General features: G+C 44.8%; 1 protein-coding gene across 1 annotated transcript; it reads left to right on the top strand.

Moving 5' to 3' along the window:
• Positions 1-16,693: 16,693 nt before the first annotated feature.
• Positions 16,694-58,284, top strand: LOC126293578 (clotting factor C-like). The gene is made up of 6 exons (XM_049986853.1): positions 16,694-16,820; positions 45,958-46,119; positions 52,396-52,502; positions 55,524-55,700; positions 57,438-57,594; positions 57,700-58,284. Exons 1-6 carry the CDS (start codon positions 16,769-16,771, stop codon positions 57,900-57,902), a joined length of 858 nt encoding a protein of 285 aa, XP_049842810.1. The 5' UTR covers positions 16,694-16,768; the 3' UTR covers positions 57,903-58,284.
• Positions 58,285-72,089: the final 13,805 nt, after the last annotated feature.

Here is a 72,089-nt window from a genome sequence, read left to right as displayed (position 1 = left end):
TAAAGACCAACATAAGATACAAAGAGGTGGCCATTGACATAAAAAAATGGAAACAATGAGTGATGATAGAGTTTCTTAACATTTCACACTGAAGGCAATGGTCTGAAGAAAATTTGCCATGAAAACTGATAGTTTTTGAGAGGTCCCATGGTCAGAACAACGTTGTGTGTAATTTTGAGTGTACTGTGTAGAAAATAGGTTGTATTGAAGTCAAAAAATACTCGTTGACTGCAACTATCCCTTTCTCATTTGATGAAAATTTCATGCCAGCAAGCTAAAGTTTCAAGTTATGGTACAGGAAGAAGTCACTTCGGTGTAAATCTGGTGAATAGGGTGGATAAGAAACCAATTTAAATGCCAGTTCATACGCTTTTGCTATTGTTATCGCTGATGTGTAGGATGGTGTATTATCCAGATGAAAGAGTACTTTTTTTGCATGCTTTGGTCTTCGTTCAGCCAATGCAAGTTTCAAACATGCCAACAATGCAGAGGGTCCCGTTGTGGTTCTGCCTTTCTCAAAGTAATCTACATGGATTATTCCCAAAAACAGTGATCATCATTTTACCAGCTAACGAAATGGTCTTTGCCTTCTTCAGTGTACTTTCACCAGCCTTTTTTTCTTGTTTTGACTGCCGTTTTGACTCTGATGTGTAGTGATGGATCCAGACACAAATCGGCGCAAATAGTCTTGTGGATTGCGATTAAACATTGGCAGACATAGTGTCGAAATGTTGTGCCAGATGCGCTTTTGATCGCCTATGCACAATCGCAGAACCCATCTCGCACACAGCTGCTTCACTGGCAGTTCTCTGTGCAGGACATTAAGCTCTCGCTCAGTTGACATACTACAGTCTCAAAAAATGGTTCAAATGGCTCTGAGCACGATGGGACTTAACCTCTGAGGTCATCAGTCCCCTAGAACTTAGAACTACTTAAACCTAACTAACCTATGGACATCACACACATCCATGCCCGAGGCAGGATTCGAACCTGCGACCAGAGCGGTCGCCCGGTTCCAGAATGAAGCGCCTAGAACCGTTCCACCACTCCGACCGGCTAAAGTCTCAGAGACCTCGAGAATTTATTCGGCGGTCTTGCGTTACCATATCATGGAATTTGCCAATGGTTTCCTTTGCCGTGGTCTCAGTCGGATGGACAGAGTGTACTTCACCTTCAGGGTCCGTCTGACAACTTTAAATTCATTAATTCAAAAGAAGTGATCTTCAGTGATGGTAAAGAGTCTGCGTGAACTTCCTCCAACTCTGTTTCGATTAAGCAGCAGTCCAATACTTCAAATGAAAATGTTTAATAACAGCGCAAAACTCTGTTTTCTCCATTTTCAATTGCAATCGATGCACTGACCATTTGAGACGGCTGTCAACAATGAGCGGTGTGTTGGAGATTGTTGAAATCCTTTGTACGATCCTTGGAATAATACTGTTTACCAACCATGAAGGCGCAACAAAAACGTTCCATTTTTTCATGGAAATATGACAGACTTATCGAACCACCCTCGCAAGGTTATGACAGCTCGAAAAGTCGCAGAAAAACTGAGTGTCATACTCGCAAACCCTTCCAACACCAAAATAACGCGAGAGGGGAGGGTTCCGTAAGTTGGGAAAAGCAGTACGAGCTAGAAATCCAAAACCATTCATCAGTGATGCGAATGACTGTAACAGGAAATCTGGGACTATGTAGCAATGGAAGAAAGTCATTTGGTATGATGAGTCATGCTTCACATTGTTTACAGCTTCTGGTAGAGCTTACATAGCATGGCTGGGGTTAAGTGATGAATGGAGCAACCATATTGTGGTATCCAAGAGGGCCATGGTGACTGTACAGGACAGCATTACTGTCAAGGACTGTGTGATCATGTTGGCTGATGAGGTCCATGCATTGCATGGTACAATGTTGCATTGTATATCCTCAATGATGGTGGTGTGTTCCAAGACGAGAGAGCTCCTGCTTCACCAGGACTGGTTTCGCAAACATGAAGATGAATTTCCAAGTCGACAAATCCTATGAACGTGTCTTGATTTTTCTTTAGTCTTGCTTTCAATATCAACTACAACATCAGAATTGCCTCTTTGGTGCCTTTACTTTTTCTAGACCGGATCTGATCGTCACCTAGTACATTCTCCGTTTTCTTTCTCATTCTTCTGTATATTATTCTTGTCAACAACTTCAATGCATGAGCTTTTAGGCTAATTGTGCGATAATTATCTCCCTTGTCAGCTCTTGCAGTCTTCGTAATTGTATGGAATATACACTCCTGGAAATGGAAAAAAGAACACATTGACACCGGTGTGTCAGACCCACCATACTTGCTCCGGACACTGCGAGAGGGCTGTACCAGCAATGATCACACGCACGGCACAGTGGACACACCAGGAACCGCGGTGTTGGCCGTCGAATGGCGCTAGATGCGCAGCATTTGTGCACCGCCGCCGTCAGTGTCAGCCAATTTGCCGTGGCATACGGAGCTCCATCACAGTCTTTAGCACTGGTAGCATGCCGCGACATCGTGGACGTGAACCGTATGTGCAGTTGACGGACTTTGAGCGAGGGCGTATAGTGGGCATGCGGGAGGCCGGGTGGACGTACCGCCGAATTGCTCAACACGTGGGGCGTGAGGTCTCCACAGTACATCGATGTTGTCGCCAGTGGTCGGCGGAAGGTGCACGTGCCCGTCGACCTGGGAGCGGACCGCAGCGACGCACGGATGAACGCCAAGACCGTAGGATCCTACGCAGTGCCGTAGGGGACCGCACCGCCACTTCCCAGAAAATTAGGGACACTGTTGCTCCTGGGGTATCGGCGAGGACCATTCGCAACCGTCTCCATGAAGCTGGGCTACGGTCCCGCTCACCGTTAGGGCGTCTTCCGCTCACGCCCCAACATGGTGCAGCCCGCCTCCAGTGGTGTCGCGACAGGCGTGAATGGAGGGACGAATGGAGACGTGTCGTCTTCAGCGATGAGAGTCGCTTCTGCCTTGGTGCCAATGATGGTCGTATGCGTGTTTGGCGCCATGCAGGTGAGCGCCACAATCAGGACTGCATACGACCGGGGCACACAGGGCCAACACCCGGCATCATGGTGTGGGGAGCGATCTCCTACACTGGCCGTACACCTCTGGTGATCGTCGAGGGGACACTGAATAGTGCACGGTACATCCAAACCGTCATCGAACCCATCGTTCTACCATTCCTAGACCGTCAAGGGAACTTGCTGTTCCAACAGGACAATGCACGTCCGCATGTATCCCGTGCCACCCAACGTGCTCTAGAAGGTGTAAGTCAACTACCCTGGCCAGCAAGATCTCCGGATCTGTCCCCCATTGAGCATGTTTGGGACTGGATGAAGCGTCGTCTCACGCGGTCTGCACGTCCAGCACGAACGCTGGTCCAACTGAGGCGCCAGGTGGAAATGGCATGGCAAGCCGTTCCACAGGACTACATCCAGCATCTCTACGATCGTCTCCATGGGAAAATAGCAGCCTGCATTGCTGCGAAAGGTGGATATACACTGTACTAGTGCCGACATTGTGCATGCTCTGTTGCCTGTGTCTATGTGCCTGTGGTTCTGTCAGTGTGATCATGTGATGTATCTGACCCCAGGAATGTGTCAATAAAGTTTCCCCTTCCTGGGACAATGAATTCACGGTGTTCTTATTTCAATTTCCAGGAGTGTATTATTCCGAAAGTCAGACGGTATGTCGCCAGACTCATACAGTCCACACACCAACGTGAATACTCGTTTTGTTGCCACTTCTCCCAATGAATTTAGAAATTCAGACGCGATGCTATCTGCCCCTTCTGCCTTATTTGATCTTCTACATCTACATCTACATTTATACTCCGCAAGCCACCCAACGGTGTGTGGCGGAGGGCACTTTACGTGCCACTGTCATTACTTCCCTTTCCTGTTCCAGTCGCGTATGGTTCGCGGGAAGAACGACTGTCTGAAAGCCTCCGTGCTCGCTCGCATCTCTCTAATTTAACATTCGTGATCTCCTCGGGAGGTATAAGTAAGGGGAAGCAATATATTCGATACCTCATACAGAAACACACCCTCTCGAAACCTGGCGAGCAGAGCGCCTCTCTTGCACAGTCTGCCACTTGAGTTTGCTAAACATCTCCGTAACGCTATCACGGTTACCAAATAACTCTGTGGCGAAACGCGCCGCTCTTCTTTGGATCTTCTCTATTTCCTCCGTCAACCCGATCTGGTACGGATCCCACACTGATGAGCAATACTCAAGTATAGGTGGAAGGAGTGTTTTGTAAGCCACCTCCTTTGTCGATGGACTACATTTTCTAAGGACTCTCCCAATTAATCTCAACCTGGCACCCGTCTTACCAACAATTAATTTTATATGATCATTCCATTTAAAATCGTTCCGCAAGCATACTCCCAGATATTTTACAGAAGTAACTGCTACCAGTGTTTGTTCCGCTATCATATAATCATACAATAAAGGATCCTTCTTTCTATGTATTCTTAAGTCCTCCAAAGCTCTTTTAAATTCTGATTCTAATACTGGATCCCCTATCTCTTCTAAATCGACCCCTGATTCTTCTTCTATCACATCAGACAAATCTTTTCCTCATAGAAGCCTTCAATGCACTCTCTATCTGCTCTCTCCTCTGTATTTAACAGTGGAATCCCCGTTGCACTGTTAACGTTTCCACCCTTGATCGTAACTGAAGGGGAGGTTTACTATCTTTTGGTTCAAAAAATCGCTTTTTTAATTCCATTTTTGGATTCATAAACGTGTTTAGGATCCACTCCTGAAGCGATTTTTCCGAATACGGCACGGAAATGTTTGTTATTCGCGCTTGAACAAAAAGATGCACCTGCCTGAAATCGGCCTTTTTCACGTACCAGCTTTTTCTGACCGAGGACGAGTTACTGTACCGGTGCTTGTGAGGAAACACACAAAATTCAAATGAGAGTTTGAATGCGTGTGTTTGGAAACTATCCCCCAAACACTTGCACTCTGGTGCGAAAACTGTGGTGATTGCGGCTTTCCTGGCAGTGAGCAGCTTCAACGAAGGGTATTCAGCCATTATGAAGAAGATGATAACCATGCACGTCACCCTGGGACCCTATTCGATGCAGTTCGCCAAGCATTCGGACGACCACCGGATTCAAGCGGCCGAAAACCGCTTGTCACCGGCCGTACGAGCAGCTCTGGAGCAGCGCAGGATGGACCAGATCGAGTAGAATTCCCTCTGTGAGGAAGAGGAAGTATTAGTTTATGGACCCGGAATAGCAGATTGAACGTAAGTTGCATAATATTCATTAATATGTGCTCAAAACTTCAAACGCGTTTTTTCTCGAAATGACTTTTTTTTTATCGCGCCGTATGGTAACTTCAAATCTACAGAACCGATTGGCATGATTCCTTGTTCCCGACGAAGCTAACTAAATTGTCTAGGAGTTGTGCCACTTTTATTCCAATCCGTCAACTATAAATATTTTTACTTGGCCGACGAAGTCGAAAAATTGATGAAAAAAACATTTTGTTTCCTATGGTCCAAATAACATAAGCAAGGTACAACTCCTAAAGAATCTTATATACTTCGCTAACGTCAACTCAATTTTGATTTCAGACTAGCCGGCTGACCTGTGACATACCGCGCATGGAGGTCTACATCGAAATTTTGTTTCGTTCCGACGGCACTTCCGCCTCTTCTCTTCGACATTTCCGGTCGGAAAAATTACAGTTTGTAGAGGAAATATCAATAAACATTTTGACCCAATTTAAAATTGACATCTGTAACACACCCCGAGAAAAAAATTCTCAAAGAACATGCTTTTTTCGGGCTAAAGATAGTAAAGCTCCCCTTAACCGAAGGCTGTTTTGACTTTCCTATATGCTGATTCAGTCCTTCCGACAATACTTTATTTTCTGATTTCTTCACATTTTCATGTAGCCATTTCGTCTTAGCTTCCCTGTACATCCTATTTATTTCATTCCTCCGTGACTTGTATTTCTGTATCCCTGAATTACCCTGAACATTTTTGTACTTGCTTCTTTGATTGATCAACTGAAGTATTTCTTCTTTTACCGATATTTTCTTCGCAGTTACCGTCTTTGTACCAATTTTTTGCTTTCCAACTTCTGTGATTGTCCTTTTTACAGATGTCGATTCCTCTTCAACTGTACTGCCTACAGAGCTATTCCTTATTACTGTATCTATAGCCATAGAGAACTTCAAGCATGTTATCCCATATTACTTCCAGAATTATGGAAATTTTATTTCTCTTCCTTTGTAGTGAAGAGTGGTCAGGACAGATGCTGTGGTCTCGCCACGAACTTGACGAAGTCACTGCGTTACACACTCACCGTGTATTTGGAACGATCTGTTACGTGTTCCACCGAGTTCAGCTTCATTGCGAGTTTCTTTGCAGCAGAAGGGAAACCGTAAAGGTACAAAACAGGACGGGAACAATCTCCTGCTATTGCGATATCCTGAAGCTGCAACGCCCCGTGTCACTGCAGGAGCGATAACAGCTTCCTTATCCTGTCTCTATCACCACGTCCTGATGCGGACTGCAAACGAACGAGAACTCACACGGTTACTGAGTTTCTGCCAGCAACGTAAACATGAAGGAACTAAGGCGCTAAAGGATAACTTGTATTATTTGGAACGCAGAACAAGTGAAACGCATATGTACAGACAGAACGGAATTCCGTTTTTATTTAAAAAAAAAGTTCAAATGGCTCTAAGCACTATGGGACAACTGCTGTGGTCATCAGTCCCTTATACTTAGAACTACTTAAACGTAACTAACCTAAGGACATCGCACATCCATGCCCGAGGCAGGATTCGAACCTGAGACCGTAGCAATAGCGCGGTTCCCTACTGAAGCGCCTAGAACCGCTCGGCCACAGCGGCCGGCCCCGGGTTTATTAATACAGATCTTATCCACTGGTTTTCGTTAACGAAAGATAAACCGCAAAATTCCCTGCAACTCAAGAAATTAAACGTCATCAACGCTGTGCAATGTAGACAACATGTAGTACTGAAATTCAATTGGGGGGTGGGGGGTGGGGAGGTGGGAGGGGTGGTATAAAAGCTCTGTCGATACTAACTTATTACATCTCAATTATGCGATACATGTGATCGCAAAAGCAGCTAGAAAAAATGTTTTTTTCCGGCTATAGTCAAGTGCAACACGTATCTTTAACACACAGTAATAAAAGTTCGTCATTACATTTTTTGTAATAATACTTTGTATTTCTTTTAAACTGTCTATTAAATACAGTGTGTGATGTGTAATCAATATATTCTAAAAACATGAAAAATGGCTCTGAGCACTATGGGACTTAACATCTGTGGTCATCAGTTCCCTAGAACTTAGAACTACCTAAACCTAACTAACCTAAGGACATCACACACATCCATGCCCGAGACAAGATTCGAACCTGCGACCGTAGCAGTCGCGCGGTTCTACACTGAGCGCCTAGAACCGCTAGACCACAGCGGCCGGCTAAAAACATAAAATTACGACACATGCGGACCATGTATTGCTAAAATTTATACATACAGTTAGGTGGAAGTTACTTGTAATAGCTTTGACATATGTCAACTGAGACCTTTTGCTCCACTTTTCCGAAAATAATTTGATGAAAAGTTATGCTTTCGCCGGCCGGGGTGGCCGACCGATTCTAGGCACTACAGTATGGGACCGCGCGACCACTACGGTCGCAGGTTCGAATCCTGCCTCGGGCACGGATGTGTGTGATGTCCTTAGGTTAGTTGGGTTTACGTAGTTCTAAGTTCTAGGGGACTAATGACCTCAGAAGTTAAGTCCCATAGTGCTCAGAGCCATAGCCATAAAAACTTTCGCATTTTAAAAATATTTATTTTGTAAAATTGAATAACATTTTAATAACCAATGCTATATTGTTGTAACCAAATCGAAGGGAATTTGCGTTTCATGGAGTATCAGCGCATCCTCTGTAAAACAAAAGGCCTCACGGGAATAGCCGAGCGGTCTACGGCGCTACAGTCATGGACTGTGCGGCTGGACCCGGCGGAGGTTCGAGTCCTCCCTCGGGCATGGGTGTGTGTGTTTGTCCTTAGGATAATTTAGGTTAAGTAGTGTGTAACCTTAGGTATTGATGACCTTAGCGGTTAAGTCCCATAAGATTTCACGCACATTTAATTTTGTAAAACAAAAGAGTATCAAAGTGCATAAAAAAAGAACAGAAATGTAATATAGCTTGCAATCTGGTTGGAGTTCAGGCAGCGAGTACTCATAATACATTCTCTTTACATGTGGCTCCCAAAACCGGATTTGGTAAACCGATTTCCCAGTATCGCTTCTGGATGATCCTGTAAACACTTCAAAATCAGTTCTAGAAATCCGCTTCCGGTTGCCAGTTTTCCTGTTCAGAAATCGATTTACACTCGCATGTAAACACAACTGGTTTTGAATCGTGCTTGGACTGTTAGGTTTCGGCTTGTTTTTAAAAATGTTCGGCCAATATGGACGGAGTAGCTTTGTGTACAGTGAAGGATAAGCAGAAATATTAGACTGAAGCTGTGTGCACCTCGTCTTACTGAAGATAAATAGCGATTGTGCTGACTAAACCAGAAACTGTAACAGCTGTTTTCCAGGCGCCATATTTAATTGGGCTAGCGAATCCGCTTCACACCTTAATATGTAAGCACGACAGCGAAGAACGGTTTACGAAATTCGGTCTTCGTCTTTCGGAAGATGTGTCGCATGTTAACATAGTGATAGAGAAACTCGGAGCACCTGAAAAGAGCCGGCGGCTGTGGCCGAGCGGTTCTAGGCGCTACAGTCTGGAACCGCGAGACCGCTACGGTCGCAGGTTCGAATCCTGCCTCGGCCGTGGATGTGTGTGATGTCCTTAGGTTAGTTAGGTTTAAGTAGTTCTAAGTTCTAGGGGACTGATGACCTCAGATGATAAGTCCCATAGTGCTCAGAGCCATTTGAACCTGAAAAGATGCCTGGCTCCTTGACCGAAATACTGTACAGAAAATGGAAACACCTAGACTGAACGCCATGAAGCTTACTACAATTTATATTTTTATGAAAATTTTGCTCATTACAAAATTATTGTAATTAAAAAGTTTCAGTTTCGCCAAAATTCACGCGGGAAATATGAAATTAAAATTATGTGTAGTTACGTCCGAATTGTGTGTTAGCAGATGTGAAAATAATCGAACTATCAGTTTAATAAGCCACGGCTGCAAAATACTAACACGAGTTCTTTACAGATGAATGGAAAAACTGTTAGAAACAGACCTCGGGGAAGATCAGTTTGGATTCCGTAGAAATACTGGAACACGTGAGGCAATACTGACCCTCCGATTTATCTTAGAAAACAGATTACGGAAAGGCAAACCGACGTTTCTAGCACTTGTAGACTTAGAGAAAGCTTTTGACAATGTTGACTGGAATACTCTCTTTCAAATTCTGAAGGCGGCAGGGGTCAAATACAGGGAGCGAAAGGCTATGTACAAATTGTACAGAAACCAGATGGCGGTTATAAGAGTCGAGGGACATGAAAGGGAAGCAGTGGTTGGGAAAGGAGTGAGACAGGGTTGTAGCCTATCCCTGATGTTATTCGATTTGTGTATTGATCACACAGTAAAGGAAACAAAATTCTGAGTAGGAATTAAAATCCATGGAGAAGAAATGAAAACTTTGTGGTTCGCCGATGACATTGTAATTCTGTCAGAGACAGCAAAGGACCTGGAAGAGCAGATGAATGGAATGGATAGTGCCTTGAAAGGAGGATATAAGGTGAAAACCAACAAAAGCAAAACGAGGATAATGGAATGTAGTCGAATTAAATAGGATGATGCTGCGGGAATTAGATTAGGAAACGAGACGCTTAAAGTAGCAAATGAGTTTTGCTATTTAGGGGAGCAAAATAACTGATGATAGTCGAAGTAGAGAGGATATAAAATGTAGACTGGCAATGGCAAGAAAAGCGTTTCTGAAGAGAAATTTGTTAACATCGAGTATAGATTTAAGTGTCAGGAAGTCGTTTCTGAAAGTATTGGTATGGAGTGTAGCCATGTATGGAAGTGAAACGTGGACGATAAATAGTTTAGACAAGAAGAGAATAGAAGCTTTCGAAATGTGGTGCTACAGAAGAATGCTAAAGATTAGATGGGTAGATCACACAACTAATGAGGAGGTACTGAATAGAATTGAGGAGAAGAGAAATTTGTGGCACAACTTGGCTAGGGGAAGGGATCGGTTAGTAGGCTATATTCTGAGGTATCAAGGGATCACGAATTTAGCATTGGAGGGCAGCGTGGAGGGTAAAAATCGTAGAGGGAGACCAAGAGATGAATACACTAAACAGATTCAGAAGTCTGTAGGCTGCAGTAGGTACTGGGAGATGAAGAAGCTTGCACAGGATAGAGTAGCATGGAGAGCTGCATCAAACCAGTCTCTGAAGACAACAACAACGTCCGAATTTTGGGTCTATGCTTAGCTTTTGGCCTAGAAGGTACATGTCAGGTAGTCTGTGATATAGTTTGAAAGATACTATGCCACTTGTCCGATGATGTTTCTCGTTTGTCTCGCTTTTCTGTTGTAGTTGTGTCGTGAACACCTGATCTGATGATTTTATTTATTTAATCATATGGCAAGGGCCCCCTTCGGACAGGCCGTTCGCCGGGTGCCAGTCTTTTAATTTGACGCCACTTCGGCGACCTGCAGTCGATGAGGATGATAGGATGATGATGATGATGATGATGATGATGACAGCACAAGACCCAGTCCATGGGCGGAGAAAATTCCCCGACCTAGCCGGGAATCGAACCCGGGCCCAGAGGATTTACTCTCCGTCATGCTGACCATACAGGTACCGGGAGCGGACGATTTGATGTTAATAAATGATGAAAAAGACGACGAAATGTGCTTCCATCGTCTCATAACAAACCAGATCTTAGACAATGACCAGGAAGCAATAGAGACTGATAGAAGCTATTTTGGTTGCGATTACTTCTTCCCAGTTGGTTGATTTGGGGGATGACCAGACTCGGGTTTGAACCGTCGTCCTCCCGAATGCGTGTCCTCTGTGCTAACCACTGCGCCACCTCACTCGGTACTTCTTTTCTTCTCAGAAGTGCAAGAACGGTGAAAATGTGCTTACGTTGTTTGATGTTTAAATGCCAAAATTATAATGTTCCATCAAAGTAAGTGCATTTTGCCATAAACTAGCGACTGCCCCGCCTTCGCACGAGCAACATTAAATATCGACGACCAGACTACTTTTCTGGCGTAGCATACTCTCACCACCTGCGACATAGTCGCGTATACAAACAGTTGTCCAATACTGCCTTATCATTTTAGGACGTGGTGTAAAAAAGATCTGAGGATGGTCATTACGGACTGAAACCGGTATTCGTCTAAACAATTGATATTGTGATCAAAGACTGGAATAAAAAACATTTCGTAGCATACTCTGTCTACGGCCCACTGCATACAGATATGAATATAATTCAATAAGTGAAATTCATCACATTCATATACACTATGTACTCAAAGGTATCCGGGCACCCCCAGTAACATACGTCATCATATTAAGTGCATGGTGGTACCACCTAGTACCAGGTACTCCATATCAGCGACCTCAGTAGTCATTAGACATCGTGAGAGAGCAGAATGGGGCGCTCCGCGGGACTCACGGACTTACTAACGTGGTCAGGTGATTGGGTGTCACTTGCGTCATACGTCTGTACGCGAGATTTCCAGACATCTAAACATGACCAGGTCCACTGTTTCCAATGTGACAGTGAAGTGGAAACGTGAAGGGACACGTACAGCACAAAAGGGTACAGGCCGACCTCGTCTGTTGACTGACGGCGACCGCCGACATTTGAAGAGGGTCGAAATGTGTAATGGACAGACATTTATTCAGACCATCATACAGGAATTCCAAACTGCATCACGATCCACTGTAAGTTCAAATGGTTCTGAGCACTATGGGACTCAACTTCTGAGGTCATTAGTCCCCTAGAACTTAGAACTAGTTAAACCTAAGGACATCACACACATCCATGCCCGAGGCAGGATTCGAACCTGCGACCGTAGCGGTCTCGCGGTTCCAGACTGCAGCGCCTAGAACCGCTCGGCCACTTCGGTCGGCTCCACTGCAAGTAATATGACATTTAGGCGGGAGGTGAGATTACTTGGATTACATGGTCGAGCGGCTGCTCATAAGCCAGACATCACGCCGGTAAATGCCAAACGACGTGTCGCTTGGTGTAAGGAGCGTAAACATTGGACGACTGAACCGAATCACGGTACACAATGTGGCGACCCGATGGCAGGGTGTGGGTATGGCGAATGCCCGGTGAACGTCATCTGCCAGCGTGTGTTGTGCCAACAGTAAAATTCGGAGGCGGTAGTGTTGCGGTGTTTTTCACGGAGAGGGCTTGCACCCCTTGTTGTTTTGCGTGGCACTATTACACCACACACCTACATTGATGTTTTAAGCATCTCCTTGTTTTCCACTGTGGAGGAGCAATTCGGAGATGGCGATTGCATCTTTCAACACGATCGAGCACCTGTTCATAATGGCCGGTCTGTGGCGGAGTGGTTACACGACACTAACATCCCTGTAATGGACTGGACTGCACAGAGTCCTGGCCCGAATCCTATAGAACACCTTTGGGATGTTTTGGAACGCCGACTTCGTGGCCGGACTCACCGACCGACACCGATACCTCTCCTCAGTGCAGCACTCCGTGAAGAATGGGCTGCCATTCCCCAAGAAACCTTCCAGCACCTGACTGAAAGTATGCCTGCGAGAGTGGAAGCTGTCAATGCTAACGGTGGGCCAACACCATATTGAATTCCAGCATTACCAATGGAGGCCGCAACGAACTTGAAAGTCATTTTCAGCCAGGTGTCCGTATACTTTTGGTCACATAGTTTAACTTAGGCGTTGTCAGCAGCGCACGCCAGGAAAATAATCTGGAAGCATGGCTTTATACGTTCCGTACTGAACTGGCGTTTGCATTGACATCTCATATTAGTAATGGGTGCACTTCATGATGTAAATAGTATGTTTACAACCATCGTAAATAGTGCATGCGAAGCATGGTTGTACATGCATGTTAATGACTCAGTATGTATCGGATCCTGCCTGAGATGGCACAAATAAAAGAAGAAATAAGGAAAACTCGCATGATCTACATGTTTACCTGGTGTTGAGAAGCTTAGTACTCACAATGGGAGGCCATGACGTTGGGATCACAGATATACTGCAAACTTTGTACACCTTTAATAGGCCATTAAAGCAACATTAAGTGCGTGTAGTGTGCACTACTCTGGCAATTCCGAAAAACAATCGCAAGCGAAATTTTATGCGTCTATCACGTGGCTTATATATCTGTGCCTAGGTACTAGATGTTGCAGTTCATTGTGACCGAGTGATTAGCGTTCGAGCTTCGGCAGATGAACCCGCGTGGGGCGACTGTTCGCCTCAAACATAAATATTAATCTTTTTTTTTTCGTCACTGGTCATATTATTCAATGTATATAACACATCAGAGGTAATATAACGAAAGAAAAGCAGTAGTAATTGCGTGAAGTTTCAATTTTTCCACGGCTGTATGACAAATACCATCCTGCAACATGTGATGTCGAGAGCGCATCCGACCAGTAATTGTACGTCACTCTCATGGTCTGGCACACTGTGACTTACTTCACTGCTGGCCATTAAAATTGCTGCGCCACGAAGATGACGTGCCACAGACGCTAAATTTAAGCGACAGGAAGAAGATGCCGTGATATGCAAATGATTAGCTTCTCAGAACATTCACACAAGGCTGGCGCCTGTGGGGACACTTACAACGTGCTGACATGAGCAAACTTTCCAACCGATTTCTCATACACAAACAGCAGTTGACCAGCGTTGCCCGGTGAAACGTTGTTGTGACGCCTCGTGTAAGGAGGAGAAATGCGTACCATCACATTTCCGACTTTGATAAAGGTCGCACTGCAGCCTATCGCGATTGCGGTTTATCGTATCGCGACATTGCTGCTCACGTTGCTCGAGATCCAATGACTGTTAGCGGACTATGGAATCGGTGGGTTCAGGAGGGTAATGCAGAACGCCGTGCTGGATCCCAACGGCCTCGTATCATTAGCAGTCGAGATGACAAGCATTTTATCCGTATGGCTGTAACGGATCGTGCAGCCACGTCTCGATCCCTGAGTCAACAGATGGGGACGTTTGCAAGACAACAACCATTTGCACGAACAGTTCGACGACTTTTGCAGCAGCACCGACTATCAGCTCGGAAACTGTGGCTGCGTTTACTCTTGACGCTGCATCACAGACAGGAGCGCATGCGATGGTGTACTCAACGACGAATCTGGGTGCACGAATGGCAAAACGTCATTTTTTCCCGGATGAATCCAGGTACTGTTTACAGCATAACGATGGTCGCATCCGTATTTGGCAACATCGCGGTGAACGCACATTGTATTCGTCATCGCCATACTGGAGTATCAACCGGCGTGACGGTGTGGTGTGCCATTGGTTACACGTCTCGGTCACCTCTTGTTCGCATTGACGACATTTTGAAGAGTGGACGTTACATTTTAGATGTGTTATGACCCGTGGCTCTACCGTTCATTCCATTCCTGCAAATCCCTACATTTCAGCAGGATAATGCACGACCGCATGTTGCAGGTGCTGTATGGGCCTTTCTGTATACAGAGAATGTTCGACTGCTGCCCTGGACAGCACATTCTCCAGATCTCTCACCAATTGATAACGTCTGGTCAATGCTGGCCGAGCAGCTTGTCACAATATGCCAGTCACTTCGAGATGCATTCAAGTTCTAAGGCCTCCGATTTTTGTTCTAATTAACTACTTACCCGAAATCGATGAAACTGGCGTTACTTCTCGACGTAATCGCCCTGCAGACGTACACAGTTTTCACAACGCTGATACCATGATTCCATGGCAGCGGCGAAGGCTTCTTTAGGAGTCTGTTTTGACCACTGGAAAATCGCTGATGTAGTAGCAGCATGGCTGGTGAGTGTGCGGCCACGGAGAGTGTCTTTCATTGCTGGAAAAAGCCAAAAGTCACCAGGAGCCAGGTCAGGTGAGTAGGGAGCATGAGGAATCACTTCGAAGTTGTTATCACGAAGAAACTGTTGCGTAACGTTAGCTCGATGTGAGGGTGCGTTGTCTTGGTGAAACAGCACACGTGCAGCCCTTCCCGGACGTTTTTGTTGCAGTGCACGAAGGAATTTGTTCTTCAAAATATTTTCATAGGATGCACCTGTTACCGTAGTGCCCTCGCTGTCCCAGAACATGGACACCATCATTTTTTCAGCACTGGTGGTTACCCGAAATTTTTTGGTGGCGGTGAATCTCTGTGCTTCTATTAAGCTGACTGGCGCTTTGTTCCTGGATTGAAAAATGGCATCCACGTCTCATCCATTGTCACAACCGACGAAAAGAAAGTCCCATTCATGCTGTCGTTGGGTGTCAACATTGCTCGGCAACATGCCACACGGGCAGCCATGTCGTCGTCCGTCAGCAGTGGCACCCACCTGGATGACACTTTTCGCATTTTCAGGTCGTCATGCAGGATTGTGTGCACAGAACCCACAGAAATGCCAACTCTGGAGGCGATCTGTTCAACAGTTACTCGGCGATCCCCCAAACCAATTCTCTCCACTTTCTCGATCATGTCGTCAGACCTGCTTGTGCGAGCCCGAGGTTTTGTCACACAATGTTCTGCCTTCATTAAACTGTCACACCCACGAACGAACTTTCGACCCATCCATAGCTCCATCACCACATGTCTCCTTCAACTCTCGATGAATTTCAATTGGGTTCACACCACGCAAATTCAGAAGACGAATGATTGCACGCTGTTCAAGTAAGGAAAACGTCGCCATTTTAAGTATTTAAAACAGTTCTCATTCTCGCCGCTGGCGATAAAATTCCATCTACCGTACAGTGCTGCCATCTCTGGGACGTATTGACAATGAACCCGGCCTCATTTTAAAAGAATGCGCGTGTTTCTATCTCTTTCCAGTCCAGAGAAAAAAAATTGGAGGCCTTAGAACTTGAATGCACCTCGTAATATTGATGAACTGTGGTATCGTGTTAAAGCTTGCATTGGCAGTTGTACCTGTTAACGGCATCCGAACTCCATTTGACTCAATGCCGAGGCGTATCAAGGCCGTTATTAGGGCCAGAGCTGGTTGTAGTGGGTACTGATTTCTCAGGACGTATGCTCCCAAATTGCGTGAAACTGTAATCACATGTCAGTTCAAGTGTAACATATTAGTTCAATGAATACCCGTTTATCATATGCATTCCTTCTTGATGTAGCAATTTTAATGGCCAGTAGTGTACTTCCTGTTGCGGTCGGCAGTGTTGAATCTGCAGTGCAGTGGTGTCGCAGATAGTTATTGCTACGATTTTCGGAGAATTCTGTAATGAATAAAAAGTCTGTAGATTCCAGGAGGGGGAGAGTGCCCCGCCCCCCCCCCCACCCCCGCCCTCCCCCTCTGCCCCCACCTTGCTGACGCATATGATGAGCTCTACGCTGTATTGGCTAACAGCCTGTTGGCGTCCTTGGTGTGTTCCTTATCCGTTCGCAGAACCGCGACGCCGCTCAGCTTGCTGGCCTTCCTTAATCGTGCGGTACTTCCCGGTATCCCAGTGACCAATAGAGGCCAACGGCCTCACCTATATGTGCACGGTGCTGGTGAAGCCTTGCAGTGCGCGATGGACCTCCGCCGAGGGCAGCTGTGGGCGCTCTTGCTGCTGCTTACCGTTCGTAAGTACCGGGAGCTGTTCGGACAGTTCAGCTGCGAACTGCTATTTACGATGCGACCTATTTGCCACAGTTGCCACATTACATTAACGGTCTGTCCTTGTGGTGTGCGTACTGTAAGACCTTCGGTACACACACCATCAGATTATTTGACTTGTCGCTCTAACGAAGCAGGCGAGTGTCAGCAATATGTCTCTTGGTCTTATCGTGGCGTGTTTATCTTCTGCCATTAGGTCAGACGATAGAAATGCCACTTGCACGCTTAGAGTAGCAGATTGACGGTGACCAACTTTAAACAGAAATTGATTAGTTTTCACACACATTTATTAAAATAATAAAAAGCATAGACATTAGGTAACTTGATTCTGCATCCTGTTTACAATTAACAATCTGAAGTTCCTTTGGTCTTGGTACGTTAATCTTATTCTCACATATCTCTGATACTTGACAAAGTGTCTATTCATTTATTTTTATCGCTATGTACAGGAATATGATAATCTTATTAGGCGCAGACTGAAACTTGACTATAGACTGGTACACACTAATGCAGACTGGTACAGACAGGGGCAAATAAATGCAGACTGACTAATCGGAGGTCTGTACACTCGTTATAATACCTCGCATGTTCAGGTATCACTGCGCGAGTGTGATCCATGAGGAGAAAAGGTTCTACGTTAGCAGCAATCTCATTGGCTGCGTTACATGTTAACACGCGGATCGGTGGAAGCAGAATTTGGTCCATCTCTAAGGCAGCGCAATATCGTAGTGCGGAGACGGACAAGTGCTGCATCTGCGCTGTTGTGCTTAGCAGTGGTAAAGTTGTTTTTGCGCTGACTACGAGGAACTATGTGCACAACAGTCCTATATGAGGTGTGCCCAAAAACTAAGGAGAGTTTATATTTTTATGAAAAAATATTCATTTATACATTAATATTCACGTTGTCTATGAAGATAGTAACTGTTCTTGAAAGAACAGATGTCATTGATGACTGTGGAGCTTCTCTAGAATAAATGGTAATTAACTGAAACCGTCAGCTGCCGACAGGTGTTGTTGATATACTTCATTGTGGACAGCTGAAAATGTGTCCCCCGACCGGGACTCGAACCCGGGATCTCTTACTTACACGGCAGATGCTCCATCCTCCTGAGCCACAGAGGACACAGATGAATAGCTCTACTGCAGTGACTTATCCCTTGCACGCTCCCCATGAGACCTACATTCTCAACTATAATTAATCTACATATGTAATGTTCCTAAGAGATACTCTGCCCATCCACTCATTACTCGCGCCCACTTAAGTTGACACTTCCTGTAAGAGTTTGGGCAACCTGTGCGCAGTCGCATGGGCTAAGTATCTATTAGGAACATTACGTATGTACCGGGTGATCAAAACGTCAGTATAAATTTGAAAACTGAATAAATCACGGAATAATGTGGATAGAGAGGTAAAAATTGACTCACATGATTGGAATGACATGGGGTTTTATTAGAACCACCCCATATTGCTAGACGCGTGAAAGATCTCTTGCTCGCGTCGTTTGGTGATGATTATGTGCTCAGCCGCCACTTTCGTCATGCTTGGCCTCCCAGGTCCCCAGACCTCAGTCCGTGCGATTATTGGGTTTGGGGTTACCTAAAGTCGCAAGTGTATCGTGATTGACTGACATTTCTAAGGATGCTGGAAGACAACATCCGACGCCAATGTCTCACCATAACTCTGGACATGCTTTACAGTGCTGTTCACAACATTATTCCTCGACTACAGCTACTGTTAAGGAATGATGGTGACCATATTGAGCACTCCCTGTAAAAACTTCATCTTTGCTTTGTCTTACATTGTTATGCTAATTATTGCTATTCTAATCAGATGAAGCGCCATCTGTCGGACATTTTTTTAACTTTTGTATTTTTTCGGTTCTAATAAAACCCCATGTCATTCCAAGCATGTGTGTCAATTCGTACCTCTCTATCTACATTATTCCGTGATTTATTCAGTTTTCAAATTTATACTGACTTTTTGATCACCCGGTAGATTGTGGACAGTTGGGTAGTGTGGGTGTCACGGGGAGTATGCAAGGGATAAGTCCCTGCAGCCGCGCTATCCATCTGTGTCCTCAGTGGCTCAGATGGATAGAGCGTCGGTCATGTAAGCATGAGATCCCGGGTTCGTTTCCTGGTTGGGGCACACATTTTCAGCTGTCCCCATCAAGGTATGTCAATAACACCTGTCGGCAGCTGAGGGTTTCCATTAATTATCATTTGTCTAGAGGTGGTAGGGGTAAAATACAGGGAGAGAAAGGCAATTTACAATTTGTACAGAAGGCAGATGGCAGTTATAAGAGTCGAGGGACATGAAAGGGAAGCAGCGGTTGGGAAAGGAGTGAGACAGGGTTGTAGCCTCTCCCCAATGTTATTCAGTCTGTATATTGAGCGAGCAGTAAAGGAAACAAAAGAAAATTTCGGTGTAGGTATTAAAGTCCATGGAGAAGAAATAAAAACTTTGTGGTTCGCCGATGACATTGTAACTCTGTCAGAGACAGCAAAGGACCTGGAAGAGCAGTTGAATGGAACGGACAGCGTCTTGAAAGGAGGATATAAGATGAACATCAATAAAAGCAAAACGAGGATAATGGAATGTAGTCGAATTAAGTCGGGTGATGCTGGGGGAATTAGATTAGGAACTGAGACACTTAAAGTAGTAAAGGAGTTTTTGGCGAGCAAACTAACTGATGATGGTCGAAGTAGAGATGATATAAAATGTGGCAATGGCAAGGAAAGCGTTTCTGAAGAAGAAAAATTTGTTAACATCGAGTATAGATTTAAGTATCAGGAAGTCGTTTCTGAAAGTATTTGTATGGAGTGTAGCCATGTATGGAGGTCAAACGTGGGCGATAAATAGTTTGGACAAGAAGGGAATAGAAGCTTGCAAAAATGTGGTGCTACAGAAGAATGCTGAAGATTAGATGGGTAGATCACATAAACAATAAGGAGGTGTTGAATAGGATTGGGGAGAAGAGACGTTTGTGGCACAACTTGACTAGATGAAGGGATCTGTTGGTAGGACATGTTTTGAGGCATCAAGGGATGATCAATTTAGTATTGGAGGGCAGCGTGGAGGGTAAAAATCGTAGAGGGAGACCAAGAGATGAATACACCAAGCACATTCAGAAGGATGTAGGTTGCAGTAGGTACTGGGAGATGAAGAAGCTTGCACAGCTAGAGTAGCATGGAGAGCTGAATCAAACCAGTCTCAGGACTGAAGACCACAACAACAACAACATCGTCTGGAAGACGCTGTCCGCCGAGGTGTTTCTTCAAGTGCAGGAACAGATGGTAGTCACTGGGCGCAAGATCGGGGCTGTACGGAGGATGACCTAGAGTTTCCCGTCGAAAAGATGTGGTGAGATCTCTGGTCTGATTCGCCACATGCGGACGGGCATTGTCTTGCAGCAAAACGATGCCCTTGCTCAACTTCCATGGACTGTCTAAACTTCTGGTTTTGTGCACATCCGTCAACATTTTCGGTACCCAACGGGCACACAATTTTCGGTAATTCAAGTGCGCGGTCGCAGTGCCATACAAAACACTACAAGAAATATTAGGAAAGTCATCCCGCAAGGAGGAAATCGTAAAGCGTCTGTTTTCTCTCACTTTATTGTCCACTTCCTGCACCAAACTTTCATTAACGACCGAAGGACGCCCACTCTGTAGTTCATCGTGCACTTTTGAGCGGCCACCTTTAATGCTCTCACCCACTTTCTTACCATTCCATCACACATAATGTTTTCTCCGTAAACTGCACAGATCCCACGGTAAATATCGATCGCTTTTAGGCCTATACGACTAAGAAATCTTATAACAGCCCGTACTTCACACTCGGCGGGACTCACGATTATCGGAGGCATCTTAATTGAAAAAAATTGTTCAAATGCCTCTGAGCACTATGGGACTTAACTTCTGAGGTCATCCGTCCCCTAGAACTTAGAACTACGTAAACCTAACTAACCTAAGGACATCACACACATCCATGCCCAGGCAGGATTCGAACCTGCGACCGTAGTGGTCGCGCGGTTCCAGACTGTAGCGCCTAGAACCGCTCGGCCACCCAGGCCGGCCATCGTAAACACTCAGTACACAACGTAAACAAGGAACAATCAGACTGTAATGGCGTCTGTGTGTAGATTAAGGTACAGGCTTTCATGTAAAAATAGAATTATTGAGATATCTTAGCACGACTTTTTTTAAATTTCAAAACGGTACTTATTTAAAAAACACGCCTCGTATTTTTATGAAAAAATATTTTTTATCTATTAATATTTACATTGTCCCTTCAAAGCAATTCCCCTCAGATACAATACACTTGCGCTAACGCTTCTTCCAATCCTCGAAGCACTTCTCATAAGCACATTCTGATACGAGGTGCATTCAAGTTCTAAGGCCTCCGATTTTTTTTCTCCGGACTGGAAAGAGATAGAAACATGCGCATTGTTTTAAAATGAGGACGCGTTCATTGTCAATACGTCCCAGAGATGGCAGCACCGTACGGCAGATGGAATTTTACCGCCAGCGGCGAGAATGAGAACTGTTTTAAATACTTAAAATGGCGACGTTTTCCTCACTTGAACAGCGTGCAGTCATTCGTTTTCTGAATTTGCGTGGTGTGAAACCAATTGAAATTCATCGACAGTTGAAGGAGAGATGTGGTGATGGAGTTATGGACGTGTCGAAAGTGCGTTCATGGGTGCGACAGTTTAATGAAGGCAGAACATCGTGTGACAACAAACCGAAACAACCTCGGGCTCGCACAGGCCGGTCTGACGACACGATCGAGAAAGGAGAGAATTGTTTTGGGGGATCGCCGAATGACTGTTGAACAGATCGCCTCCAAAGTTGGCACTTCTGTGGATTCTGTGCTCACAATCCTGCATGACGACCTAAAAATGCGAAAAGTGTCATCCAGGTGGGTGCCACGAATGCTGACGGACGACCACACGGCTGCCAGTGTGGCACGTTGCCGAGCAATGTTGACGCGCAATGACAGCATGAATGGGACTTTCTTTTCGTCTGTTGTGACAATGGTTGAGACGTGGATGCCATTTTTCAATCCAGAAACAAAGCGCCAGTCAGCTCAATGGAAGCACACAGATTCACCGCCACCAAAAACATTTCGGGTAACCGCCAGTACTGAAAAAATTATGGTGTCCATGTTCTGGGACAGCGAGGGCGTAATCCTTACCCATTGCGTTCCAAAGGGCACTACGGTAACAGGTGCATCCTACGAAAATGTTTTGAAGAACAAATTCCTTCCTGCACTGCAACAAAAACGTCCGAGAAGGGCTGCGCGTGTACTGTTTCACCAAGACAACGCACCCGCACATCGAGCTAACGTTACGTAACAGTTTCTTCGTGATAACAACTTTGAAGTGATTCCTCATGCTCCCTGCTCACCTGACCTGGCTCCTAGTGACTTTTGGCTTTTTCCAACAATGAAAGACACTCTCCGTGGCCGCACATTCACCAGCCTTGCTGCTATTGCCTCAGCGATTTTCCAGTGGTCAAAACAGACTCCTAAAGAAGCCTTCGCCGCTGCCATGGAATCATGGCGTCAGTGTTGTGAAAAAATGTGTACGACTGCAGGGCGATTACGTCGAGAAGTAACGCCAGTTACATCGATTTCGGGTGAGTAGTTAATTAGAAAAAAAATCGGAGGCCTTAGAACTTGAATGCACCTCGTACAGTCTTCAGTACTTGCAGCGATGCAGTTTTTATTTTATCAATCGTTGAAAATCTTAGTGCTCTGGTAGGTCTCTTCAGTTTTGCGAACAGGAAAAAGTCGCAGGGGCCAAATCCGGTGAATATCGTGGCTGGGGCATAACTGTCGTTTTGATTTGGCCAAAATATTTCTCAAAATCAACGACGAATGAGCGGGTGCATTGTCATGATGCAAAAGCCACGAATTGTTTTCCCACAATTCCGAACGTTTTTTTCCATAGTACTTCTCGCAAACGGCGCTTAGCGTCGAGGTAATACTCCTTATTCACATAAGACTTTGAGGCAAAAATTCATGTCGCACTACACCACGGTAATTGAAAAAAAAAAGAAACAGAGAGAAAAACTTTGACATTTGATCGAACTTGGCGTGCTTTTTTCGGTCTTGGCTGTCAGGGATGCTTCCATTGCAACGATTGAGTTTTGTTTTCGACGTCATAACCGTAAACCCATGTTTTGTCACCAGTTATGACCCTTTTGAGCAACTCAGGATCATCATTGACGTCATTCGAGAGCTGCTGAGCGTCGCCCATGCGACGGTTTTGTCTGATAAAAATTGAGAAGTTTTGGAACAAACTTCGCTGACATACGTCTCGTGTCCAAAACATTTTGCATGACACGAGCCGACCGATGTGCCAATATCCTCAGCACCTTCTCTTTCGTTAATTCGACGATTTTCCAGAACAGCTTTCTTCACAGCTTCGACGTTATCAGCTGTTGTTGATGAGCTGGGGCGTCCAGAGCGATGTTCGTCACTGGCATCTTCTCGGCCACCTTCGAAGAGCCTGTACGACGTGTAAACTTTTTTTTACCTAGCTCAGATTCACCGTATGCCACTGTCAACATTTCAAGTGTTTTAGAGCACTTGATTCCATTTTTCACACAAAATTTGATGCAAATTCTTTTCTCCATTTTTGATTGAAATTTTTACTTTTAAGCCGTAACTGGTACCTGAATTTTTGGTTGCTGCCTCCTTGAATGATCACCTTCTGCACCAGTATTGCAATTTGGAGGAAGTTATAGTTCTTTAAGGTTTAAAATACGACTCTGTTAATCACTTGTCCATATTGCGGGTAGCTTTGAGCCCAAGTTTTCTTAGATTTTCAAAAGGGACCACTGTTGTAAGAAAGATCAAACAGCAATTTGCTTTACGTGAGAAAAGGAGATTTCTTGGCACACAAACTTCCTTCAAACTACACGTCCTGCTACATCAACATTGGTCAGTGGAGTTCAGCACCGTACTATTGTACAAGAAAATAATCCAATTACTGTAATTAAGAAATTATGAGAGGATGGTACTTATTGAATGAAAACTATAGAGAATGCATTTCTTTTTCGGTATTTTAGTGTACTTCGTACACTCACAGTTCTGTAAATTGATAGACGGCGACAACAATAAAGTTCACCTCCTTTTCCAAAAACAAGATATTTCTATTCTTCACTTCCAAAATATTTGTACACCTAAATGTTTGCCAACTGTTAGACATATTTCACTCGGTTTTATCTCTAGAATATCAATTTTCGTTAAATGTAACAATACGTTCCGAGCGACGGCCTAGCAACACGTCCTCTTTTCACAAGATACAGACTAACAGTCTTTTTTTTAAATAAAATCAATTGTCTTTTTTTTACAGTCCATACTCAAAGATTCTCTAATACTATCGTTGCGGGGACTGCGCGCTACAGAGTTTCTTGCTGTCCAGCTCCGCTTCACTTCACTTCAAGTACTTTTTGAATCACATTTACACGTCCGGTATTTACATACATTACTGAGCTTCTCAGAATAAAATCAGTCACAAATTAGTTAAAGAAAAAAAAAAGCAGTGAGGCACACATAACATTACAAGCACAATTTGAAAAGTTACCGTACTTTTTGAACAGCCCTCATATGTGACACCGCCGTGGCATAATGATTGCCATTGCGTGCGACATTCATCAGTGCTAGTGAGATGTTTGGGCAAGACTAGGTGTGGACATAAAATAATTGAATCCTTTTATCGCCCATCAGGCTCGTCTCCTGATGTAACCGAAAACTTTAGAGAAAACCTCAGTTCACTTGTATGTTGGTGAACCTTACTTTAATTATCGATGGAGACTTAAATCATCCTACAATTGATTGGGAAAATTACAGTTTTGTTAGTAGAGGGCGTGATAAGACCTCCTGTGAAACTTTACTAAATGCCTTCTCTGAAAGCTACAATGTTAATAGTAACCAGGCTTTTTGCAGATAATGCAGTTATCTACACTACTGGTCATCAGAATTGCTACAGAAAGAAGAAATGCAGATGATAAACAGTTATTCATTGGACAAATGTATATACTGGTACTCACATATGATTACATTTTCACGCAATTTGGGTGCATAGATCCTGAGAAATCAGTACCCAGAAAACTACCTCTGGCCGTAATAACGGCCTTGATACGCCTGGTCATTGAGTCAAACAGAGCTCGGATGGCGTGTACAGGTACAGCTGCCCATGCAGTTTCAACACGATACCACAGTTCATCAAGAGTAGTGACTGGTGTATTGTGACGAGCCAGTTGCTCGGCCATCACTGACCAGCTGATAGTCCATACTGCTGCAAACGTCGTCGAACTGTTCGTGCAGTCGATGTTGCCTTGCAAACGTCCCCATCTGTTGACTCAGGGATCGAGACGTGGCTGCACGATCCGTTACAGCCATACGGATAACATGCCTGTAATCTCGACTGCTAGTGATACGAGGCGGTTGGGATCCAGCACGGCGTTCTGTAATACCCTCCTGAACCCACCGATTCCATATTCTGCCAACACTCATTGGATCTCGACCAACGCGACCAGCAATGTCGCGATACGATAAACGGCTATAGCGATAGGCTACAATCCGACCTTTATCAAAGTCAGAATCGTGATGGTATGCATGTCTCCTCCTTACACAAGGCGTCACAACAACGTTTCAGCAGGCAACGCCCGTCAACTGCTGTTTGTGTTTGAGAAATCGGTTGGAAACTTTCCTCATGTCAGCACGTAGTAGGTGTCGCCACCGGCGCCCACCTTGTGTGAATGCTCTGAAAAGCTAATCATTTGCATATCTCAGCATCTTCTTCCTGTCGGTTAAATGTCGCGTCTGTCGCACGTCATCTTCGTGGTGTAGAAATTTTAATGGCCAGTAGTGTATGATGAAGAACTATCTGAGAGAAGCTGCTTAAATGTGCAGTCACATCTACATCCATACTCCGCAAGTCACCTGACAGTGTGTCGGAGGGAACACTGAGTACCTCTACCGGTTCTCCCTTCTGTTCCAGTCTGGTATGGTTCGTGGAAAGAAGGATTGTCGGTATGCTTCTGTGTGGGCTCTAATCTCTCTGATTTTATCCTCATGGTCTCTTCGCGAGATGTACGTAGGAGGGAGCAATATACTGCTTGACTCTTCGGTGAAGGTGCGTTCTCGAAACTTCAACAAAAGCCCGTACCGAGCTACTGAGCGTATCTCCTGCAGAGTCTTCCACTGGAGTTTATCTATCATCTCCGTAACGCTTTCGCGATTACTAAGTGATCCTGTACCGAAGCGCGCTGCTCTCCGTTGGATCTTCTCTATCTCTTCTATCAACCCTATCTGGTGCGGATCCCACACTGCTGAGCAGTATTCAAGTAGTGGGCGAACAAGCGTACGGTAACCTACTTCCTTTGTTTTCGGATTGCATTTCCTTAGGATTTTTCAAATGAATCCCAGTCTGGCATCTGCTTTACCGACAATCAACTTTATATGATCATTCCATTTTTAATCACTCCTAATGCCTACTCCCAGATAATTTATGGAATTAACTGCTTCCAGTTGCTGACCTATTTTGTAGCTAAATGTAAGGGATCTATCTTTCTATGTATTCGCAGCACATTACACTTGTTTATATAGAGATTCAATTGCCATTCCCAGCACCATGCGTCAATTCTCTGCAGATCCTCCTGCATTTCAGTACAATTTTCCATTGTTGCAACCTCTCGATACACCACAGCATCATCCGCAAAAAGTCTCAGTGAACTTCCGATGTCATCCACCAGGTCATTTATGTGTATTGTGAATAGCAACGGTCCTATGACACTCCCCTGCGGCACACCTGAAATCACTGTTACATCGGAAGACTTCTCTCCATTGAGAATGACATGCTGCGGTCTGTTATCTAGGAACTCATCAATCCAATCACACAATTGGTCTGATAGTCCATATGCTCTTACTTTGTTCATTAAACGACTGTGGGGAACTGTATCGAACGCCTTGCGGACGTCGAGAAACACGGTATCCACCTGTGAACCCGTGTCTATGGCCCTCTGAGTCTCGTGGACAAATAGCGCGAAGATTTCTACGTGGTGCAGAGATCCCAACTTGCTCTCAATGTTCGGAATGTAAAATTTTGCGTTTCACAAAACGAAAAAGTCAGTACGTCACTGTAAAAATGCCGCTAGGGCCTCTCGTCGGGTAGACCGTTCGCCGGGTGCAAGTCTTTCGATTTGACGCCACTTCGGCGACTTGCGCGTCGATGATGATGAAATGGTGATGAAAGGACAACACAACACCCAGTGCCTGAGCGGAGAAAATCTCCGACCCAGTCGGGAATCGAACCCGGGATATTAGGTATGACATCTCGTTGCGCTGACCACATATTTTTAAAATCTCTTTTTGTTCGCTTTTGTCCATTGCATCAGCTCGGGGCGCACGTCGTAAGACATCCGTTGAAGTTCGTTGTTGATCGATTAACTCAGTATTTTTTATTACAGACGGCAACTAACCCTCTGACCGAACACGCTGAGCCACCGTGCCGGCGACCACTCACCTACCAGGGGCGGTTAATAAGTCACTGTTGGAATCGGCTAACTCATACAAATACCCTGATGTAACACACTGTAGGGATATGAAATGGAATGAAAAACATAGGCTCAGTCATGGGTAAAGCAGTTCACTGGTTGAATACCAGGGAAGTGCAATCAGTCTACAAAAGGTAATTGCTTACAAATCATCGGTACGACCTTCTAAACATTCATGGTGGTGTCTGTTTGTTCTATATCGTGTCTCCCTACCACTTTCGCGCAACGACGCTCTGAGCGTGTTTTTTAGGGAATTGACTAGTTTGAAGCTGGGACCTGTTGCTGGTAAGGAGACGCCAGACCACACATGACATGTAGAATTCAGAAGAGTTCAGTGAGACTAGCGATGATATAACCAAATACTAAATGATCTCCACTGCACTCCCTGTAAAAGAATCTTAATACTAACTAAATATAGTGGAAAGGGTTCAAGGCTTTCCTATTTTTAGTTAGCTGGTAAAATAACGTCGAAAAAGCAGTTAAGTTTACCATTGGGAATTTTATTCTACTCACAAAACATCATTTATAAATTGCACTATTGATAAAAGGAAATGTTTTAATACAGGATGGTAAAAACCAACTGCGTTCGACAAATATGTGAACGAATATTCCCTAAATGGGTTTCCAAGTTCTAAAATCGATCGAAGGATGACCTATGCCATATCATATCTATAATCTAGGTTTAATTAAAGTTTCACAAAAGAGAAAATTATCAAAATGGTCTACACTGACCCTCAATTATCTTTAATTACTTATTTAACTTGTCGTAAATAACAGTGGCTGATATGGCTTCTCAATAACTATATAAAAGAAAATTCATCGAGTTTCAGATCTTTTCTTCAAGTGGCAAATGTGAACACCATGAGTTTTAATTGACGATCGACACTAGTATTACGCAAAAAGGGTGTGTAACAGATGAGACTTCTGCAGTTCTGAGTGAAGCCTTATGCGCTCAAAAATGCGGCATCGCGTGCGTTCATTACCTTGTCGGTGTTTAGGCAGCGTCAGGGCGACAGCGGCCGGCGCACCAGCCATCCAGCTCGCCGTCTCGGAACCAACTCTCTTCTAACTTCTCCTTACTACCATTTACCGAAGTTGGTTTAATAAAAACTATCTGGCTGTGTTTTCATCTGACCAATCAGGGTCTCAATGTTAACCTTAAGCTCCGCCTACAAAAATTCTGTCTATCCAATGAGAAACGTTATACTTTTCGTGGTGGGGCAATGTTTTTAAAGTTTGCAACGTAACAGAGACGCTAAAAAGTCTCACGCTAAAACCTGCAGCTGGTTTGGCCCTTTTAGCGTTATCGTAAGATCTATACTGTTCTTCTGGAGAGCTCTATCTTTTAACATGGGCTGGGGGGTGGTCCTTGACGTACCTGAGGCGGGAAAAAGTCTCACGCTAAAACGAGCGGGTGGTAGTGGCCCTTTTTGTGTTATCGTAAGATCTATACTGTTTTTCTGGAGGGCTCTAGCTTTTAACATTGGCTGGGGGGTGGTCCTTGACGTAGCAGGGACGCGAAAAGGTCTCACGCTAAAACGTGCGGGTGGTAGACTTAGAGGAAGGCTGGCGACGTGGGTGTCCAGTCCGTCCCTTATCGTAGGGCCTTCTCGCTTAACACGGTTCTGCTCTCGGCTTCTGTCTTCGTTTCTCCCCTCGGAACTGCGTCTGTCTCACAGTACGACATGCATTTAGGCGTTCTTGTGTTAGTCTGTGGTATTCCATTTGCTCACCCGTTACTCGTATTGCTTCGGTTAATTTAATGTCACGATTTATTCGGAGCTACGTGACATACTACTGGATTTGCTTATTACACTCCTGGAAATGGAAAAAAGAACACATTGACACCGGTGTGTCAGACCCACCATACTTGCTCCGGACACTACGAGAGGGCTGTACAAGCAATGATCACACGCACGGCACAGCGGACACACCAGGAACCGCGGTGTTGGCCGTCGAATGGCGCTAGCTGCGCAGCATTTGTGCACCGCCGCCGTCAGTGTCAGCCAGTTTGCCGTGGCATACGGAGCTCCATCGCAGTCTTTAACACTGGTAACATGCCGCGACAGCGTGGACGTGAACCGTATGTGCAGTTGACGGACTTTGAGCGAGGGCGTACAGTGGGCATGTGGGAGGCCGGGTGGACGTACCGCCGAATTGCTCAACATGTGGGGCGTGAGGTCTCCACAGTACATCGATGTTGTCGCCAGTGGTCGGCGGAAGATGCACGTTCCCGTCGACCTGGGACCGGACCGCAGCGACGCACGGATGCACGCCAAGACCGTAGGATCCTATGCAGTGCCGTAGGGGACCGCACAGCCACTTCCCAGCAAATTAGGGACACTGTTGCTCCTGGGGTATCGGCGAGGACCATTCGCAACCGTCTCCATGAAGCTGGGCTACGGTCCCGCACACCGTTAGGCCGTCTTCCGCTCACGCCCCAACATCGTGCAGCCTGCCTCCAGTGGTGTCACGACAGGCTTGAATGGAGGGACGAATGGAGACGTGTCGTCTTCAGCGATGAGAGTCGCTTCTGCCTTGGTACCAATGATGGTCGTATGCGTGTTTGGCGCCGTGCAGGTGAGCGCCACAATCAGGACTGTATACGACCGAGGCACACAGGGCCAACACCCGGCGTCATGGTGTGGGGAGCGATCTCCTACACTGGCCGTACACCTCTGGTGATCGTCGAGGGGACACTGAATAGTGCACGGTACATCCAAACCGTCATCGAACCCATCGTTCTACCATTCCTAGACCGACAAGGGAACTTGCTGTTCCAACAGGACAATGCACATCCGCATGTATCCCGTGCCACCCAACGTGCTCTAGAAGGTGTAAGTCAACTACCCTGGCCAGCAAGATCTCCGGATGTGTCCCACATTGAGCATGTTTGGGACTGGATGAAGCGTCGTCTCACGCGGTCTGCACGTCCAGCACGGACGCTGGTCCAACTGTGGCGCCAGGTGGAAATGGCATGGCAAGCCGTTCCACAGGACTACATCCAGCATCTGTACGATCGTCTCCATGGGAGAATAGCAGCCTGCATTGCTGCGAAAGGTGGATATACACTGTACTAGTGCCGACATTGTGCATGCTCTGTTGCCTGTGTCTATGTGCCTGTGGTTCTGTCAGTGTGATTGTGTGATGTATCTGACCCCAGGAATGTGTCAATAAAGTTTCCCCTTCTTGGGACAATGAATTCACGGTGTTCTTATTTCAATTTCCAGGAATGTATGTCAGGGTTTTCATGGAAGGTGTTGGATTTGCCTAACACCTTACAAACAGTTCTAGAATACTGCTCAAGTATGTGGGACCCGTACCATATAAGACTAACAGGGGATATTAAATGTATACAGAGAAGGGTAGCACGAAAGGTCACCAGATTGTTTAATCAGTTACAGAAATACTTAAGAAACTAAACTGACAGGCTCTTGAAGACAGAAGTAAACTAACGAGAAACTGAAACTTCCTGGCAGATTATAATTGTGTGCCGGACCAAGATTCGAAATCGGGACCTTTGTCTTTCGTGGGCAAGTGCTCTACCAACTTATGGCAGAATTGAAGCTGTGATGACGGGTCCTGGGTCGTGCTTGGGTGGCTCAGTTGGTAGAGCACTTGGCCACGAAAGACAAAAGCCCCGATTTCGAATCTCGGTCCGGTACACAGTTTTAATCTGCTGGGAAGTTTCATATCAGTGCACACTCCGCTGCAGCGTGAAAATTTCATTCTGTAACCCGAGACTGTCTAGTAACAAGGTTTCAAGAGCCAACTTTAAATGCCGGCCGCGGTGGCCGAGGGGTCCTAGGCGCTTCAGCGCGGAACTGCGCGTCTGCGACAGTCGCAGGTTCGAATCCTGCCTCGGGCATGGATGTGTGTGACATCCTTAGGTTAGTTAGGTTTAAGTAGTTCTATGGGACTGATGACCTCAGCTGTTGAGTCCCATAGTGCTCAAAGCCATTTTGAACCAGCTTTAAAGGATTATTCAATGAGTATACTACAACCTCATACATGTGACTCACATAGGGATTGTGAGGATAAGATTAGAATAATTACTGCACGCACAGAGGCGTTCAATCATTCTTCTCGCATTCCGTACATGAGTGGAACAGGAAGTAACCCCAATAAGTGGCACAATGGGGCATACCCTCTGCCATGCACTTCACAGTAATTTGTAGACTATAGATGTACAGTAGATGTGATGCTCACAGACACTCATAAGAATTTTAGACAACTGTTGCGCAATTACTTTGTTGATAGTTTCTAATGTGATGAACTCTTCAATGTCCACTTTCACCTATACAGGGTGGCCATTGATAGTGACCGGGCCAAATATCTCCCGAAATAAGCATCAAACGAAAAAACTAGAAAGAACGAAACTCGTCTAGCTTGAAGGGGGAAAGCAGATGGCGCTATGGTTGGCCCGCTAGATGGCACTGCCTTAGGTCAAACGGATGTAAACTGCCTTATTTAACATAGGAACCCCCATTTTTTTTACGTATTCGTGTAGTACGTAAAGAAAAATGAATGTTTTAGTTGGACCACTGTTTTCGCTTTGTGATAGATGGCGCTGTAATAGTCACAAACGTATAAGTACGTGGTATCACGTGACATTCCGCCAATGCGGACGGTATTTGCTTCGTGATACATTACCCGTGTTAAAATGGACCGTTTACCGATTATGGAAAAGGTCGATATCGTGTCGATGTATGGCTACTGTGATCAAAATGCCCAACGGGCGTGTGCTATGTATGCTGCTCGGTATCCTGGACGACATCATCCAAGTGTCCGGACCGTTCACTGGATAGTTCTACATCTACATCCATCTACATCCAAATACCGCAAGCCACCTGACGGTGTGTGGCGGAGGGTACCCTGAGTACCTCTATCGGTTCTCCCTTCTATTCCAGTCTCGTATTGTACGTGGAAAGAAGGAATGTCGGTATGCTTCTGTGTGGGCTCTAATCTCTCTGATTTTATCCTCATGGTCTCTTCGCGAGATATACGTAGGAGGGAGCAATATACTGCTTGACTCTTCGGTGAAGGTATGTTCTCGAAACTTTAACAAAAGCCCGTACCGAGCTACTGAGCGTCTCTCCTGCAGAGTCTTCCACTGGAGTTTATCTATCATCTCCGTAACGCTTTCGCAATTACTAAATGATCCTGTAACGAAGCGCGCTGCTCTCCGTTGGATCTTCTCTATCTCTTCTATCAACCCTACCTGGTGCGGATCCTACACTGCTGAGCAGTATTCAAGCAGTGGGCGAACAAGCGTACTGTAACGTACTTCCTTTGTTGTCGGATTGCATTTCCTTAGGATTCTTCCAATGAATCTCAGTCTGGCATCTGCTTTACCGACGATCAACTTTATATGATCATTCCATTTTAAATCACTCCTAATGCGTACTCCCAGATAATTTATGGAATTAACTGCTTCCAGTTGCTGACCTGCTATTTTGTAGCTAAATGATAAGGGATCTATCTTTCTATGTATTCGCAGCACATTACACTTGTTTATATAGAGATTCAATTGCCATTCCCAGCACCATGCGTCAATTCTCTGCAGATCCTCCTGCATTTCAGTACAATTTTCCATTGTTGCAACCTCTCGATACACCACAGCATCATCTGCAAAAAGCCTCAGTGAACTTCCGATGTCATTTAAGGAAACAGGAAGTGTTCAGCCACATGTGAAACGTCAGCGACGACCTGCAACAAATGATGATGTCCCAGTTGGTGTTTTAGCTGCTGTCACGGCTAATCCGCACATTAGTAGCACACACATTGCGCGAGAAACGGGAATCTCAAAAACGTCCGTGTTGAGAATGCTACATCAACATCGATTACACCTCTAGCATATTTCTGTGCATCAGGAATTGCAAGGCGACGACTTTGAACGTCGTGTTCAGTACTGCCAAGAGGCACAAGAGAAATTACGGGACGATGACAGAATTTTTGCACGCGTTCTATTTAGCGACGAAGCGTCATTCATCAACGGCGGTAACGTAAACCGGCATAATATGCACTATCGGGTAACGGAAAATCCACGATGGCTGCGACAAGTGGAACATCAGCGTCGTTGGCGAGTTAATGTATGGTGCGGCGTTATGGGAGGAAGGATAATTGTCCGACATTTTATCGATGGGAATCTAAATGGTGCAATGTTGCTGATTTCTACGCAATGCTCTACAGATGTTACTATAAGATGTTTTACTGCACGACAGAATGGCGATGTATTTCCAACATGATGGCTGTCCGGCACATAGCTCGGGTGAGGTTGAAGCGGTATTGAATAGCATATTTCATGACAGGTGGATTGGTCATCGAAGCACCATACCATGGCCTGCACGTTCACCGGATCTGACGTCCCCGGATTTCTTTCTGTGGGGAAAGTTGAAGGATATTTGGTACCGTGATCCACCGACAACGCCGGACAACATGCGTCAGTGCATTGTCAATGCATGTGCGAACATTACGGAAGGCGAACTACTCGCTGTTGAGAGGAATGTCGTTACACGTATTGCCAAATGCATTGAGATTGACGGACATCATTTTGAGCATTTATTGCATTAATGTGGTATTTACAGATAATCACGCTGTAACAGCACGCGTTCTCAGAAATGAAAAGTTTAGAAAGGTACATGTATCAAATTGGAACAACAGAAATAAAATGTTCAAACGTCCCTACGTTCTGTATTTTAGTTTTAAAAACGCTACCCGTTACCAACTGCTCGTCTACAGTTGTAGGCCATATGTCTGTGACTATTACAGGGTCATCTATCACAAAGCGAAAAAAGTGGTCCAACTAAAACATTCATATTTCTTTACGTACTACACGAATATGTAATAAAAATGGGGGTTCCTAGTTTTAAAAAGACGCAGTTGACATCCGTTTGACCTATGGCAGCGCCATCTAGCGGGCCAACCATAGCGCCATCTGGTTTCCCCCTTCAAGCTAGACGAGTTTCGTTCTTTGTAGTTTTTTCGTTTGACGCTTACTTCGTGAGATATTTGGCCCACTCACGATCAATGGACCACCCTGTATAGATGTACAGTAGATGTGATGCTCAGAGACACCCATAAGAATTTTATGCAACAGTTACGCAATTGCTTTGTTCATAGGTTCTAATGTGCGGAACTCCTCAATGTGCACTTTCAGCTGTATAAGGAAAATTATAAAGGCTGCTTTATTCAAAATCTTAAATAGTTCCTCAGCGATTGCTGCGAAATCTGGAGACTACGTTGAATTCGAATAGGTGTGTGTTTTTACATAGACCGCCTAATTGAGCGCCATCTGTGGAACATAAATATAAGTACCCTGATCAGCCGATCTACTATCGATGTAAACCTGTCCAGGCGATAGGAGCATTACCTGGCTAGGAATGACTGGTAATCAGACGCACGCATGGTGCATGTGTTATCAATGGGCGTACTGTCTGTGTGTAGAATGGAGAATCTGCGTAGTATATTTGAGGTCGACCGAGTGCAGATTATGATGGCCCGGAAGCTCGGAGCGAGCAATTCGGAAACCGCACGACTCGTTGGGGTGTTCGAGCAGTGCTGTGCTGAGTGTCTTCCACACGTGGCGAAACCACTCCTCATCATGTGCCTCCGCAGCAGACGACGCAATCATCCCGACCCCCAAGCGGATCCTCTATGAGCTCATTCCTTTCCCCCATCTGCTCCTATTTCTCGAACATATCTGCATACTCTACACCGCATCCCCTGTCTGCTCCTCTCCTCTCCAACCCCCATCCTCTGCCCCGCCTTCACTGTTGTGTCCCCCTACCCTCCATCTCTACACCCTTCCTTTCTCAAGGTGGCTTCTGTCAACTATTCCCCTCACAGCCTATGCCTTCTCTCCCTCCATCTTTCCCTCCTATTATCAACTCTGATCCTTATCTCCCCCTCCTCTTCTCTGTCCTTTCACCGGGCTCCCTCTTCCCCCTCTTTCCATCCTGTTTACCCCCCACCAAACCTCTCTCTGCCTCCCCTCCCCCCCATGAGTCCTTTTACATTCCCCTCCTCTGCTTTTCCCCACTCCCTGTAGCATCTGCCCAGCCCCCCCTTCTTATGGGTCCTTGTCCTCCATCGACTCCTTCCCCCCCCACATTGTTTTTCCCCTCCTTCCCACTTTTTCTTTCCCATCATCTGTCCAGGTTCCCTTAAGCTGTATTATGTCATATTAGTACCAACTTTTTAGTGCAGTGTTCAGGTGAGTGTTCAGTGTTGTGCTTGTTGCAAACAGAAATCATGCTGTCGCTGGTAGTCAATTTTATATCTCTTTCAAACAGAAACCAGACCGTCACCGCGATTTTTAATCGTCTGTCTACTGTTTTTCTGCTTCCTATGTATTTTATTAGCAGCATCAACCCTTTGTCTTATGTTTTAAGTTCCACAATTTTCCGCCATTTTACCATTTAAGTCACCGATTTTATCGCCAGCTTTTATTATTATCTTCATTTTTTTCAAAAGAAATTCTGTAGGCTGAAGAGCGGCGTACTAAGCTGCTGCCAGCCTGCTCCCTTTGGGGAGGGGGGGGGAGATCGAAACTAAAAAAACAAATGCAATTATGTGCCAATGATAACACCACGACATCGGAATCTATGTCTGATATGGGCACATGACCATCGGCACTGGACATTGGTGTAGTGGCAGAGCGTGTTTTGGTCTGATGAATCCCAACACGTTCTTCATCGTGCGAATCCGTCGCCCTCCAGTGGAACAGCTCCTTGACACCCATACTGCAGGACGGAGACAAGCTGGCAGCGGCTACATTATGGGGTGGGTGTGTGGGATTGAAGGGACCAGACTGCTAAGGTCATCGGTCCCTTGTTCCACGATAAAATCACACGAAAAAAAAACTGTCAGTCGTTAAAAACGGAGAACTGTGACAAGGGACGACACAATACAAGAAAGACAGACAAAGGCCAGACAAACGGAACTAAAATCACACCGAGTGTGAAGGTGGTTGGCCGACCATGAAAATAAGGAAAAGCCAACCACCAAATGACATTAAAACCCACAGTTTAAAACCACAGGCCAAAGGCCCAAGTCAATACAGGAAATAAAAGGACAAACACTCAAATCATACGATAAAAACCCCCTGCCCGAATAAAACTCAACACGAGGTCCGCCATAGCAACGTCATCACATAAAAGGGCAGGGAGGGTATCAGGCAGCGCAAACGTCTGCCTGAGTCCTGTTAAAAGCGGGCAGTCCACCAAAATGTGGACCACCGTCAGAGCTGCCCCGCAGCGACATAGCGGTGGGTCCTCCCGGCGCAACAAATGGCCGTGCGTCAGCCACGTGTGGCCAACGCGCAGCCGGCAGAGGACGACAGAGTCCTTCCGAGAGGCCCGCATGGAGGAGCGCCACACACCGGTCGTTTCCTTCACCGCCCGAAGTTTGTTGGGCGTGGGCAGGGTGTGCCACTCGTCACCCCAGGCACCAAGCACTTTCCGGCGCAAAAGCGACAGGAGATCACACTCCATAAGGCCGAGTTCCAGAGCTGGTGAACTCACTGCCTGTTTAGCCAGCGTGTCAACCCGCTCAGTGCCCGGGATGCCGACATGACCTGGGGTCCAAACAAAGACCACGGAGCGGCCGCAACGGGCAAGAGCATGGAACGACTCGTGGATGGCCATCACCAGATGGGAACGAGGAAAGCACTGGTCAAGAGCTCGTAAACCACTCAGGGAGTCACTACAGATGACAAAGGACTCACCTGAGCGGGAGCGGATATACTCTAGGGCGCGATAGATGGCAACCAACTCGGCAGTGTATACACTGTTCCCGGGTGCCAGCGACCGTTGCTCACAATGATCCTCTAGAGTAAGAGCGTAACCAGTGCGACCAGAGACCATCGAACCGTCGGTATAGGCCACGGCAGATCCGGGAAACTCGGCAAGGAGAGAAACAAAGCGGCGGCGGAGGGCCGGAGGAGGGACCGAGTCTTTCGGACCCTGTGCCAAATCCAGCCGAATGCATGGTCGGCGCACACACCATGGGGGCAGACGGAGATTGGCCCGGAAAACAGGCGGGAGAGGAAAAAACTCAATCCCACACAGTAGAGCCCGGATGCGAACCGCGATCGTACACCCTGACTGGGGCCGCCTGTCTGGAAGATGGACGATCGAGTGCGGGAACAGGAGACGGTAGTTCGGATGCCCTGGCAAGCTACAAACGTGGGCAGCATAAGCGGCCAGAAGTCGGTCGCACTGGATCCGCAATGGAGGAACACCAGCCTCCACAAGTAAGCTGTCAACAGGGCTTGTCCAAAATGCTCCTGTGGCGAGTCGGATCCCGCAGTGATGGATGGGATCCAGCAATTACAACGCTGATGGCGATGCCGAACCATAAGCCACACACCCATAATCAAGGCGGGACTGGATCAGCGCTTGATACAGCCGGAGAAGGGTGGACCGATCAGCACCCCATCCGGTGTGGCTAAGGCAACGGAGAGCGTTTAAATGCCGCCAGCATGTTTGTTTAAGCTGCCGAATATGAGGCAGCCAAGTCAACCGGACATCAAATACCAGTCCCAAGAACCGATGCGTCTCTACCACAGCAAGAGGTTCACCGTCAAGGTAAAGGCGTGGCTCAGGGTGAACCGTGCGACGCCGGCAGAAATGCATAACGCAGGTCTTAGCGGTCGAAAACTGGAAGCCGTGCGCTACAGCCCACGACTGCGCCTTGCGGATAGCGCCCTGCAGCTGGCGCTCAGCAACTGCAATGCCAGCGGAGCTGTAGTAGAGGCAGAAGTCGTCTGCATACAACGAAGCTGCGACGGACGATCCCACCGCCTCAGCGAGCCCATTGATCGCAATTAAAAACAGGGAGACACTGAGGACAGACCCCTGTGGGACCCCGTTCTCCTGGACCCGGGAGGAACTATGGGACGCAGCAACTTGCACGTGGAAGGAACGAGACGACAGAAAATTCTGAATAAAAATTGGGAGCGGGCCCCTAAGACCCCACCCATGAAGTGTGGCCAGGATGTGATATCGCCAAGTCGTATCGTATGCCTTCCTCATGTCGAAGAAGACGGCAACCAGATGTTGGCGGCGTGCAAAGGCTGTACGGACGGCAGACTCTAGGGAGACCAGATTATCGACGGCAGAGCGGCCTTTACGGAACCCACCCTGAGACGGAGCCAGAAGGCCTCGAGACTCGAGGAGCCAACTCAACCTCCGGCTCACCATATGTTCTAGCAACTTGCAAAGAACGTTGGTGAGGCTCATGGGGCGGTAGCTGTCCACCTCCAGCGGGTTCTTGCCAGGTTTCGATGCTTTCTCGCCATTGAGACGGGAACACACCCTCAACCCAGATGCGGTTGAAAACATCTAGAAGGCGTCGCTGGCAAGTCACAGAGAGGTATTTCAGCATCTGGCTGTGGATGCGGTCTGGCCCAGGAGCCGTATCAGGGCAAGCAGATAGTGCATTCTGGAATTGCCAGTCGCTGAAAGGAGCATTGTACGACTCCGCGCGGCGCGTGTGAAAGGAAAGCCTCCAACTTTCCAACCGCTCTTTCCGGGAGCGGAAGGCCAGTGGGTAATTCGTAGATGCGGAACACTGAGCAAAATGCGCTGCTAACCGGTCCGCAATCGTGTTGGAGTCAGTACGCACCACTCCATTCAGCGAAAGCCCAGGGACAGAGACAGGCGGCCGATAGCCATGGAGTCGTCTAATCTTAGCCCAAACCTGCGATGCAGAGGTACGGACGCCAATGGTGGTAACATACCGTTCCCAGCACTCCTGCTTCCGTTGGCGAATAAGGCGTCGGGCACGGGCACGCAGCTGTTTAAAAACAATGAGGTTCTCCAAGGACGGGTGCCGCTTATGGCGTTGAAGAGCCCGCCGGCGATCTCTAATCGCCTCTGCGATCTCGGGCGCCCACCAAGGCACAGTCCTCCGCCGAGGGGACCCGGATGAACAGGGAATCGCAGATGCCGCCGCAGAAACGATGCCGGTGGTGACCGACTGAACCACCGCATCAATGGTGTCAGGGGAAGGAGGTGCGATAGTGGCGAGAGAGGAGAACAAGCCCCAATCAGCCTTATTCAGAGCCCATCTGGAGGGGCGTTCAGAGGAGTGACGCTGTGGTAGTGACAGAAAGATGGGGAAATGGTCACTACCACATAAGTCGTCATGGACACTCCAGTGGATGGATGGTGAAAGTCCGGGGCTGCAGATAGAAAGGTCGATGGCCGAAAATGTGCCATGGACTACACTGAAATGTGTCGGCTCTCCCGTGTTTAAGAGGCAGAGGTCAAGCTGCGAGAGAAGAGGCTCGACATCTCTACCCCGGCCAGTAATCGCGGCGCTACCCCACAGGGGGTTATGGGCGTTAAAGTCGCCCAGTAACACAAAAGGAGGAGGCAGTTGTGCTATCAATGCAGCCAACACATGACGCGAGACATCACCCTTTGGCGGAAGATACAAACTGCAGACAGTAATAGGCTGAGGCGTCCACATCCTTACAGCGACAGCCTCTAAAGGTGTGTGAAGAGGTACACATTCGCTGTAGACAGAGTTAAGGATGTAGACGCAGACTCCACCAGATACCCTCTCATAAGCTGCCCGGTTCTTGTAATAACCCCGATACCCACGTAGGGCAGGGGTCCGCATTGCCGGAAACCAAGTTTCCTGTAGGGCAATGCAGAGGAAAGGGTGACTGCTGATGAGTTGGCGAAGCTCAGCAAGGTGGTGGAAAAAAGCGCTGCAGTGCCACTGGAGTATTGCTTTGTCCATGTCCGAAAAAGGCGTGAAGGGGCCGAGGAGGCAGATCACGCCACTGGGTCACCTGCTGCCACTGATGGAGGACCAGTACAATCTGCTTCCATGGTGTCTGAGGGTCCGGCGAGTTCCAGGTCCTCAGCGGACGCCCGGATCTCCACCTTATCCTCGGACGCAGAGCCTGTAGGGAGCAGTGGGGTGGATGCCACCGCGTGGTCCTTGGCCTTAGAGGTCTTCTTCTTCGTCTTGTCTCTCTGGTCCTTGGGTGTCATTGGCTGGGAGGGCTCCAGCGAGTCAGTCTCCGGGATGGAGGAGGAGCGGGAAGCCCTGCGACCAGCCGCTGGTCTGCTTTTCTTCCATTGGCTGACGTCACCCTTCCCAGAGGCGGAAACCTGGGAAGGAAGGGACCCAAGGGACCCTTTCCGTGCTATTCGAGCCGGGGAAGTTTGAGGCTTCCCCAGCTTAGAAGTGGGGACTGATGTCCCCGATGGTTGGGGGGTTGCTGCTCCTGAGGCAGGTAGTGCAGGAGCAGCAGGGAGTGAAGTGCCCCACACCATCAAGGGGGCAGGTGTAGCATTCCGGCTCTGAGAGGTGGCAGTCTGAGGGAGAGCTAATGGGGCCATAACAGTAGTAGCCGCGGCGTAAGAGGCAGTTATTCGAACAGGATGGAGGCGTTCGAACTTCTGCCTGGCCTCAGCGTATGTCAGGCGGTCCAGGGTCTTATACTCCATGATTTTGCGCTCTTTCAGGAAGATCCTGCAGTCCGGCGAGCAAGGCGAGTGGTGCTCTCCGCAGTTTACACAGATGGGAGGCGGAGCACATGGAGTATTGGTATGTGATGGGCGTCCACAATCTCGACATGTGAGGCTGGAAGCACAGCGGGAAGACATATGCCCGAACTTCCAGCACTTAAAGCACCGCATCGGGGGAGGGATATATGGCTTGACGTCACAACAATAGACCATCACGTTGACCTTCTCAGGTAAGGTATCACCCTCGAAGGCCAAGATGAAGGCACCGGTGGCAACCTGCTTATCCCTTGGACCACGATATACGCGCCGGACGAAGTGAACACCTCGCCGCTCTAAATTGGCGCGAAGCTCGTCATCGGACTGCAATAGAAGGTCCCGATGGAATATTATGCCCTGGACCATATTAAGACTCTTATGGGGCGTGATTGTAACCAGAACATCCCCCAGCTTGTTACAATCGAGTAACCGGCGGGACTGGGCGGAGGACGCCGATTTGATCAAAACCGAGCCCGAGTGCATTTTGGACAAGCCCTCCACCACCCCGAACTTGTCCTCCAAGTGCTCGATGAAGAACTGAGGCTTCATGGATGTAAAGGATTCACCATCAGCTCTCGTACACACCAGGTAGCGGGGCGAGTATGGTTCGCTGGCATCCTTAGTCTTTCGTTCATCCCATGGTGTAGCCAGGGAGGGGAACAATTTGGGGTCATATGTAGTTGCGTTGTATTGAGCCCTGGAACGCTTAGAGACTGCTGGCGGCTGGCCGCCAGCAAGAGATGATGTACCACGCTTCATTGCGGGTCATCCGCCCTGATGCCACCTACTCCGACCAAGGGCCCTCCCCACGGGCGCCACCCAGCCTCAGCAACGACCACCTGGCAGGATGGCCATTGCCGGGAGTCCCAATGCCCCAAGGAGATAGGCATCTACTCCTTGGCATACGTGGGGAGTTAACGGCGCTGGCATCAGCAGAGCGATCCCTGTGTAGTCAGGGGGCTACAACCAACAGGGTACATGGCGGCCCCACCACAACGGACTGGCTACCGTGCTGGATTTCAGGTGATGTAGTCCAATATCGTCATTGGCACATAAAGCGACACAGCATAGCAGACTGCAATAAACTGCACCCAAGAACAAATCCACGCCCAAGAGATGGTAGGTGAGCGGGACTGCTAAGCGATGACGACAAACCTGGCTAGAGATGGTAATGCATGATGGACACATCGCTCCTTGTAAGGCGCCCTTCCCCAATCGGCTCGCTCTTCGGAAAATTTAGAAGGATGGAGGTCAAACCCGTTAGGGGACCATCTCACAAGGCCAAAATGTTTGAGACTCCTTTTAGTCGCCTCTTACGACAGGCAGGAATACCGTGGGCCTATTCTTACCCCCAAACCCACAGGGGGGGGGGGGGCTACATTATGCTCTGGGAAAGATTCACATGGTCATCTGTGGATCCAGTGGAGCTCGTACCTCGTACAAGGCACCATGTTGTTGGAGCACAAACTTTCACTTTAAACTACATAGTTATGTACACACTCACTCGATGGGACTGTAGTGGCCCTACATAGAGATGATACCTGGTTGCTCATTAGTTAGTGACAGGTGACCTTGGGGGACATTGACTGTATAGGCATAAGATTATGTAATTTCTGAAACTACATAATGTTTCGAAAGTTGGCCAGGGAAGATTTTACTACACCGCATTTACTCTACAGTTTTACTATTACCTAGTTTATAAAAAAATGTTTCAGGGTAGTAAATCATAAAGTATATGGAACATTATTATTCATCCTCAGTCAGAAATCCCCTATCCACCAGTGTAGCCGAGACCGGTAATGCGCTGATTCCTGGACTCAGGTAGGTGTGCTGCACCCGGATCGAATTTGCCTGGTGGATTAATGACCTGGGCCGATGTGTTGGCCAGCCCGGATGTGGTTTTTAGGCGGTTTTCCACACCGCGCTAGGTGAATACCTGGCTCATCCCCACATTCCGCCTCAGTTACATGGCTCTCACTATTCCATAGATTACACTAGGCACAGACAGTTGGGGTACACTAATTCCTTCCCGGGGGTATGGGATGGCGACACGAAGGGCATCTGGCCACCCCTGCAAATTAAAATGCCACATTGGATTAACCAGCAGACCCCACCGGTCGGGATTAATCCTTGGTAAGAGAGGGAGCCAGAAACCCCCTGTTTACATGTATGAAATCCATCTTGGAATAAATTTGTTATCACCCAAATTATTCAAAATTTCTGTCAGTGACTGAATTAATTAGTGAGAGGTGTTTCACTCAGAAAATAATATAGCAATAAAAATTAATTGTCATAGTTTAGAATCTTGCAGGTGTTAAAGCAAAATAGGCAGTTGTGATTATGAGGGTCTGAACTTTTATTAATGTTAATCATTTCATGAGTTGATTAGTTTCAGATAATTAAAAATACGTTATCAAAAAGTTGAGAATGTTTGCTTTTGAATGAGTGGTAACAATACCTGCTATGCTGCCCATTCCTGCAAAATGTTTTCTGGTTAAATGATGTTATAACCTCAGTCATATAATTATATAGGCTCCTAGTAAAATCGATTGCATCATTAATAAGGAAGGTAAATATGAATAACCCTGAAAGAGTGGTTCGGTGTGGGGTGGTGGAAAGGTGAAGTGGACTCCGGTAGTCGTCGTGAGGTTGTGGACCACTGCCGCTGCGGCAGGGATGGAGCCTCTCCATAGTTTCTAGGCCACCGGTTAACATACAATACATACAATACAACGTAAATATGAACAATTAAACTATGAATTTAAATGGAATTTTTCATAAACAACAATTTTATGTTACTGTACATATTACTTATTAAGTGTGCAGCTGCATTACATATAGAATGAAACAGCAAAGAAAAAGAAAAAAAATGTTATTATTGGGAGCAGAATGTATAACGGATGGAGTAGTACCAGCACACTACAGCTTAATTTCCTGAAGGTAAGGAAGAGCCAGCAGATTTAAATTCATCTTGAGTGTATTTTCTTTTTTGTACAATATGTTAAACATTAGATCCTGCATCCCTGCTTTGAGAAAGTGGAAGGTGAACAGCAGCATCAAAATGGACTTGATGCCAATGAATAAATAAGATAGTTCAGTACACACTGAGGCGACAGAAGTCATGTGATACCTGCTAATGTCATGTCAGAGCCCATTTTGCCTGGCATGGACCAGCAACTCCAGGTTACATGAACCCCACAATTTGCTCGAAGCCTCCTGTACAAATACTGAGTGATGATGCCTCTATAGCCATCCATAATTGCAGAAGTGTTGCCAGTGCAGGACTTCTTTATTGTATCCCATAAATATTCAATGGGATTCATGACTGGTGATCTGGGAGGCCAAACCATTTTCTCAAATTGTCCACTGTGTTCTTCAAATCAGTCATCAACAATTGTGGCATGGTGACATGATGCATCATCAACATCCTAAAAGTTCCATTGTTGTTTCGATACATAACATTCATGAATGACTGCAAATTGTCTCCAAATAAACAAACATCCAGAGGATCCAGTCCATTGCATGTAAACACAGCAAACACCATTATGGAGGCACCACCAGCTTGGACAATGCGTTGTTAACAAGGTGAGTCCATCGCTGTGTGAGGTCTGTGCCACACTCGAACCGTATCATCAGTTCTTATCAACTGAAATCGAGATCCGTCTGATGTGACCACAGTTTTCCAGTCATCCAAGATCCAACAGATATGGCCACGAGCCCAGGAGATGAGCTGCAGGTGATGTTATGCTGTTAGCAAAGGCTCTCACATCAGTCATCTGCTGCCATAGCTCATTAACGCCAAATTTTGATGCACCATCCTAATGGACATGTTCGTCATACGTCCCACATTGATTACAGCGTTTGTTTCAAGCAGTGTTGCTTGTCTGTTAGCACTGACAACTCTACCCATACGCCACTGCTCATGGTCATCAAGTGAAGGCTGTCGGCCACTGTGTTGTCTGTGGTGAGAGGTAGTGCCTGAAATTTGGTATTATCAGCACATTCTTGACACTGTGGGTCTCAGAATATTTAATTTCCTAACAATTTCCAAAAGAGATTGCCCCTAGTCCCAACTACCATTCTGCATTAACGACTCTTGATTCCATCTGTGTGGGCATAATCAAGTCAGAAACCTTTTTAACATAGGGACCTGAGAATAAAAAATGACAACTCTGCCAACACACTGTCCTTTTATAACTTGTGTACGAGATACCACTGACATCACTATGTATATATACATATCACTATGCCATGACTTTTATCACTTCAGTGGATAATGAAAGGAGCTAATAAAAAGAGAATGCATAAACATGGAAACATGCAATGATAACATAATGGGATAATCAATGAAAGATAGTAATACAAGTGTTAGACTTCATGGTCCTCGTGGTGAATTGAACGATGACATAATGTTTCTGGAAATCAGCAGATGTTATCTTACTTGTGGCAAGGGGCTCAATTAATAGCCAACACTATTATTTCTTTTCCAATTTGAAGTGAGTTTAAAAACCATCAGTATTAGATCCCCATTTTACGAAATGTCAGTACAGATAGATGATAGAGTAAGCTGTAATATTGTTTACTAAACCCGAGGAAGACAAGATTTATATTTCTGAAACATATGTACAACTTTTAATGTATGAAAATAAAAAACTATTACCCAACCTGTAATAATATTAAGTAAATGCCCATACTAACCTACTTGTGAATTATTTGTTCTCTGCTCGTGTACCACGCTGTTTTACTGAATCATGAGCATACTGTAAAATATTCTCTTCCCTGCACTTAAAAGTGATTACATAGTAGTAATGCGGAGATAGATGTAAAATTATGCTACCTGAAGACTCGCTTTATTTTGCCTACATTGCTTGAACTTGTCTGGTAAATAACAATTGTAAAATTTATGCCACCAGAAATTTGTTAGCTTAATGTTTCTCATGATACTTGCAAATACTAAAATAATGCAGAAAGTAAAATCAAATGTGTGTTAATAAAAATGTTACAGAATGTGTAAAACCAATTCCAAAAGACGAAACATATGTTCTTGATGGAAAGCCTTCACTGGCTGCAGAATTTCCATGGCATGTTGGAATATATTTACATGAAAATGATGGATATTTACAACTATGTGGTGGAACCCTTATAAAAAGAAAGTTGGTTCTAACTGGTGAGTTATTTACAAGTTAAATATTTGCTACAGTGTGTGTTACTTCAGGGTAATGTATTATGGATTGCATTACATAGTATCACCTAAGCTTCTCTGAAGACAGTAAATCTATAATTTGTTCACTCCCTCTTTACCCCTCTGAATACCTTAGATTTGTAACTCTTACTGTTTATTGCATCTTATTGTGTATATGATATGCCTCTCATTTTGTTGTAGTATCCCTCTCTTGTTCCGACAAACGTACCTGATTGTCGTGACATACCTTCATAAACTCCCAGTCTCCTCAAAGCTACAAAGATTAGAAGCAACAAAAAAAGAGCAAAGACGACCACCCACTATGTAGTTGAAGAGCTGAGCAGGAGAGAGGCATATAAACAAGCTCTAAGACATATTGCTCAGCTTTCTTGCAACTGACCTACAAATATCAAATATTGATTATGTGATCCATGACACTCTGTTATAGATGTTCACTACAATTAAACTTTCACTACTTATGGCAGTGTACATGGAAAACTATTTACTGTACAGGTAGCCAACTTTATAGGAATACTGTTCAAACTTTGTGTTGGTGGATTTGCATTGTTAGTAGTGTTAGAGTCATGTCTTGCCATTAGATGCTGGTACTGGTATGGCAACGTTGGGTTGAAACAATTGCAGATATTCAGCACGGGGCTTTACTCATAAAGCGTTTTTACCAAAACAGCAGCAGTACTGCTGTTCTTTGTGAGTATCAATGTGCGAAAGGAATAGTCAGAGGCCCTCTTTCCACATCGAGTTGAAGAACATGATTCAGAAGTTTGAATTAACTGCCGAGAAGCCGACAGTGAATTGTGCCACAAATTGTTGAAGAGGTAACTGTTGCCATGGCTAAAAATGCCATCTCCTCGCGGAGCATGAGCTGAGCTGAACTTTCAATGGTCCACCATTCAAAAAGTGTTGCAGTCATGAGAAGGAATCCATACAAACTTCTCTTTACTAACCAACTTTTTTCGTTAGATGCACACATTTGAGTAGACTTTGCTCTTATGTTTCTTGCAGGAGTTAAGGACATGTGGCATTTGAACATTTTCTGGAGTGATGAAGCACACTTTACGCCCGCTGGGGCACTGAGCACTCTCACCTTCCACGTTTGGGAATCGTCTCCACCAACAAACATTCATGATGTTCCCCTGCATAGTGAACACATTATTGCAACTGGAGCCCCAAAGATGGACAGGCAGCGTGAATGTCAGACAAGTGCGTCAGTGTGCTGCACAGAGAAACTTATTGTTGAAATTTATATAACTTACATTTCAAGAAGAGTCATGTCTGACTACATACTACTTTCTCTTACATGAAGTTATTGTGTCCTTGGTCCAAAGACTGGTTTTATGCAGCTCCTTCCATGCTACTCCATGATATGGAAGCCTCTTTGTCTCCAAATGACTACTTCAAACTACATCAGTTTTAATCTGCTCTTACTGTATTCATCTCTTAGTGTTCCTTATAACGATATGTTTACGTAATGTGTATACATAAACATAAGGTTATAAATGTCCCCGTTCGTAGTCGCTAATTATAACAATATGTTTACTTTTGTGCTGAAACATATAGCTCTAATCAGCGGTGGAAGTATATCTGCGAACGCCGACCGTGTGCGGATGTCTCTTGTTGGATCGTCTGATCAGTCGGAAGTTGCATTGCATGGGAGAGTAAATGCCTATTCAAAACATAATTACTTTTGGATAGCTCAACATGAGTTTCCTAAGGGACAGTAGTTTATCATGCATTTACCAGTAGAACGTGGCGCGGATAAAATATTTCACCGCATACAACTTTCGTCCGATTTCGACGAAATAATTCGTGACTGTGAACTCTCTATTCGGCAGAAATATAAAGAAAATTAAATAACTCCATGAAGGAGTGAGACATACATTCTATATTAAATAAATAGTCCATACACCAATTCCATTTAAATCTGAATTTATGACAATTAATAGATGAACTTACACTACAATGAAGAATTTTAACATGGATGCCGTTTTGACTGGCACTTCTCTTCTCGTAATGTAAATAATTCTTTTGACGTTTTCACATACACGTCGTACAATAAATCTACTGCTATGCAGTATTGCACTTTTAGTATTGCACTTTTACTTTACACTAAAATATTATTATTTTTAACGATAATAATACGATGGCAAGACATGCGCGTCCGGCACAAGTTACAAAAGACAAGAGAAGAATGAGTAACTGTTCATCGAGAATATCTCGTACATAAAAAAAAAGAAAACGTGTAAAAGTGTTCTTCTTCTGTCCGTTTTCCGCGCCGCGGTTTTCAAAGTCAATAACTCACTGCATCTCTGACGGCGCTTCGACAATAAATAAGTTACGACACAGGTCGTTCACCTTTTACATTCTCGCTACATTATTTGCTAACTGTAGCTGTTGCCGAGCGACTACTCGATTAGTGAATGATTTAAAATGATAAGGCAATCACATAATGTTACATCCTCCACAATTTTTAATTCCAACACTTCCCTCCAATACTAAACCAATGATTCCTTGATGTCTCAGAATGTATCCTATAACCAATCCCTTCTCTTAAGTCAAGATATGCCGTAAATTTTTCTCCCCAGATCTGTTCAGTACCTCCCCATTAGTTATGCAATCTACCTATCTACGAGGTGCGTGCATAAAGTAAGGTCACCAAGAAACTGGAACCATGAAAAACGGTTTTACGTGGGATCTGGCAAGAATGGCGTGTAGCTTGGATCCCCCCTCCCCCCCCCTCCCCTTCAAATCATCACCAATCTCAGACTGCTGCCACACACAGTCTTGACTGGGCAGCTGTTTGAGATGGCTCTCTCGTTGTTTCTCTTGTAGGTGCCATTTACTTCCTTTTTTTTTTTTTTTTTTTTTTTTTGAGTGCCGAAGGCATTACCCCAATTAATATGCGTTGTCAGTTATGCAAAGTCTATGGGCCAAAGTGAATGGACATTGAAAACATGTGGAAGTGAGTCAGAGAGTTCAAGAACAAACATACAGACATCCACCATGGACAGAATTCTAGTTGGGTTTCGGTTTCGGCTGAAACAAATGCAAAAACGGAGACAGAAATGTTTGACTATTGGTGTAAAACGATTCATGAACTGTGTGAAAGGATGCTTGAAGTCCATCAGACTACAATTGACAAGATATTGGCTGAACATTTGCATTATCACAACATGTGTGTGAGGTCGATCCACAAAATGCTGACCGAAGACTGTAAATGGCAATGTGTTGAAGTGGCCCACAGATTCCTGGAGCACTATGCAGAACAGAGCAAGTAATTTTTGGGTTCAGTTGTCACGGGCGATGAAACCTGGGTACACTACACGAGACCTGAAACTAATGAAAACCCTTGTCAGTGGTGAAATTCGAATTGGTCAAAGCCATGAAAAAAATATTGTCCACTGGCAAAGTGATGGCGAGTGTGTTCTGGGATAGAAAAGGTGTATTGTTTTGAGAATTTATAACTACTGACAGAACAATAAATGCTATTCACTACCTGTGAGACTTTAAAACAACTGGGGGGAGGGGAATGCTGACGAAGAGAGAGTGTTTTCATTACGACAACTCTCATCGCCATATTACCAGTGCAACAGACCATCTCTTGGCCCAGTTCTGATAGGGGATCCTCACCCCTCCAGTACAGACATAGTACCTAGTACCTCTGTTTCCGGAGTTGAAGTTACACCTTGGTGGAATGCATTTGCAGACAGATGATGATTTGGAAAACGAAGTTGAATGTTACCTGCACAGTATGGTAAGGGAGATCTGTGGCAGGGGTGTATATGAAAAGGGCCACAGCACATGCAAATGTGCAATGACCACAACTGTAAATACACTCCTGGAAATTGAAATAAGAACACCGTGAATTCATTGTCCCAGGAAGGGGAAACTTTATTGACACATTCTTGGGGTCAGATACATCACATGATCACACTGACAGAACCACAGGCACATAGACACAGGCAACAGAGCATCCACAATGTCGGCACTAGTACAGTGTATATCCACCTTTCGCAGCAATGCAGGCTGCTATTCTCCCATGGAGACGATCGTACAGATGCTGGATGTAGTCCTGTGGAACGGCTTGCCATGCCATTTCCACCTGGCGCCTCAGTTGGACCAGCGTTCGTGCTGGACGTGCAGACCGCGTGAGACGACGCTTCATCCAGTCCCAAACATGTTCAATGGGGGACAGATCCGGAGATCTTGCTGGCCAGGGTAGTTGACTTAAACCTTCTAGAGCACGATGGGTGGCACGGGATACATGCGGACGTGCATTGTCCTGTTGGAACAGCAAGTTCCCTTGCCGGTCTAGGAATGGTAGAACGATGGGTTCGATGACGGTTTGGATGTACCGTGCACTATTCAGTGTCCCCTCGACGATCACCAGAGGTGTACGGCCAGTGTAAGAGATCGCTCCCCACACCATGATGCCGGGTGTTGGCCCTGTGTGCCTCGGTCGCATGCAGTCCTGATTGTGGCGCTCACCTGCACGGCGCCAAACACGCATACGACTATCATTGGCACCAAGGCAGAAGCGACTCTCATCGCTGAAGACGACACGTCCCCATTCGTCCCTCCATTCACGCCTGTCGCGACACCACTGGAGGCGGGCTGCACGATGTTGGGGCGTGAGCGGAAGACGGCCTAACGGTGTGCGGGACCGTAGCCCAGCTTCATGGAGACGGTTGCGAATGGTCCTCGCCGATACCCCAGGAGCAACAGTGTCCCTAATTTGCTGGGAAGTGGCGGTGCGGTCCCCTACGGCACTGCGTGGGATCCTACGGTCTTGGTGTGCATCCGTGCGTCGCTGCGGTCCGGTCCCAGGTCGACGGGCACGTGCACCTTCCGCCGACCACTGGTGACAACATCGATGTACTGTGGAGACATCACGCCCCACGTGTTGAGCAATTCGGCGGTACGTCCACCCGGCCTCCCGCATGCCCACTATACGCCCTCGCTCCAAGTCCGTCAACTGCACATACGGTTCACGTCCACGCTGTCGCGGCATGCTACCAGTGTTAAAGACTGCGATGGAGCTCCGTATGCCACGGCAAACTGGCTGACACTGACGGCGGCAGTGCACAAATGCTGCGCAGCTAGCGCCATTCGACGCCCAACACCGCGGTTCCTGGTGTGTCCGCTGTGCCGTGCGTGTGATCATTGCTTGTACAGCCCTCTCGCAGTGTCCGGAGCAAGTATGGTGGGTCTGACACACCGGTGTCAATGTGTTCTTTTTTCATTTCCAGGAGTGTACATCAAAAAATATCTTTTCATCAACATGACATTCATTGCCAATAAACCTGTTTTCTATGTGAAAAAAGTTGCAGATCTTATTTTATAGATATGTCTCATAATCTTCATCTATTTTCTTTAGCACTGACTTTCAAAATCTTCTATTCTCTCCTTTTCTGAACTGATCATCATCCATGTTTCAATTCCATACAAGGCTAGCTCCACTCTGGCTAAGTATCTTCAGAAAAGAAGTTCTGACATTTAAACTTGTGAATCTTCCTGGCAGATTAAAACTGTGTGCTGGACCGAGACTCGAACTAGGGACCTTTTGCCTTTCGTGGGCAAGTGCTCTACCATCTGAGCTACCCAAGCACAACTCACGCCCCGTCCTCACAACTTTACTTGTGCCAGTACCTCGTCTCCTACCTTCCAAACTGTCCAGAAGCTCTTCTGCGAAAGGCAAAATGTCCCGAGTTCGAGTCTCGGTCTGACAAACAGTTTTAATCTGCCAGGAAGTTTCGTATCAGCGCTCACTCCGCTGCTAGGTGAAAATCCCATTCTGGATTTAAACTTATGTTTGATCTTAAATTTCTCTTCTTCAGAAATGCTTTTCTTTCTAATGACAGTATACAATGTAGATTCTATCTGCTTTTGCCATTATCAGTTATATTTTCTGCCAAATAGCAAAACTCATCTACAACTTTTAGCATCTCATTTCCTAATCTAATTCCCTCAGCATTACATGATTTAATTTGACTACATTCCATTACCCTTGTTTTCTTTTTGTTGATGTCCTCTAATAATCTCCTTTGAAGACAATGTCCATTCTTTCAACTTCTCTCCTAAGTTCTTTGCTGTCTGTCAGAATTACAATGGCATCAGCACTAGTTTCTTGTAACAATGATAGTAATATAGATAATAATACTAATAAAATAGTAGCAGATTATAGGTTTTCAATGTTAGGTTATCTCACAAAAGTTGTGTAACTAAAGGATATTGTTTTTACAGCTGCTCAGTGCCTTCGAAAATCAAATAATCCTAAGGATTACATGATTGCAGCGGGCAAATACCACAGAGGCTGGGATATAAAGGATCCAACAGAACAACAACTTGAAGTGAGTAGAAGTTCAGTGTATATTTGTCTTCAGTATAGAAAGTATATTCTGAAGCGGAATGTTATCACAGGTGTCACATACTGCTTACTTAAAAAATGTTGGATGATGCTGTTTCTGAGTTGAATGTATATAAAAAAAATTGTGAACACAATGAGATGTTGTTTTTCAGGTTCTGTACCTCAGTCGGTAAAAACAGTACCCTTATAGGACCACTGTTTCTCTATCTGTCTGCCTGACTGTTAAAAGCCCTTTTTCTCAGGGATGGCTAGACAAATATTGTTGAAATTTATCATGTATTAAGGTCTACAGTCCCTTCGTGGTGTCAAAATTGAGCTTCTAAGCCAATGCAATCAAAAGATATGGGAATAATGTCACATATTTTGATAGTAGCAAACGCTCTCATGAAAACCTATGGCGTATTTCCGTTGGTCTAGAATCATGAAATTCGGCTAGAAGCAAGGTTTCGCCGGAAAAGTACAGGAAAAAATCCAAAAATTGTTATCTGCAACTGTACAACATAAAAAATAATTTTTTGCTATTACAAACTTACGTCGCATTCATATTCTGTCTAAAATCTCAGGCACTACTGTAGGGATTTTTATATGGTTTTCAGTGATGGGTAGAGTGATTCATGAGAAACATTTGTATATATAACATATACAAATATTTCGTGCTAATTGGCTGTGCTATGATGAAGTCCCCTGCCGCTGTGAAAATTATGCCTTTGCTTTCTAGTGATGATAGGTGTAAGGCTGTCTGACTACTGTGCCACACCAGCGCTCATTGTAGATGCTAACTGTCTCTGACAGCCTATGCCTATGACACGTACAGCATCTGTAATGTTTCAAAGTGAAGTAATACAGGTAACTGATGCTGCATTGCAATTCCATTGTTTGGAATGAGTTTCCAACATCCCGTATACAATCCACTGAAGCATTCCACACAGCAATTTGATACCTGCGTAACAATAATAGGCTTACTGCTGGCTGAACCATTTTCTTCCCCAGAGACTTCTGTCAAATCTTACTGGTAACTGCACAGGGATGAAAGCAGACGAAGTCAGAGCATCTGCAATTACCAATTAGTATAGCGTGTTAATATAACTTCAAAATAAAATTAATGAAAAATAGTGACAGAAAATGTGAAATTAAAAGATTCAGGCTTAAGATTAAACATTGTTGAATGTCTTGGGATTCCTGGGACCGTTATTTTGCCAGTATAAATGTTTATAATAGGCAAAAATTGCCATGTTTCTCAATTCCCATGATGGATAGAACTATCTACAAGATGTACGTAATTAAATTTGTATGGAACACTCAGAGCGGAAGTCCTACTCAGATTTGTACGGTGTTTGCTTTTTTTTAACATTCTCGCAGGCAAAGATGATAACAGCCTTGGAAATAAAGCCACTCACACATGTTCCTGCTCCAATTAATAAATGGTTTGAAGCTAATTCACTGTCATTAAACTTTGAAAATACATACTATATGCAGTTCAGTACCTGTACAATATTTCCTTCCAGCATATGTTATAACATATGAAGACATGCAGAATGAATTTCTGGGATTAAAAAAGTCTGCATCTGCAGTGAGAATTATGTCAGATACAGGAGATATAAATATAAAAAAGGCTTGCATACTTTGATTACTTTCATTCTGTTATGTCATACAGGATCATATTCTGGGGTAACTTGTCAAACTGAGCAAGAGTTTTAGCATGCAAAAGTGTGTAGTAAGATTCAAGACCATCATGTAGAAACCTACTCAAGGAACTTTGTATTGTAACCTCTAACCACTGGTTCTCAGTATATTTATTCCTTAATGAAATTTGTTGAAAGTAACATATCTCTATTTCCAACCAATAGATAAATACATGAAACTTCCTGGCACATTAAAAGTGTGTGTCAGACCAAGACTCGCACTCGGGACCTTTGGCTTTCACGGGCAAGTGCTCCACCAACTGAGCTACCCAAGCACGACTCACGCCCCGTCCTCACAGCTTTACTTCTGCCAGTATCTCGTCCCCTACTAAACAAAGTTTGGAAGGTAGGGGACGAGATACTGGCAGAAGCTGTGAGGACGGATTCGACTTGTTTCCTGTACTGAGAGCCGCTCTCTCAGGATGTCCTTTCAAACCAATGCTGAGATGGGGCATTGTGACAATTACTTGCATCGTCGGGCACCACGTTTTACCAAAGTGGTTTCTTTGAACTGATTGCAAGCTAAGACAAATGTCTCACTGTCAGTGGAAACTATGTTGAAAAATAGTGTCAGATGTATAGTTCACGATGCCATGGCGTATTTGTTTTTAGTACAAAGTATTCATGTAAAAGCAATGTAAAAGTAAAAGCGACACACTACTTAACATTTGAACTAATAGTTCCTTATCAGGTAGGAGAGGTGGATATGTTTGGCAGGATGAAAAATGAAGGGCAAGCCTCCCAATAAGGAGGAGCTGTGTGTGGTGATGGGGGAGGTGCTGGAGGGAGTAGGTTCAAGATGAGTAGATACGTAATCACTCTGCTAGCAGAGTGATAAGGAAAGAATAAGTAGTAAAGATAGATTAAGGGGAAGAGGAAGATGAATTTTTTTTCTAACTTAATTCTCAGTCACACTATTCTCTCTCTTTCTCCTACAGGTAATCTATCATTACTTGTCAATCTATACTTCTCAGCTCTGGGCTTAAGCTGACAGAGTGCTTAGCAACGTAGCATGTCTGACCTGCTCTCTCCGACACCTCCCCTTTCACTTTTGTTGGCCCTCGTCCTCGGTATATGTGAATGATTTTCCCCTCCTTTTTAACTGTGCATGCACAACCTATGCTTCTCTTCAAGGGACAAACTACTAGTTCTGAAAGCTGGGAAGTGTGCCCCTTTCACTTTTATATTTGTCTGTCGGTGGTACTGTACATATGAACAGCTTGAAAGTAAGTACTTGACATCAAACCTGTCTCATGATTTGTTAGCTTACTCAACTGCATTCTTCTTCGATACAATTCTGTAATATGTGTTCAATTTTGCAGGTGGAGTCAATTGTGATTCATGATATGTATAGAGGACCTTCACGAAATTATGCTGATGATATAGCTATAATAGTTCTGAAAAATGAAATAACAATCTCAGACTTTGTGAGACCAGTTAGTCTAGATCTTGAAAGTAAATATGAGAGAGAACAACTGTCTTCTGGGAGTTTTGGCTCTGTGAGTATATGTTTCTATTGATTTCAGACTTTTTTTTAACATGCTTTATTTCCTTTCCATTAGTTTGTATATAAATGTTTCTTTGATAATACTACACTTAAAACTGTACAAGTACTAAACTTTAATTTAAAAGTGTCTTCAGGCATACATCCAAATTCACCACTGTATGAGTATGTATATGCAACACACTTTTTTCTAGAAACTCATACATTTGTTCGGTTTTGTTGATAATGTACTCATCTTTTGGGACATTATTTATTATTTTTATCTTCTCTGATGTTTTATCTTCATATATGTATACTGATCACTGCATCAGAACATTTCTTTAAAATGGTGCTCGAACACTGAGCATTTAACATAAAAGGGAAGTGCGTAATTTGAAATTGCTGAAAAAATAACACTTGTGGCATGACTGACACACAAAAAGATAAAATGAGAATGAAAACGACATCTTGGTCACTGAGACATAATGAAGTACCTGGGATAGGGCAAAGTTTGCAGAGGTCAGTTTACGAGTTGATCTCAACTCTGTTTCAGCTGAAAGTAGGGCAAATGTGGTAAGAATTATCTTTTTGTAAGATGTGGGACTTCCGTTCCTAAGCTATTATGGAGAAGTTTTAATGTGTTTACCACTGAAAAAGTTACAGATTTTACATTGTTCATAACTAGATGTGACTGGGTAGGTGAATGTAAATGGAAGAAAATGGTTCTAATCTGAAATGACAATTTTGCTTTTAATTCCTTAACCACATCTGTCTCAGTCTATTTTAGCATGGGCACTAATAAACTCGCTTTTGAGTACTCTAGAGAAACACATGCACACTGCATGACATGTGCACATCCACACACACACACACACACACACACACACACACACACACACACACACACAGACACACACACAGACACACACACAGACACACACACAGACACACACACAGACACACACACAGACACACACACAGACACAGACACACACACAGACACACACACAGACACACACACAGACACACACACAGACACAGACACACACACAGACACACACACAGACACACACACAGACACACACACAGACACAGACACACACACAGACACACACACAGACACACACACAGACACACACACAGACACACACACAGACACACACACAGACACACACACAGACACACACACAGACACACACACAGACACACACACAGACACACACACAGACACACACACACCTTTTCGATTGAGGTTTTCTGTGGTCTACTTTGATGAAAAATGCCCTGATGGTTCCTATGAAAGTGGCAGAACCCCTTTCGTGTCTCATCATATGTCAATCTGAGATCTGGCTCACTCCATAAAGATGTCATCATTGATCGGATGTGGAACAGTAATATTTCTTCTCTTCTTCTTAATCTTAGATTTACAGTATCTTACATAACAGAATGACTGGACAACATCCCCACATTCGTAATCATTGCTGTTGAGACGCGTAGCCACTGGAACTGCACTGAGCACTCAAGCCTAATATGTTCGTAGGTGTTCACTTCCGTTTTGTTCGGGTAAACTAATTGCCTGAATTGTTGATGCATATTTGTAAGTTTTTATCTTAAGTTTGGGTGACTTGTCTGATACTGCACATCATTTATGTGAAAGCTTTTTTTTTTATCTATTGTTAGTTATTCAAGAAATAAGTCATTCTTGAAAGGGTGATACAAATATAATAAAATCTCTGTCATCTGTCATTTTAAGATTGCCCACTGGGAGTACAATGAAAGTCCAGAACCAAGTGACGTACTGCTAGTGACCAAATTGCCATTTATCGAGTTCAGCCAATGTTACGAGCTACTTCCCCAGTCTGTAAGACCTTTATTTGCTTCTGACAAATTCTGTGCAGGATATGGAAATGGTGAGTATTTAAGCAATGTTTCATAAATAAAATGCATATGAATCTGCAGTTCAAGGAAGTTACCACTCTCTGTTGTTTCCTTTAAATAAATGGTGGTCTTTACAGGTACTGCAGTTTGCGCGGGTGATGCTGGTGGTGGCTTGTTGTTTGAGCATAAGGTAACAGCCACAACAAAACAGTGGTTCATTCAGGGAATAGCAAGTTTAGGTCCACCAAGAGGAGTGAAACCGTGTTCCAGTTACCCGGTTCTTTTCACGAGAGTGAACAGTCATCTGAACTGGCTCAAGGCATACTATGACAAATATTAAAAAAGAACAGTACATTATGAAACATGTACTATAATTAGACATGTAAGAACTTTATTCTGGATTCCACTCAATGTAAATAAGCTTGTGAGTGTTTGATTAGGAGGGGGGGAGGGCTTTTAAGCTATAATAAAGTGTCTTCCTAGAAAATCCAATACATTTGTAATGCATAGAAGAGAAGCTTCTTCTTTCTTTCCAGAACCGAAGTGTCCTCAAATGTAATTTACGTTGTGAAATAATTTCATGTATTTGTATCTTTGTGGAACATATTAATTGAAGTAACAATTTACATGTAATGTCTGAATGAACATACTGGGTGATCAAGAAGTCAGTATAAATTTGAAAACTTAATAAATCACGGAATAAAGTAGATAGAGAGATACAAACTGACATACATGCTTGGAATGACATGGGGTTTTATTAGAACAAAAAAAGTTCAAAAAATGTCCGACAGATGGCGTTTCATCTGATCAGAATAGCAATAATTAGCATAAAAAAAGTAAGACAAAGCAAAGATGATGGTCTTTACAGGAAATGCTCAATATGTCCACCATCATTCCTCAACAATAGCTGTAGTCGAGGAATAATGTTGTGAACAACACTGTAAAACATGTCCAGAGTTATGGTGAGGCATTAGCGTCGAATGTTGTCTTTCAGCATCCCTAGAGATGTCGGTCGATCACGATACACTTGCGACTTCAAGTAACCCCAAAGCCAATAACCGCACGGACTGAGTTCTGGGGACCTGGGAGGCCAAGCATGACGCAAGTGGCGGCTGAGCACACGATCGTCACCAAACGACGCGCGGAAGAGATCTTTCACGCGTCCAGCAATATGGGGTGGAGCGCCATCCTGCATAAACATCGTACTTTCCAGCAGGTGTTTATCAGCCTGGCTGGGGATGATCCGATTCTGTAACATATCGGCGTGCCTCTCACCCCTCACGGTAACAGTTTTGATGTCCACCGCCATCTGTCGGACATTTTGTGAATTTTGTTTTTTTTTGTTCTAATAAAACCCTACGTCATTCCAAGCATGTGTGTAAATTTTTACCTCTCTATCTACATTATTCCGTGGTTTATTAAATTTTCAGATTATACTGACTTTTTGGTCACCCCGGTACTTGTGACACTTATTTGTAGAAGAATACACAATATAAATTTACAAAATGGTTCTAAAATGTTGAATATTTTGCTGATATCATACCTGTTACAGAGTTATTACTACATGATAGCTGACAAGTTTTAAAATACTGTATATAATTACGATATGGTGGTCACTGCCTCTAAAGGTGGCTTAGACATAGTTTCAACACGCCTGGGTATACAACACAACAGTTCATTCCTTCATTTAAAAGCAAATAAGGCGAGTTTGCTATTGATATAATAATGAGCAATAAAGTTAAGTGCTGTGTTCTACTACAGTTACTGTTTTGCTTTTAAAATTTTTGGGGTGATTTCTTTGTGTGACAAGTGTAGGCCGCAGATTTGCAGAAAAAATATACAGGGTGGTCCATTGATAGTGACCGCGCCAAATATCTCACGAAATAAGCATCAAACGAATAAACTACAAAGAACGAAACTCGTCTAGCTTGAAGGGGGAAACCAAATGGCGCTATGGTTTGCCCGCTAGATGGCGCTGCCATTGGTCAAACGGATATCAACTGCGTTTTTTAAAAATAGGAATCCCCATTTTGTATTACATATTCGTGTAGTACGTAAAGAAATATGAAAGTTTTAGTTGGAAAACTTTTTTCGCTTTGTGGTAGATGGCGCTGTAATAGTCACAAAGGTAAAAGTACGTGGTATCTCGTGACATTCCGTCAGTGCGGACGGTATTTGCTTCGTGATACATTAACCGTGTTGATATGGACCGTTTACCAACTGTGGAAAAAGGTCGATATCATGTTGATGTACGGCTATTGTGATCAAAATGCCCAACGGGCGTGTGCTATATATGCTGCTCGGTATCCTGGACGACATCATCCAAGTGTCCGGACCGTTCGCCGGATAGTTACGTCATTTAAGGAAACAGGAAGTGTTCAGCCACATGTGAAACGTCAACCACGACCTGCAACAAATGATGATGCCCAAGTAGGTGTTTTAGCTGCTGTCGCGGCTAATCCGCACGTCAGTAGAAGACAATTTGCGCGAGAATCGGGAATCTCAAAAACGTCGGTGTTGAGATGCTACATCAACAGCGATTGCACCCGTACCATATTTCTATGCACCAGGAATTGCATGGCGATGACTTTGAACGTCATGTACAGTTCTGCCACTGGGCACAAGAGAAATTAAGGGACGATGACAGATTCTTTGCACGCGTTCTAATTAGCGACGAAGCGTCATTCACCAACTGCGCTAACGAAAACCGGCATAATATTCACTATTGGGCAACGGAAAATCCACAATGGCTGCGACAAGAGGAACATCAGCGACCTTGGCGGGTTAATGTATGGTGCGGCATTACGGGAGGAAGGATAAATGGCCCCCATTTTATCGATGGCTATCTAAATGGTGCAATGTATGCTGATTCCCTATGTAATGTTCTACCGATGTTATTACAAGTTTTCACTGCATGACGGAATGGCGATGTACTTCCAACATGATGGATGTCCGTGTGCGGTTGAAGCGGTATTGAATAGCATATTTCATGAAAGGTGGATTGGTCGTCGAAGCACCATACCATGGCCCGCACGTTCACCGGATCTGACGTCCCCGGAAAGTTGAAGGATATTTGCTATCGTGATCCACCGACAACGCCTGACAACATGCGTCAGCGCATTGTCAATGCATGTGCAAACATTACGGAAGGCGAACTACTCGCTGTTCAGAGGAATGTCGTTACACGTATTGCCAAAAGCATTGACGTTGACGGACATCATTTTGAGCATTTATGGCATTAATGTGGTATTTACAGGTAATCACGCGTTCTCATAAATGATAAGTTCACAAAGGTACATGTATCACATTGGAACAACCGAAATAAAATGTTGAAACTTACCTACGTTCTGTATTTTAATTTAAGAAACCTACCTGTTACCAACTGTTCGTCTAAAATTGTGAGCCATATGTCTGTGACTGTTACAGCGCCATCTATCACAAAGCGAGAAAAGTGGTCCAACTAAAACGTTCATATTTCTTTAGGTACTACACGAATAAAAAAATGAGGGTTCCTATTTAAAAAAAAACAAACGCAGTTGATATCCGTTTGACCTATGGCAGCGCCATCTATCGGGCCAATCATAGCGCCATCTGGTTTCCCCCTTCAAGCTAGACGAGTTTCGTTCTTTGTTTTTTCGTTTGACGCTTATTTCGTTAGATATTTGGCCTGGTCACGATCAATGGACCACCCTGTATACCTAAATTATTCAAAGCTGTCTGTAATTTTCCGTGACACAGGCTGGGTGGCCAGAATTACCATCGACTGATCGCCACTGCCACAATACAAGTCAAACCTACAACAAACACCCATGAATTGGATTTTTACTTTGCCTATGTGGTGTATAGGTGCAAAACCACGCTGCTTTCTGAGAATAAAGTCGAAAATGGTCCATACACATGTGCAGTGTTTCCGAATTACAACTAATTACTTCCATCAGTCTGGTTTGCAATTAATTACTTCCTTCATTTAAAGTTGTAAGTGAATTTTTAAATAAATGGCAGTAGGCTGCAGTCTGAATAATGGAAAAGACAGAAATATTACTTACATTACATTTTAACGTCCACTTAATTACCGTTCATTCAATTATTATTTACTATCTCTCGAAATATTTATCAACACTCAGTGCTATTTTCTCTTCAAAATCTCAACACAAAACTCTTTCTCATGCCAATAAGCTCACAGATCGTTTTCCATTATTATTCCAGAAGAAGACAGAACATTGCAACCTCATATCACGATAATAAATTATTAAAATAATTGTTACTTGCTTACTTACTTGGGTAGATCACATAACTAATGAGGAGGTATTGAATAGAACTGGGGAAAAGAGTTTTTGACACAACTTGACAAGAAGAAGGGACCAGTTGGTAGGACATGTTCTGAGGCATCAAGGGATCACAAATTTAGCATTGGAGGGCAGCGCGGAGGGTAAAAATCGTAGAGGGAGACCAAGAGATGAATACACTAAGCAGATTCAGAAGGATATAGGTTGCAGTAAGTACTGGGAGATGTAGAAGCTTGCACAGGATAGGGTAGCATGGAGAGCTGCATCAAAACAGTCTCAGGACTGAAGACCACAACAACAACAACACCTTGAAGTCAAAGAATAATTACAATTATAATGTTTTTTTTTACTTTATTGAGTTTTGATTCCCCCTGAAGGGGACGGGCTGCAGCAGCTTAGTATGCCGCTCTTCAGCCTACAGACTTTGTTTTAAAAAGGTGAAGATGATCAATAATAAAAGCAGGAGATAAAATTGGTGACTTAAATGGTAAAACGGCGGAAAATTGTGGAACTTTAAACATAAAACAAAGGGTTGATAATGTTAATAAAATACACAGGGAGCAGACAGGTAAAATAATAGACAGACAATTAATTTTCACACACAGTGACAGCATGATTTCAGTTCGCAGCACTTTGGAAAGATGAACAACACTGAACACTCACTTGAACACTGCACTTAAAAGTTGGCAGAAATATGACATACCACAGCTGAGGGAGGGCAGATAGGGGGAACTGGGACAGATGATGGGAGAAAATGGGAGGAAGGAGAGGAAAAAACGAAATGGGGGAGAGGGGGGAAGGAGCCGATGGAAGACAAGGACCCATGAGAAAGGGGAGGGGGGCTGGGCAGACGTGACAGGGTGTGGGGAAAGGCATAGGAGGGGGGAAGAAGGGAGGCAGAGAGAGGTTAGGTGGGGAGAAAACAGGATGGAAGGGGGGAAGAGGGAGCTGGGGAAAAGGAGTGAGGAGAGGAGGGGGAGGTGAGGGAGTTGATAGGAGGGATAAATGGAGGGAGAGAGGGCATCATCTGGGATGGGGAGTTGACGAAGTCACCTTGGGGAAGGAGATGAAGGGTGTAGAGATGGAAGGTAGGGGGGACACAACAGTGGAGGCGTGGCAGGGGGTGGGGCTTGGAGAGGAGAGGAGCAAGCAGTAGGTGAAGGGGATCGATGCGGCGGGAGGTGTAGAGTATGTAGATATGTTCGAGGAATAGGAGCAGATGGGGGAAAGGAATGAGGTCGTAGAGGATCCGCGTGGGGGACGGGAGGCGTATACAGAAGGCGAGGAGGAGTGCGTGACGCTCAAGGATCTGGAGGGACGTATAGAATTTGGGGGGTGGGGATATCCAGGCAGGACTCGCATAATAGAGAACTCAAAATCTCAACACAAAACCCTTTTATAATTCATGTCCATAAGCTCACAGATCGTTTTTCATTATTATTCCAGAACATGGCAGAACATTTCAACCTCATATTATGATAGTAAAGTATTAAAATAATCGTTACTTACTTAAAAACAAAGAATAATTAGGCTTTTTTAAAATTCACAAGGTATTTTTTAAAACTATAACATGCCGCTTTACATTTAAAAATCTATTTACTCGTTTCAGCTTTTATGACACTCACTCATGGATGACACTCTCGTCGGCAGTTCATGTTCTCTCTGCCTAGAATGCCTTGTCCCCAGACACATGGCAATACTCCTGTCTGATACAGATCGTCTTTCTTTCTCCATTGCATGTTGTAAACATGGAGTGTCATTTGGAAAATAATATCCCCCTCCCATCTGTTCCTACGTAGTTCTCTTGAAACATTTACTTAAATTACATATCATTTGAATGCTGTAAAGAAATTATCTGCACTTTGAATGGGCAAAAACACGCAGCTTGTGACGGAAATTCGCCTGAAAACACATACACCAATGTGTTACCTCACAAGTGTTGTTCCAGTTCGCCGTTGTACAGATTTAGGAACAACTTCCACTCCATCTATTTTTTTTGTTTTTGCTAGTTATTTTTTATGTAGTTCTTTGGAGAATTTCCTTTGGGGGCCAAACATAAATATTTAATCCTCTTTGTTGACAGTAATTTAAGACAGTAATTTTCGTCACATTCACAAGCCATAACAAGTACGTATTTACCCCTCCCGGGAAAGCTGAGCATCTTTAACGGCCAAACTTCTGGATCAAGAAAGACGGGGGGGGGGGGGGGAAGGTTGACACACGCCAGTCCCAGGTCGATGCCACCTCATATTAACCATGGGGGGGAGGATGGAAGGAAGAATAGGTTTAGCGTCCTGTGAACATCGAGGTCATTAGAGACGGAGCACAAGCTCGGATTGCGTCAAGTATGGGGAAGGAAATTGGCCGTGCCCTTTGAAAGGAACCATCCTGTCATTTGCCTGGATCGATTTTGTGCAAATCACGGAAAACCTAAATCTGGATGGCCGGACACAGATTTGAACTGTCGTTCTCCCGTATGCGAGTCCGGTAACCACTGCACCACGTTGCTCAGTAATAACTGTAAGCCAGTGTAGGGGGCAGCGTGGAAGTGTTTTTAGGTGGTTTTCCACATCCCTCTAGGTACATACCAGGTAAGTTCCATATCCCACCTCAATTACCTGATGTGCATACACTTTAAATTACATTGTCGCATTTGAACACCCAGAGTACACTTCCCTATGCAGAATGGGTTCGAGTACCTTAAAAATACCTTTCCAAGTGGTAACCCCATCACAATATTAGCCTAAATACAGGCATGGTGATACTACGCTAAGCTGGAAAAACCACATACCAGCCCTGACAAAGCATTGGCTGGACACAGGGTGCAGGACAGAAATGAAGATATAATTACTTTTTAGCCATAACAGCTTACCCCGAAGGGCATCTTAAGGACACACAAACGGAACCCAGTATTATTACCAGCTGTTAATGAAGGCAGCAGAGGATCAAGTAGGTAAAAAGACAAGGGCTAGTAGAAATGCTTGGGTAACAGAAGAAATATTGAATTTAATTGATGAAAGGAGAAAATATAAAAATGCAATAAATGAAGCAGGCAAAAAGGAATATAAACGTTTCAAAAATGAGATCGACAGGAAATGCAAAATGGCTAAGCAGGGATGGCTGGAGGACAAATGTAAGGATGTAGAAGCTTTTCACTAGGGGTAAGATAGATACTGCCTACAGGAAAATTAAAGAGATCTTTGGAGAAAAGTGGACCACTTGTATGAATATTAATATCTCAGATGGAAACCCAGTTCTAACCAAAGAAGGGAAAGCAGAAAGGTGGAAGGAGTATATAGAGGGTCTTTACAAGAGCGATGTACTTGAGGACAATATTATGGAAATGGAAGAGGATGTAGATGAAGATGAAATGGGAGATACGATACTGCGTGAAGAGTTTGACAGAGCACTGAAAGACCTGAGTCGAAACAAGGCCCCCGGATTCGACAACATTCCATTGGAACTACTGACGGCCTTGGGAGAGCCAGTCCTGGCAAAACTCTACCATCTGGGGAGCAAGATGTATGAGACAGGCGAAAAACCCTCAGACCTCAAGAAGAATATAATAATTCCAATCCCAAAGAAAGCAGGTGTTGACAGATGTGAAAATTACCGAACTGTCAGTTTGATAAGTCACAGCTGCAAAATACTAACGCGAGTTCTTTACAGACGAATGGAAAAACTAGTAGAAGCCGACCTCGGGGAAGATCAGTTTGGATTCCGTAGGAATGTTGGAACACGTGAGGCAATACTGACCCTACGACTTATCTTAGAAGCTAGATTAAGAAAGGGCAAACCTACGTTTCTAGCATTTGTAGACTTAGAGAAAGCTTTTGACAATGTTGACTGGAATACGCTCTTTCAAATTCTGAAGGTGGCAGGGGTAAAATACAGGGAGCGAAAGGCTATTTACAATTTGTACAGGAACCAGATGGCAGTTATAAGAGTCGAGGGGCATGAAAGGGAAGCAGTGGTGGGGAAGGGAGAGAGACAGGGCTGTAGTCTATCCCCAATGTTATTCAATCTGTATATTGAGCAAGCAGTGAAGGAAACAAAAGAAAAATTCGGAGTAGGTATTAAAGTACATGGAGAAGAAATAAAAACTTTGAGGTTCGCCGATGACATCGTAATTCTGTCAGAGACAGCAAAGAACTTGGAAGAGCAGTTGAACGGAATGGATAGTGTCTTGAAAGGAGGATATAAGATGAAGATCAAGAAAAGCAAAACGAGGATAATGGAATGTAGTCGAATTAAGTCAGGTGATGCTGAGGGAATTAGATTAGGAAATGAGACACTGAAAGTGGTAAAGGAGTTTTGCTATTTGGGGAGCAAAATAACTGATGATGGTCGAAGTAGAGAGGATATAAAATGTAGACTGGCAATGGCAAGGAAAGCGTTTATGAAGAAGAGAAATTTGTTAACATCGAGTATAGATTTAAGTGTCAGGAAGTCTTTTCTGAAGGTATTTGTATGGAGTGTAGCCATGTATGGAAGTGAAACATGGACGATGAATAGTTTGGACAAGAAGAGAATAGAAGCTTTCGAAACGTGGTGCTACAGAAGAATGCTGAAGATTAGATAGGTAGATCAAATAACTAATGAGGAAGTATTGAATCGGATTGGGGAAAAGAGGAGTTTGTGGCACAACTTGACCAGAAGAAGGGATCGGTTGGTAGGACATGTTCTGAGGCATCAAGGGATCACCAATTTAGTATTGGAGGGAAGTGTGGAGGGTAAAAATCGTAGAGGGAGACCTAGAGATGACTACACTAAGCAGATTCAGAAGGATGTAGGTTGCAGTAGGTACTGGCAGATGAAGAAGCTTGTACAGGATAGAGTAGCATGGAGAGCTGCATCAAACCAACGACCTTGCTGCAGTGGTAATATTGGTCCCCATCCTATCACCAAATCTAACCACTATTCGGGACTGCTGAGCACTGTTGGCGAGAGGGTTGCACTCAGCCCCTGTGAGACGGATTGAGGAGCTACGTGATGGAGAAGAGGTGGTTCTGCTCAGAGAACCGCGTGCCACTCCACATCCACATTCAGCGTCACATATCGGCTTAGGATCACAAGGCGGTCTGTCAGTACTATTGGACCTTCTGACACCTACTTGGTCAATCAAGTGATAATACTGCTACTACTACTATTAATACTGCCCTCCTCCTCCCCCTACTACTACTACCACTTGTCTGAGTCTTTCAGTACATTCCCTAAAATGTCCTATGAGCTTACTAGGCACACCTGGCTGAATCGTGATTTATTTGCAAAGAATATTCGCAAGAATTTATCTTACCTACCAGCGATTCATCAAAAACATTATCACATTTAATGACACCATGTAAGAGTGGAAGTACTTGCCAGGTAGTAACTGATGAAATCATAAGCAAATTGCTTTCTAACAAATGGTAAATTGTTCACTTTAATGGTGGCAGAAGTTTTTTTTTTTTTTTTTTTTTTTTTTTTTTTTTTTTTTTTTAGGAGACAGATTTAAAATTATAATCTGAAAGTACCCTCTAAATATCAAGTTACAATTTATTCAGAGGCAGAAAGAAACAAATTTTTGACTGTATGAGCTTACGGGCTGAGAACCTTGCCGCTCCTTTCGACACGCCCTTCAACACTCTCTGAAAGACTACACTGGTGCAAATCTGCAACACGCCAGACTACTTTAAACTAAAAGTTTTAACACTTCGAACAAGCACACAAACTATGCACCCCAGGGAGGGATGGAAATGGTACAAAACACAAAAATTAAAATATTACCTTGGCCACCAAAGGTGCAATTTGATTTTAACTTGTAAGAAAAGTCTTACAGTGAAAGGGTGGCAACTTTATATACTAAAATGACCATTTAAATAAAAGCCCATGAAATGCAATGTTACATAAAATTATACGAGGTTGGCCAAACATTCTCTACAGTACACATATACCGCCTCTCAAGATGATAGGCAAGATCAAAACATACTTCAGGAATTAGGCCGATACACTCCAAGCAATAAATTCTTTAACACCAAATCCGACAAACATGACAGGGGCAGCTACTAACATGCGGTAGATTGATAGGCAGATTACCGAACCAGAGGTTGCTCTAACCCACCCCTACTCCACAAGGGAAAACACGGACCGCCCAACTGATAAATAACCACCTTCCCGCAAGTGGGCAAACGGAGGAGAATGGTGCGACGACCCAAAAACAAAACGGCTGGTGACCTCGCCAAGAAAACAAGTAGAATTTAACAAGTAAATTAAACATATCACCAATCACTTAACTTCTAATAACCTGTGATTTCTAGAGAAGATCAGGCGCAGCGCCCCCAAATCGCTCTCCGGGACTGTCCGCTGCCTGCCGCCTGAACGGACGCAGGAAGGCGCGCCGATCTCCCGTCTCACGGCGTCGCAGCTCGCACCTGCCAAACTGATGTCGTGGGTTGACTCCTGTTGCTCTCGTGTCGACCGCGAAGCCACTACCCCTCGCTATACGGCGCGGCCCACTGGACTCACGTGGAGACCTCACATGCGCCGACGCTCCAGGCGGACAAGTCATCTCGTGTCTCAGTGCGCAACCGATCGATCGATCCAACCGCCAGTGACCATCGCCTGAGCAACTCGAGCAGACTGGCGGCCTAACGCGCAGACTCAGACGCAGGAACTAAGCGACTGGGCGACCAATCGCTGAGTTCTCTTACTGGCGGGGTGGAAAGACTCATTTTGCCGGCTTTAAAGGTTGATCCAAACGAAAGACGTACTAGCACTCCGGACGACAGACAGACACTAACTGCCTCACAACTGTGGACGAGAGACCGACCCAATGCACGTGAACAGGCAACCTTTCCCCTTTCCCACCAGAGGGAGACACCGAAGCTGCGATTGCCACAGCGGCGCCACCGCCAGAAACGGAGGCGCGCCCTTCAAAACAGCAGTTTTTACCGTGGCTCACTGGCCTTTTTCACCCCACAGCACTGCAATACAAATGCGGAGGCTCTGAAGAGTGTCCGTTTCGTATCTTCAACATTGAAGGCATGTATTTTGATCGATTCGTGTAAAGGAAACTGGACCATTTATGTTGTGGTTGGCAGGAGAGCCAACCGTATAGTTAAAGGAGGCCGAAATGCACGCGTCTCAGCTCACGCAGGCTGGCGTGAGGTCTGGAACATGACAAGGGAATTACAATTGAGAAAAACGGTCGTAGCTGGTGGAATACTTAACTTTAATCCATTAATGACGAACGTCGCTCTTTATGTTACATGATTCACAATATCAATAGTACGGATACTGGCGCCTTGCTAGGTGGTAGCAAATAACGTAGCTGAAGGCTATGCTAACTATCGTCTCGGCAAATGAGAGCGTAGAAGTCAGTGAACAATCGCTAGGAAAGTCGGCTGTACAACTGGGGCGAGTGCTAGGAAGTCTCTCTAGACCTGCCGTGTGGCGGCGCTCGGTCTGCAATCACTGATAGTGGCGACACGCGGGTCCGACGTATACTAACGGACCGCGGCCGATTTAAAGGCTACCAACTAGCAAGTGTGGTGTCTGGCGGTGACACCAAACTTTATTCTATAGATGGTATGTGTAGGTAGCCGAGCATGAGGGGGGGCATTTCTAGTGGAGAGAAGGCATGAGCTTCGTCACTATCTGAGTGTCCAGTCAGATGCGTTAAAGAGAGTTATAACAAATTACCTGGTGTTTACCACATAGGACTTCAGGAATAAGCTATTTCTAAGGATGTGATGGCAACAATACTTACTTCACACCATTCTGTAACATTCCAATGAAGTGTTATACATCCTAAGTTTAAAACTGGTTGAAAAACCAAAGTGGAGATTGTAATTGAGAATGATTGTTCTCTCTCACTCTCTCCCCCTCCATCTCTCTCTCTCTCTCTCTCTCTCTCTCTCTCTCTCTCTCTCTTCCTCCATATCTCTCTCTCTCTCTCTCTCTCTCTCTCTCTCTCTCTCTCTCTCTCTCTCTCTTTCTCTCACCCCCCCCCCCAGTGTTTATCCTGTTGTGCAGGGTTTTCATAACACAGCAAATTTTATTTTTATTTCAGCTTTGTGGCACATGCCCTTTGTGTCACTACAGTCATCAGATTATCAAAGGGAGGAAAGTCATGTGTTCTGACTATTTTTATTTCTATATCTATAGTTTATTTACATACAGGTGTGCTATCAACAAAATTAAACAGATTATCTCTTTTTGTTGTATATATTAAGTGCTACTATCTAGAGATGGGCAGACTCTTTCATCCTTGGGAACTAGTTCACTGATGATAGCTCTTTTTTGGGAACCGTTCAGCTTTACTCGTTCACCGTTCATTTGTGCACGGTATATGGTTCCAATGGAAAATTGAAAATTGATAGCATAGGTCATGATTGGGCCAGGAGGGGGCACTTGACTGAATGAGCATTGAAAACTACATACACTACTGGTCATTAAAACTGCTACACCAACAAGAAATGCAGATGATAACGGGTATTCATTGGACAAATATATTATACTAGTACCGACATGTGATTACATTTTTACGCACTTTTGGGTGCATAGATCCTGAGAAATCAGTACCCAGAACAACCACCTCTGGCCGTAATAACGGCCTTGATACGCCTGGGCATTGGATCAAACAGAGCTTGAATGGCGTGTACAGGTACAGCTGCCCATGCAGCTTCAACACGATACCACAGTTCATCAAGAGTAGTGACTGCCGTATTGTGGCGAGCCAGTTGTTCGGCCACCATTGACCAGACGTTTTCAGTTGGTGGGAGATCTGGAGAATGTGCTGGCCAGGGCAGCAGTCGAACATTTTCTGTATCCAGAAACGCCCGTACAGGACCTGCAACATGCGGTCGTGCATTATCCTGCTGAAATGTAGGGTTTCGCAGGGATCTAGTGAAGAGTAGAGCCACGGGTCGTAACACATTTGAAATGTAACGTCCACTGTTCAAAGTGCCGCCAATGGGAACAAGAGGTAACCGAAACGTGTAACCAATGGCACCCCATACCTACACGCCGGGTGATACGCCAGTATGACGATGAAGAATACACGCGACCATCATGATGCTGTAAACAGAACCTGGATTCATCCGAAATAATGACGTTTTCCCATTCGTGCTCCCCAGGTTTGTTGTTGAGTACACCATCGCAGCCGCTCCTGTCCGTGATGCAGCGTCAAGGGTGACCGCAGCCATGGCGTCTGAGCTGATTAGTCCGTGCTGCTGCAAACGTCGTCGAACTGTTCGTGCAGATGGTTGTTGTCTTGCAAACGTCCCATCTGTTGACTGAGAGATTGAGACGTGGCTGCACGATCCGTTACAGCCAAGCGGATAAGATGCCTGTCATCTCGACTGCTAGTGATGCGAGGCCGTTGTGATCCAGCACGGCGTTCCGTATTACCCTCCTGAACCCACCGATTCCATATTCTGCTAACAGTCATCGGATCTCGACCAACGCGAGCAGCAATGTCGCGATACAATAAACCGCAATCGCGATGGGCTACAATCCGTTCTTTATCAAAGTCGGAAATGTGATGGTACGCATTCCTCCTGCTTACACGAGGCATCACAACAACGTTTCACCAGGCAACGCCGGCCAACTGGTGTTTGTGTATGAGAAATGGGTTGGAAACTTTTCTCATGTCTGCACGTTGTAGGTGTCGCCACCGGTGCCAACCTTGTGTAAATGCTTTGAAAGCTAATCATTTGCATATCAGCATCTTCTTCCTGTCGGTTCAGTTTCGCGTCTGTAGCACGGCATCTTCGTGGTGTAGCAATTTTAATGATCAGTAGTGTAGTTAGTATTTGAGGGAACTCTGACACCAGATAAATATGTAACAAATAGGACTGCTCATAGTTTTAAAAACACCAGAAATCCGATATATTTGTTCTGAAGAAATGCCTCGTTATTGCGATCGATCTATTTCAAAATATTACCATTATTATATCGTGGTACTGGCAAAAAAGATATCGGCTGTATATTGTAAATATGCTGGCAGTTTTAGAGCTGTACAGGGTGGAGCGTGGTAAATTGCTGATTTGGAATGAAATAAAAGGCTAATGAACACTTAGAAAATCAAGTTTTTATGTTTCTCATATTGGACAATAATGTAAATTTCTGATTTCATGGTTTAAACAGTATATTTGACAAACGTCTACATTCACAATGCACACACTGCCCCAGTCGTTTTCTGAAATTCTCATGCGCTCTTTCCTTGTATGTCTACATCTACATCTACATACTTATTCCGC

This window comes from Schistocerca gregaria, chromosome 10 (assembly GCF_023897955.1).
Source record: "Schistocerca gregaria isolate iqSchGreg1 chromosome 10, iqSchGreg1.2, whole genome shotgun sequence".
In the NCBI taxonomy this organism is placed as follows: domain Eukaryota; kingdom Metazoa; phylum Arthropoda; class Insecta; order Orthoptera; family Acrididae; genus Schistocerca; species Schistocerca gregaria.
Note: the sequence above shows the minus strand (reverse complement) of the source record. Positions and strands in the feature narration are given on the sequence as shown.

What these genes read in the sequence shown, in the direction of transcription:
- LOC126293578 (XM_049986853.1), top strand. Translation starts at nt 16,769, where the DNA reads ATGGACCTCCGCCGAGGGCAGCTGTGGGCGCTCTTGCTGCTGCTTACC. An exon ending in AAGAAAGTTGGTTCTAACTG is followed by an intron (nt 46,120 to 52,395) that starts GTGAGTTATTTA and finishes TTGTTTTTACAG; the next exon opens with CTGCTCAGTGCCTTCGAAAA. An exon ending in CTTCTGGGAGTTTTGGCTCT is followed by an intron (nt 55,701 to 57,437) that starts GTGAGTATATGT and finishes TGTCATTTTAAG; the next exon opens with ATTGCCCACTGGGAGTACAA.